The sequence below is a fragment of the Fundulus heteroclitus genome, chromosome 13, assembly GCF_011125445.2.
Source record: "Fundulus heteroclitus isolate FHET01 chromosome 13, MU-UCD_Fhet_4.1, whole genome shotgun sequence".
NCBI classification, from domain to species: domain Eukaryota; kingdom Metazoa; phylum Chordata; class Actinopteri; order Cyprinodontiformes; family Fundulidae; genus Fundulus; species Fundulus heteroclitus.
In genome coordinates this window covers 35,787,023-35,859,111 of record NC_046373.1, presented here as the reverse complement: position 1 = coordinate 35,859,111, position 72,089 = coordinate 35,787,023, and the positions used below count along the sequence as shown (strand labels likewise).

Sequence of the window (72,089 nt, the reverse complement as noted above, 5' to 3'; positions counted from 1 at the left end):
AACATAAGGAAGCAAGAATACATGCACACAAGCAGCACAAGTGTTCTGCTTGTTTATGCAGCAATTCAACAGCAGAAGCACATATGTGCAGTTGAAATATTTCACATAATACTTTTATATGTACAAAACTCTGTTTCAAGGCACCCTTTAAAATGTTGAAGTAGAATTTGTTTCAGGTGAATTCACTTCCTTAGTTGCTTGGATAGCAGGACCAATCATCTACTTCCACTCAATACATGTTTATAACTCATATTTTCTGACAATGCATCCAAATGTGAGATCCATGACTAGGCCATATTTGGATAAAAACAGCATGTTTTGTAGTGTACGGAGTAGTAGAGTGCTCTGATGACCTCGCAAGTTTTCTGTTCCGAACCAAAGGCTCTCATATTCACTGCAGTAAAGGCACCTATACATGAAACCCCTGTCCAACCAAACAAGTCACAAGAAAAGACTGGGGGAAGGTATGTGAGATTGAGGTCCCAATAACAAAGTCTCACACACCTTTAACAATGTGTGGGAAGGATTCCAGGGGTTAAAAAGCTCCAAAAAGACTAGTCCCAAACCGAGTCAGGCCACTGAGCTACCCTAGTCCTAGGCTAGCAAACTGGCAATTTCTATTTGAACTTGGAGCAGAGACTGAAGGCAATATCAAAAGGTAATTAATCTTAAAGCCAAGTCCTGTTATCACACTGGACTCTATTTTGCTGGAAGACATTCCTTCAAGGAAACCAAAGAGTAGAGCTTATCGAGCCCTTTGTTATGTCAGATTCAATGGACACCACTTGCTAATGCCCAGACAGCATTAGGGATCATTAGGAAAGCTGCAGTCGTCCGCCTAAAGAAAAGAAAAACATCTTTTCCAAATACGAGGTGAAATATCCAACACCAAGGCTTAACTGGAGAAACTATTCTTAAATGTTCCTTTTTAGTGTTTGCTCTTTTAGCAAGCTCTCAAGATATTTTTTAGATCCCTCATTAAAGTACGCTGCACTTATACCAAATATGCAATTTCATCCTTCTCGAACTCAGCTAATGTGCCCCCTCTCTATTCTACCGTCCTAAACCTCTTTGGCTCACCTCTTACTTGGGAAAAACAAACTAAGATTAATAAGAGGCCCGGCGAGGATGTATTTATGACTTATTACTAATAATCTGATGTCAAATCCGGTAGGTGTAGCTGATATACAATGGCTCTCAAAAGTCTACACACCCTGTTAAATTGCCAGGGTTTTGTAATGTAGAGTGAGGTCATGATGAATAATTTTTAAACCTTTTCCATCTTTAGTTGACACCCTAGTTTGCAGAGTTTTAATTGTTCAAGTCTATGTTTCCTTCAGGAGGAGGAGGGTACTGGTCGAGAGGCTGCCATAAGACTAACAGCAATACTGAAGGGATTTCTGGTTGTGTTCCAACTTGTCCAAATATCTGGACAAAGGTGTTGGGCTGTAAAGCAGAAGCCTTATCTTACAAAGAAAAAAACAATCCAAGACTTGAAAAATCCTTAAAAGAGTCCTGGAGATAATCTGAAGGTTTAGTAAGCAAAGATTTCCACAACAAAACTAAGCAGCAGCACGGGTGCAAGTCGTGACTATTGTGTTTTTGGACATACCTTTCTCCTCAACACCCACAACTCTACTTTTCTCAGCATTAATAGTCTTACTATAAACATTAAGGGTGATCAGTAGATGTTTGTAATGTAAAGACACCATATAAGGCAAAACAGAGAGAAACAAGTAACAACTTCACTAAACTCCAAATCAAAATGAAATATGGTTATAACTCATGAATTCAGTGGTATAAACAATCGGTTGGTGTCTGTGCAGTCGTCACACAGCTGGAGAACGGCTGAAGATGAATTCCTGCATCATCTGTGGAAAAGAAATGTCAGATGAAAACACAGTGAGCGGCTGAAAATGTCCAGTTTACCTACTAACCAAGCTAACAGGAGGCTAAAAACTCAGCAAGAGGTGACTGTACCAGGCCCTATTCTAAATATCCTTTATTAATTTATTTATTTTCATTTAAACCTACATGTTCAGCTCTGATCTCAACACATCATCTCAATAGAAGAACATATGATTTAGTTTTTTTGGATATCGTTTGTAGAATGCAGGTAAAAAAAAAAAAAAAACGTAAACCCAGGAACACTCCTTCGCCAACTTATGTCCCCTTTCAAAAAGCTCAGAGAGCATATGTTCTTTTTCTTTTAAGAAAAAATTGCAGTTTTGGTAAAAGGTTGCTTGAATAAATGGGTTGAGTTTAAATTGAATGTTTGTGTTCTTTATCTAAAAATAAGACATTAGACAGCATGAAATGGCCGAGGCTGCACTTAAAATAGTCGCTTTGAATCTTTTGATAATTATCAATCAATATTTCTATTTTATCAATATGCCTTCTTTCTATGTTGTCCAGCCCTACTCTAAATCTAAAATAACTAAAGCAGTGATGAATGAATTTTTTCCTATGGTCGTCATGTTCTTTCCCTTCTTTGGAGCATCAGTATGAGACAGCTCAGCTGTTACCAACACACAGAGTGGCCTGTGCTTTCATGTCCACCACAGACACAACAAGAACTACACTAATGTTTACATTTCTCTTCACTGGAGCCGTTTGTTACCATTACACGCATTGCTTTTCTTTTCATGAAGTAATTATAAAAAGGCCTCGCCAAATCTTTTAAGAACTATAGTCTCATCTTAAAGCTCATATATCTCACTATAATTTAAATCGACATACTGCCCAGCTTTAACATGACTGGAAGCTAATTGCACAATCTCATAGCAGACAGTCAGCCTATGTTACTGTATGTTTCTTCACGTGAGTGACACTGTAGTGTTTTGATAAGAGGCTCACCTTACGTTTAAGTCGTTTTCAGCAGTTCCTTAGAAACAAGGTTCTCCTCCTGTTCTGCATGGTCTCTCTTTTCATCTGTCTCCTTCGTGCTCTCTTTGTCTTCTTCCACTCCAAGGATCACGCTCTGTCGTACACTAACAGAGATCACCAAAGCTTGGACGATGCCGTAGATCAAAGCAAACTGGGGGAGATACTCCTGAATCAACCAGAGTAATCCTGCCATCCCAGCTGTTGAGACCAAAAACATGGCCATGCCATGAAACCACAGCCGCAGTGCTCCCTGGACCCCCGACACCTCCAGGATGAGTTTGACAGGAGGGGACACAGTCCACAGGAAGGCAACTACAAACAGGTCAAACAAGTGGCGGAGGAAGTTGAAGCAGATCTCGTAGTGCTCCGGCACAATCTCCAAATTCCAGCTGCTTGCAAAGAATCGGAATGGAGATGTCAGCTGAGAAGGGTTGGGAGATGGAGGAGGGGTTCCATAATCAGAAAAGTCCCCATCAGCATCGTTCAGCCACAGATCCCCCCTTTGACCGTTACTTTTCCTTTGTCTCAATCCACTTGTATCCGTTTTCCTTGGCCACGGATATAAGGATGGGAGATATTTGCTCCACCACTTTGACACTTGTGGGTCTGTCTCAGCTTTGCCGGCTCCCAGATCTTCTACTTCCATGGGTTGCAGCTTCTCCTGTGCCTCCCAATACTCCTCTACTGGAGTACTCGGGTCACTTCCTTTCCTCCACCCTCCCAACATCCAAGAGGCCCAGCCTCTGACACCCCCCTCACCTTTAACATGCTGCTGTTGGCACAAAGTAGGGGGATTTTGTGCGGTCCATCTACCCCAAGAGCGCACCCATCCCCACGCTCTCCCCACCACAGCAACCATTAATCCTTAAAACTTTATTTAATTGGCCTGGAGGCCGAACACTCCTTGATTTCAGGCCTCTTGCAACTTTCCTGACACGAATATTTCACTAGATTAAGGCTGGGGGCCAGACGCACCCGCAGGGTGTGGTGGACAGTTCAGGGAACTACTTGGCTTCGGCACATCACCAAATGAGCTTTCAACGAGCAGCAGCGTCTTGAGCAACGCCAACCGCCATGTTTAAAGCTGAGAACACTACGGGCTCTCCGCTGGGTTTTCACAAAGTCCGGATCACGCCCAACTGAGCTGGCAACCTGGGACACGAGCTGCCACTTAACACCAGGGCCGGGAGGGGACCAACTTCCTGAACTCCCCTCGTCTTGAGAAAGACATCACTCCGAATCCCACGCCTGGAAATAAAACAGGAAAAATGTGTAGTTCTCAGTTTTGCCAAGCTCCACGTCAAGAGCAAAGCTACTAAGCTAACATTGTACCACAGGAGGCAAACCGTAGATTTTGGCCGCAAACGTTCCGTCATGTCGGAGTTCCTCTCAAGCCATACCCCCCCCCCACACACACACACACACACACACGTCTTATGTTCTGTGTTGCTGTAGCTAACATGCTAATGCAACGCTGAAGCCTTACCTTCAGCCAGCTTAGCTCATTGCCGCGACTGCTGCTCTCCCTGGAAGCTTCCACCGAGTACATGCAGAACTTTAACATGTACACAGAGTTCTGGGAGAACCACCGTGTCAAACGAACACAACCTGAAGCCGCTTCCCAACCAGGCGTCTACCTGGTCGCCGAGGCAAAAACTCGGGCATGGGAAGAGTTCGGAGAGGCCATGGAGAACTTGAAGCTTTGAAGCGATTCTGGTCCACTATCCGGTGTTGGTAAAGCAGTGCGTTACCAACACTGTTTATAGTGGGTGTGGTGTGCTGCTGACCTCGACTCGGGACGTCGTGCGTCAGTGGGCGGAATACTTCGAAGACCTCCTTAATCCCACCAACACGTCTTCCATTGCAGAAGCAGAGCCTGAGGACTCTGGGTCGGGTTCTCCCATCTCTGGTGCTGAGGTTGCTAAGGTTGTTGAAAAGCTCCTCGGTGGCAAGGGTGGATGAGATTCACACTGAGTACCTTAAGGCTCTGGATCAGGGGTCAGGAACGTATGGCTCGCGAGGCAGTTGTGGCTCTTTTGATGATTTTATCTGGCTCGCAGATAAAACAAAATATCACTGCTATTGTTTTCATCCGGGTTTTTTGCGCATGTGCGCCGGACTGGAAGGCAGAAGGCGGGCGCAAACACATAGCGGGCGCAAACAAAGGAAACTGAACAGTTCTCGACGTATTTTTCTTCTTTAAATAACGTATCACAAGATCGTTTTAAGAGTAAGTTGATGGTTGATATCGGTACATAGGCACCAGCAACTCCCGCGACCCCATGAGGAATTAAGTGGGTCAGAAAAATGGATGGATGAATGGATGTTCACACGTTTGTATAACAGCAGAAAGCGGAGTCGGACACAGACCGTGCCTCAACAGAGAGGAAGACCCGCCCGGTAGGTTAAAAAAATTGTTCACAAAGGATTATTTTGGTGTTTTTGTCTTATTAAAATGGGTGGAGGTGTTGGCGAAGTTGCAGCGTAAACACAGACGTACTAGCACACGTGAACAAGGGCGTAATGCAGCCGCTGTCTGCAGCAGCCTGCTGCTGCATCGACTCCGCTTCTCCCGGCCCCGTCTAGCGATCGCCACCTCCCCTCCGCCGGTATTTAAGTAGAACAATGACTAGTGCAGAATTAAGTTGTATTTACCGGAGATGCGAGAACAGTCCTGTCTTTGCCTACAAGCGGGACCCAGAAGTAGCGCAGACGTCACACGTGACGTCACACGTAAACTACCCTATTGGCTCTCACTGAAATAAATTTCCAGATATTTTGCTTTCATGGCTCTGAGTCAAAAAGGTTCCCAACCCCTGCTCTGGATGTTGTGGGGCTGTGTTGGTTAACGTGGCTCTACTGCATTGCGTGGACATCAGGGGCAGTTCCCCTGAATTGGCAGGCTGGGGTGGTGGTCCCCCTACCGGAGGGTGTGTTCCAACTACAGAGGAATCACACTCTTAAGCCTCCCTGGTAAGGTCTTTTCAGGGGTTCTGGAAAGGAGGGTTCGTTGGATAGTCGAATCTCGGATTCAGGAAGAGTAGTGTGATTTTCGTCCTGGCCGTGGAACACTGGACCAGCTCTACACCCTCAGCAGGATCCTGGAGAGGGCATGGGAGTTTGCCCAACCAGTCTACATGTGCTTTGTGGATCTGGAGAAGGCATTCGACCATGTCACCCGAGGGATCCTGTGGGGGGTACTCCGGGAGTATGGAGTACCGGACCCTTTAATAAGGGCTGTCAGGTCTCTGTATGACTGGTGTCAGAGTCTGGTCCGCATTGCCGGCAGTAAGTCGGACTCCGCCAAGGTTTCCCTTTGTCACCGATTCTGTTCATAACTTTTATGGACAGAATTTCTAGGCGCAGCCAAGGTGTTGAGGGGATCCGTTTTGGTGGCCTTAGGATTGCGTCTCTGCTATTCGTGGATGATGTGGTCCTATTGGCTTCATCTGGGCGTGATCTACAGCTCTCACTGGAGCGGTTCGCAGCCGAGTGCAAAGCGGCCAGGATGAAAATCAGTGCGTCCAAATCCGAGACCATGGTCTTGACCCAGAAAAGGGTAGAGTGCCTTCTCCGGGTTGGGGAGGATGTACTGCCCCTTGTGGAGGAGTTCAAATATCTTGGGGTCTTGTTCACAAATGAGGGGAAGATGGAGCGGGAGATCGACAGGCAGATTGGTGCAGCGTCTGCTGTGAAGCGGGCGCTGTACTGATCCGTTGTGGTGAAGAGAGAGCTGAGCCAAAAGGCAAAGCTCTCGATTTACCGGTCGATCTACGTTCCTACCCTCAAATGGTCACAAAATTTGGGTCGTCACTAAAAGAACGAGATCCCGGATACAACCAGCCAAAATGAGTTTTCTCCGTAGTGTGTCTGGGCTCTCCCTTAGAGATAGGGTGAGGAGCTCAGTCATCCCGGGAGCAGCCGGTGCTCGAGAGGAGCCAGTTGAGGTGGCTCGGGCATCTGGTTAGGATGCCTCCTGGACGCCTCCCTGGTGAGGTGTTCCTGGCACATCCTACCAGGAGGAGGCCCAGGGGAAGACCCAGGACACACTGGAGGGACTATGTCTCCCGGCTGGCCTTGGAACGCCTTGGAATTCCCCCGGAGAAGCTGGCCCAAGTGGCTGGGGAGAGGGACGTCTGGGCCTCCCTGCTGAAGCTGCTACCCCCGCGACCCGACCCCGGATAAGCAGAAGGAAACGGACGGACGGAAGTTCTTCAAGCTGATTCAACAACATGTAAGTGTTTTTCCAGTTGTTTTCTTTTAACCATGTAACGTTTTGTGCCTATTTGTTGCTGCCTCTTGGCCAGGACTCCCTTGAAAAACAGGTTTTCAGTTAAAAACAAAAAAACAATGAAAAAACACAGTGCACTCTACCTCGAAGCACCCCAGAGATAGTGGTTAGAAACGGCCCTCGCGGCCAAAATATCAGACAGACCCATCAGGAATTGTCCCAGAAGGGGCGGACTGGGACAATATTTCAGGCCGGGGATTTCATACCATCGCAGGCCACGCCACCACCAGTATAACCTTAGAAGCTGCAGGTGTGTTTTGTCCTCATAAGGTCCCTGCTCTGGCTCCTTATTGCAAGGGTTTTCACCACCCCTATGCCAGCAGAAGATATTGCTGCACTACTGCTACTCACTGAATTGACAGTTTTCTTGTAAAAAAGAAAAAAAATATTTTTTAATACTTTTGTAATTTACTACTTGAATTGGCAATGCATTGGCGATATTCACATATTTTTCTTAAACTCAATTGGGTTTTAATCAGGTTAAACAAAATAAAATACAACAATATAACAATAATTTCAGTATTTTTAGAATTTGAGTTTATGTAAGGTACACTAAATCTGAATTCAAGGGCATTTTAGTATTACATTTCTTTTCCATTGGCTCTTTGTCAACCATATATAAAAATTTTCAATATCTTAAAACCTTTAACTGAGTCAGTTTTGACCCTTGGCTCTTCACAGGGTTAAACCTTATTAAACTGTTGTGCAGGATATGCTGCTGGCCTTTTCGCTGTTTGCCTCTGGTGTTTATATCTTGCCTGCTCCTTTATGAAAAAAATCAGTTTACTGCACTGCAAAAAGAGAACTAAAAATGAGTAAAATTTTCTTGAAATTAATGTATTTGCCCTTGATTTGAGCAGGTAAATAAAATTATTTGCCAATGGAATGAGTATTTTTTACCCCTAAAATAAGATAACTAGATATATTGCACTTGAAATAAGATGACAGAGATGAATTGTTCCTATTTTAAGTGCAAAAATCTTATTCCATTGGCAAATAGCCTTATTTACCTGCTCAAATCAAGGAAAAATACATTCATTTCAAGAAAAACATTCTTATTTTTAGGTCTATTTTTGCAGTGTGCACTTTGCTGCATCAGTGGCCAGTGGTTATTTCTTCTTCAGCTTTTCCCTTTTAGGATGAGCAGCAATAGTTGTCTGTGAGACTGACTACAGAAGTGGAGAGAGAATCACGGCTCCCTCAAGTCGCGAATAATAAAGAAAAATATGAGAAGTCTTTTTTTTATCATTAATACATCGGCTGAGCAGTGGACTAAAAGGCGATGACAACAGCGCTGCTGTACAGAGCGTCACCCCGGAGTGGGACTGAACGCGGAATCGCCGCGTTCGCCACTGAAATAGCTGTTCTGGTTTTGCCTCGCCGTGCCGACTCCACGTCGATCTAGAGCAAAGCGGATTGTTCAGGGGCAGGAAGTCAGTTGATGAAAAGCAAAGTGGATCCGGTCGAGTTTACAAGTAAAAGATTACATGTGTGGTGCGGAGTGTGGATCACATTTTAGTGAAACATCAATATATCATTACCTGTGGCACCAGCACCAATCCACCAGCAGATCTGACTTAATACTTGACTCCATGGACGACAGTTTTACTTTTATTTAAAGCCTACAAGTACACTATTGTTATGCCAGAAGCTGTGTGAATATACTTATTATTATTAATTATAATTTGGTATTATAATTTAAATAATAAATCATTCAACTCAAAATTCCGCTATAACAAAATATAGTTCAAATGGTGGTGATGTTAGCTATAAGCTTGTAAGTATTTATACCACTAATGCATTAGTTAATTTGCTGTTATGAACTCATTTATACTGGAATAAATGATCTGGTCGGACTTTTAACCGACGAGGTTTATCCGGCAGGCTGTGAGAACCCCAATGTAACTGCAATTAGAGTTTAAATCCTTATTCCTTATCACCATCCAATGATATTGTCTCTGTATTAATATCAGATGTTAACTCCAAAGGAGGTTAGCTCTGAATTCTGAATAGCCATGCAACTGTGAATTAGATTGAACACAAAACAATTTCTATTCCGCAGTTGTTGTTTTATTAAACCAAAAGCAATTCCCTGTTACAGTAATTCTCTGATTCAACGACTTTGGAAATCTTACTCACTACTAAACTACACATGCAAAATATATATGGAAATAAAAGAACAAACAAAAAAAACAAATGGATTAAAATGAGAGGTAGCAAATCTTAGTTCAACTCACAGTTGTTTAACACCACCTTCGAGACATCGGCATTTGACGTAGCAGCATTGACAGACAGAACAGCTTCGGGAGTCCCACTGGACGCTTTGATGTCTTACAAAAGCTAGTTCAGCTAAGCTCCCTACAGTTCAGTCGTATGCCACCCTCCCAAGATGGCTGCTACGATGACGTATGGTCTACCAATTTACGTGATGCGTGAGGGGAGGTCCTAATGAAGTAACCACGCTTATGCTGATGGGCGCGGCTAACTGGGAGTTTAAGCAAAGACCGCGAACTGAGCTCGGACAAAAGATTGCCCCCGCTGATAAGCAAAGCAGAGATGGAACAAAGAGAGGAAAAGGATGGAAAAGTTAAAGGATCGACTCACGGCGGAGTCTCCACGGACCACAACATCAAACAACAGCCAAGTCACTTTCACAAATGCATGCATATACAAAGAAAATATTCAGCAAAATAAATCCAACTTGGTCGTGGAGTCAAATGCAACCTATTCAATTCAATTCAATTTTATTTATATAGCGCCAAATCATGAAACATGTCATCTCAAGGCACTTTACAAAGTCAAGTTCAATCATATTATACAGATTGGGTCAGATTATACAGATTGGTCAAAAATGTCCTATATAAGGAAACCAGTTGATTGCATCAAAGTCCCGACAAGCAGCATTCACTCCTGGGGAAGCGTAGAGCCACAGGAAGAGTCATCTGCATTGTACATGGCTTTGCTGCAATCCCTCATACTGAGCAAGCATGAAGCGACAGTGGGAAGAAAAACCACCCATTAACGGGAAGGAAAAACCTCCGGCAGAACCGGGCTCAGTATGAACGGTCATCTGCCTCGACCGACTGGGGTTACGGAAGACAGAACAGAGACACAACAAGAGAAACAAAAAGCACAGAAGCACACATTGATCTAGTAATCTGTTCTACATTAGATGGTAGTAGCGGGTGAGCCGTCTTCTCTGGATGATGTCACAGTTAACAGAACGCCAGACCAGGTGTACCTACTATGAAGAGAAAAGAGAGAGAACAGAAAGTTAAAGCAGAAATGACAACACATAATGCATAATTGAAGAACAGTAGAACTCAATAGAGTGAGAAAATTAGATCCTGATATACTCCAGTAGCCTAAGCCTATAGCAGTAAAACTATAAAGGTAGCTGAGAGTAACATGAGCCACTAGTTATAATTTTTGTCAAAAAGAAAAGTTTTAAGCCTAGTCTTAAAAGTAGACAGGGTGTCTGCCTCACGGACCAAAACTGGGAGTTGGTTCCACAGGAGAGGAGCCTGATAGCTAAAGGATCTGCCTCCCATTCTACTTTTAGAGACTCTAGGAACCACCAGCAGACCTGCAGTCTGAGAGCGAAGTGCTCTGTTAGGAACATAAGGGGTAATCAGAGCTCTGATATATGATGGAGTTTGATTATTAAGGGCTTTATACGTTAGAAGAAGAATTTTAAATTCTATTCTTGATTTAACAGGAAGCCAATGAAGGGAAGCTAAAATTGGAGAAATATGATCCCTCTTGTTGATTTTCATCAGAACTCTTGCTGCAGCATTTTGGATCAGCTGAAGGCTTTGAACTGCATTTTGTGGACTTCCTGATAGTAAAGTATTACAATAGTCCAGCCTTGAAGTAACAAATGCATGGACCAGTTTTTCAGCATCACTCCTGGACAGAATGTTTATAATTTTGGCGATATTCCGGAGGTGAAAAAAGGAAACTCTGGAAACCTGTTTAATATGGGATTTAAATGACATGTCTTGGTCAAAAATAACACCAAGATTTTTTACTTTATTACCAGAGGCCAGGTTAATGCCACCCAGATTAAGTGATTGGTTAAGAAGTTTATTTTTTGAGGACTCTGGCCCAAAGATTAAAACTTCGGTCTTGTCAGAATTTAGATGCAGGAAATTTAAAGTCATCCAGCTTTTGATGTCATCAAGACATGACTGCAGTCGAAGTAATTGATTGGATTCGTCAGGATAACCAACACCTACAAAGTTCCTAACGCCTGCCCAGGCACTTCTAAATACCCTGTGGGTGAAAAAGAAATAAAAGGGGAGAACCCCGTTACTTTGAGGTGATCCCGGAATGAAGTCCCGGCTTCGGGGTCCGTGAGCGCTCGGAATAACACGGCGTCCTGAATGCACCGGAGCGGGCAGCAGCAGGGACGGGCGAGGTGGCTCTTTCGTCTCTTCCTCCTCTTTCGATCACTGGAAGATAAGGCGGCTTCCAGTATATTTTAAGTCGACCTCCTGCTATAATTAATGCAGGGATAAGTTTGCTTCGAAAAATCTCGGTCCAGCGAAAAACGCGAGCACGTGGCGTGGGATTGCCCCAACGAAGTGAAACAGCTGTGTGTCTTCTCGGGTTGGCAGCGCGCCAGGAAAGAAGAAAGATTGTCCTGCGTGGCCGCATTAAATACATTTTCCCTAGTAACGTTATCTCTCCGCTACGTTGTTAGGGCGGCGGCCATTTTTGGGCCGCGTTGCATGATGGGAGTTGGTGGCCATTTTGACCACATTGCATCATGGGAAACGCAGTCCGTCATGTCCCGAATTAATGCAGTCGTCACGTCTGAACTGGCATTACACTATTATCTCGCGACGATGCAACTGTCGTGTGATCCGCGCACCGGTGTAGGTACCAGATCGACTCGGGTGGTCAGATCGGCTTGGGCGCCTACCGATGACGTCAATATATGGCAACTCCACTCAAACAAACTAAAGTTGTGTCTCAACTCGCAGGCTGCGTCCTTCGAAGGACGCATTTTAAGGCCAGTGGCGTCACAACGATGCGCGGAGGCTGTCCCATTTGGCAAAGATTCTGAGGAATGCTAAAAATGCAGCCTTCGAATGCGTCCTCCTTTTCCCCGAATTCTGAGGATGCACCGCTACCATCCTTAGCGGCCTCGCCTGCCATAAGATTTCCCGAGGTGCTTTGCGCACTTTTTTAGTGATATTGAAAGTAGTGATTTAAGTCAGTTATTTACAGGGTTTGTACACGTTTAACTATTCAATTCAAATTACTAAAGTTACAAACATAAGCTTATATCAAGTCTTACAAATAAATATAAAATGTATATTTAAACATATTCGTCAATCTGCTGACAAGCGTTTGTTTAATAACTAGTATATTATGATCAGTAGCAGGTCCCTGGGTGAAAATAATAGCAGGTAAATGTTACCTCTCCACTGCGCTCTCCCAGTCTGAGAAAAATTCGTCGCCGGTTTTGCTGCGGCCGAAGCCGTCTAAGCAGACTGTCCTCCTCCAATAACAAGTAAATAAATTTTTTTTTTTTTTCCATATCCATTTTTTTGTCGTCTGGCGCTGTTTTTCCCAGGCATGGGGTAGACATGATGACGTCGTGTCGCAACCAGGAAGTGCTCCAAAGGCTAGACCGTCCCATTTTCCAACGGTTGAAAATCCTCCCGAGCATCCTCCGATGGCTGGGTCCTCCTGAGGCTGTGTAGGCTGGGTCCTTCGAAAGACGCAGCTTGCGAATTGAGACACAGCTTACATTATGGCTATTTCTCAATAGTCCGTATTCGCGTTCTCGTCAAGCCCGGTCTTGGCAAGAACACAGGAAGATCGGACTTGACGAGAACGCGAGCACGCAGCACATATTGTGTATTGGAACAGAAGTACACTCGAGTGCTCGTGACGTCATCACACCCACAGTTCTTGAGCATTTCTTTAACATTCAAAACTATTTATACACTACACCATCATATCTTATTGAAAACTTTTTTTAATTAATTTCTAAAAAGTCTAAAAAATACTTTAAAAAATTGCAGAACTGTGGGTTCCAGCAATTGCGGGAATGTATTTGTTGGGAGTTGTAATTGTTGTAGTTGTAGAGGCGATTGAATCTTTTTAAAAATCAGCACTTTGTAGAAGCAAAATGAGCGATACAAGCAATATTGCTGTTGCTTCGGTCGTTGGTCAGCTTTACCAGCAGGCTGAAGAGGAGGTGATGCAATTAAGGAGGCAAATCCGAGCAAGGAGAAGATTGGTGCGGCAGAGGAGGCTCAGAAGGCAGGCTTTGCTCACCCATCTATTTCCAACTGGTAGGCATTTTAAGATTGACAGCCTATTTCTGACTTATCTTTAAAAAAAAACATTGAGGATGGTATTAAAAACGTGATCAGGTTGAAATTGTGACTATTTTTCTATAAATAATTAAAATGAAGACCCAATCTTAACATTAGAAACAGTATGACAGTAAAGTTAAGCTACTTTATTGCACCTACTGACCTTCACAGCATTGATCATTAAGAAAGGGAAAAAAACATATTTTTGTCTGCCCACCTTTACAGTGATTAATCTATAAATTATGTGCAGTTAGTTCAGCCCATTTTTTTAGTGAAATGGTAAAAATACCAGAGAAGGGAAGCCATTTGTTACATTTACTATACATTTTACCTTTTCTTTCTTGAGAACTATAATAATCTGCATGTTAAGCAGGTATAGTTTTATGGTGTGAAAAGGTAACAATTGAAAAAAAACAATTATGGTAACATTTGGCATTTTTTATTTACAGGAAGAAACAGAAACAAAATATGTGAGGATAAACACCTCTGTGCCAACCCTCCAAATACTTTTTAATGAAGGGGACCTGAAACCAGCCTTCAGACTAAACAGGGCCACCATCGTCCTCCTCCTTCAGCTGTTGCCCATCCAGAAGGTCCATGGAAGGCCACGGGAGTTAGAGGTGCTGTTGACCCTCTACTAGCTGACCTGCGGGAAACAGCTTGCCAGTAAGATCTCTTACCTTCTTGTCCTTAAATAGAGCCAACAATGACACACAATTGATACGTAGATTAATTAATTGGACAGAAGATTAAGATATATAAGCATATTACCTAAATTACAAGTTAATTTTATATTTGGTACAGGTCAAGTGGAGACACGCTACAACAGACACCACGCCAAGGCGAGAAACATCACTGAGCGTGCCTTCGGTGGCGTTCCATCTTCTAAAGGGCGCTGGAGGTCCACCTGACGTTTGCCCCAAAAGTAATCGCCGCCTGCTGCATCCTCCACAATATTAGTATAGAGGCAGGGAACCAGCTAGACGTGGAGGACGAGGAGGTTGACCCAGAGAAGGACGGCCATTCGGCGGCTGAAGACAGGGAGCAGCTCCAGCTGGCTGCATGTTTAACTGAACATGACTACATCTGACCTAACGTAGATCAAATGGAGTCATGTTCACATGCTGCTTCATTTAATTTTTTTCACCACCTGTAAAAATACATTAAATAATCAGTAAATTAATTTATATTCCAACTATTTTTAATCAGGGCTTTGAACCGGTTCAAGGCACGAAAATGAAAACTGGGAACTTTTTGTGTTTTACAGGGAACAGAAACGAAACCGGAAACGTTATTAATTTTTATGTTCTGGAACTGGAACACTTATTTAAAAATAATGGTAACCGGTTAATACCGGTTTTATTTCGTTTCTCAAAGTTTTCGTTGCCTAATTAACTAAAAAAAATATTTTTTTCCTGCGCACGTTTAACCTGACTCTGCCAGCTGTATGTCGCTCCGCCTAGTGATTTCTCCAACCAATTTTATTGTCTGGCCAATCAGGACGCAGGGCTGGAGTTTCATAGATATGACGTAGTGGAGATGCGACCATGACGTGACACTGTTTTGATAGCAATGGCGGCTCATCGAGGAAGCAAGCGTTAACGTTGATGCTGCTATTTCTTCTGTGTTGTCCAATCTACCTAATATTGTTTCATTAAAAGAACATCAGAGAACGGCTTTGAAGGCTTTTGTTGGTGGAAACGATGTTTACGCCCTTCTGCCGACCGGATTTGGCAAGTTTTGTTTTTCGGGGCGCGTCAGCAGCGGACATCTTGTCGGTTAGCGCGAACCATGTTAGGAGGCCTTTAGTCCTCAACGTGGTCGGCCCAGGATCAACTCTGACCCTCGGCGCTTTGCCGCCTGTCTTCCCCCCTCTTCCTGTCAGCTCACTGTCAATAAAACGCGTGCCACCCTGCGTCGCTCTCACAGCGTCACAAGGTTGGCTTCGGTGTGACGGGGACAGTACCCGGAAATCGGGGACGTCTGGTCACCCTAGTAAAGATAGCCAGTGTGGTGTTAGCTTTAGCCTAGCACGCATCCCCCTCCGCGGTTAAGCCGGCTTTGTTTACGTTCCGGTCGCCGGCTGAGTTGCACTTCCGCCCGGCCGGGAGAAGTCGGCAGGATCCAGTGTTCTGGAGATCTCTAGGATGACGGAAATATCGGCGATAAATGTATCACTGTTATAGCTCCGAAGGTCCAGAAACTCATGTGTGCTATTGCGCAGCAACGCGGTGCAGTTTTGGAAGAAAAAGTCCGGTGAAAAATAGATAAAAAAAAACTTCAGGAAAACATTGTCGTTTTTTTATGTGAGACGCTGCAGAGCTGAAAAGTCCATATTGCGCCTGCTAATGAGCAGTAGTTCTTGCTGTTGCAATTTTTCATCATTCATTCATTTATATCAGTTGTTCAAATTAGGCGCCCGCCTATGCATTGAAAATGCATGGCGGAGGCCTTATGTTATGCACCTAATAAGGATTTCTTTATTAGGCGCCCGCCTATGCATTGAAAATGCATGGCGGAGGCGCCTATGCATTGAAAATGCATGGCGGAGGCCTTATGCTATGCACCTAATAAGGGTTTCTTTATTATTATTATAATTACCGTTAATACAGCCCGAACCGTAGGGTCTACCCCCACATACTATATATCGAAACGTTGGTCTCGACGCCGCGATCAGGGCTTTTTGTACTTGACGCCGTTTCGGCTTACGGTTGGAACAAAATTCACCAAAAACCACTTCTTCAACACAGTTGACCTCTCAAAAATGCAGAGCTCAGCATGGCACTTTTTTTTGGTACAGTGGTTGAGGTGTTGAGCTGGTGCACCAAAGGTCGCAGGTTCGGTCGGACCAAAACGAAAGTTTTGGTCCGTGAGGCAGACACCCTGTCTACTTTTAAGACTAGGCTTAAAACTTTTCTTTTTGACAAAAATTATAACTAGTGACTCATGTTACTCTCAGCTACCTTTATAGTTTTACTGCTATAGGCTTAGGTTACTGGAGTATATCAGGATCTAATTTTCTCACTATATTGAGTTCTACTGTTCTTCAATTATGCATTATGTGTTGTCATTTCTGCTTTAACTTTCTGTTCTCTCTCTTTTCTCTTCATAGTAGGTACACCTGGTCTGGCGTTCTGTTAACTGTGACATCATCCAGAGAAGACGGCTCACCCGCTACTACCATCTAATGTAGAACAGATTACTAGATCAATGTGTGCTTCTGTGCTTTTTTGTTTCTCTTGTTGTGTCTCTGTTCTGTCTTCTGTAGCCCCAGTCGGTCGAGGCAGATGACCGTTCATACTGAGCCCGGTTCTGCCGGAGGTTTTTCCTTCCCGTTAATGGGTGGTTTTTCTTCCCACTGTCGCTTCATGCTTGCTCAGTATGAGGGATTGCAGCAAAGCCATGTACAATGCAGATGACTCTTCCTGTGGCTCTACGCTTCCCCAGGAGTGAATGCTGCTTGTCGGGACTTTGATGCAATCAACTGGTTTCCTTATATAGGACATTTTTGACCAATCTGTATAATCTGACCCAATCTGTATAATATGATTGAACTTGACTTTGTAAAGTGCCTTGAGATGACATGTTTCATGATTTGGCGCTATATAAATAAAATTTAATTGAATTGAGGTTCGCAACCCGCTCGGGGGTACCCAATATTTTTTATTTTTTTTACAAGTAACAAATAAATAATTTGAACAACTGATATAAATGAATGAATGATGAAAAAATTGCAACAGCAAGAACTACCCCCAGGCCAATACAGCACCACTCACCTGTGGGAAATGGCACTACACACCATTTTTGTCAAATGTTGAGTTCTGGGCCCAGATTTGGTGAGGCTTAGTTGCTAAAGGAGGCCGATCTGACACATGGCCTTTGGTGAGCTTTGGTGACATTAAGTATTGGCACCCTTTTTGAGGAACTTCCCAGTACAGGATTTGGACCAAACTAACAGAGTACAATCACCCGGTGATACTGGACACAACCATGTTAGCGGCTAACGCTTAGCATGTTGCTAACCGGAAGTAGCTCTAGGAAGGTCTCACCAACTTCTGCTTCACAGAGTTTGTACTTCCTTTAGTAGTTTGTAATGCCTTTAACATTTTTATTCACATATTTTATTTTTTCATGCTACATTCAAGTATTTAATCATGTTTTAATAACACCAATTTTCCATGCTGCTTGGATGCAGACCTTCTCCTGTCGGCTGGTTTTTGACGAAGACAAATCCTTTTCACACTCAGAAGATTTGATTTAAAATCCCCAAGTGATAAAAGCCTACGACCAAGGAACTCGGAAGCTTTGCCTTTGACGGTTACGCGCATCACCAGGCGGGCGCCTTCTTCAACTTCTTCAGAAGTTGTTTTGTAATGCTGCCCAGGTTAAACCGGCATTTAGAACTGTTTTCTGTGGCTTGGGACAGACATTCACTATCCACAGAGCAAGGCAGATCACCTCAACAATTGTGGATTAGGGGTCAATTACTGGCAAACACCTCAATACCTGACCCTTCCTGCGAGCAGGTTTGGATTATTTATCATACCATAACAAGTAAATATGTTTGCACTAGTATCATCTTTTATTATTATTTTATTACTGCTGTTGTGTTTTGTAGTTTGATGAAGAACGTTATGGGGTTGACTGGGAAGGACCAACCCCGCTGGACACAGACGACACTGTGATCGTTCCAGACACACCAGAAGTTATCAGAAGACAGGTTTCCACGTTCCTTCAGGAAAGAATCGACCCTCTGAGGGACAGTGACTGTTTTGGAATGGACATCTGTTTGGAGGCGTTGCAGTTGGCTAGGCAGACATTCCCAGATTTGTCATAACTTTTTTTTCGTGTAATATTTTTTTATGAACCTAATATTGGAAGTTCATTTTATTTTAAATTTTATTTTTGCAACTATATCCATTTTTTTACTTCAAAATTTGTTTGTGAAGACACAAACAAATTTTGAAGTAAAAAAATGGAATTAGTGACTGGACTGTGTTGATAGACGTTTCTGCTGCTTCTTACAGCTAAGCAGGTCACTCTCTTTTTGACTGCAAGAGCCACTTTTATAACAAATGTTTTATTTGTTATAAATGTTTGCTCACAATGTTCCAATTAAAACATTTTGTGGATGGAAAATATTTGTCATTATTGCGGCCCATTACTAGATTTAACCCTTTTTATGAATTACTTCTGTTGTAATGCAACCGTTCTATTATTGTTGGGGGCAGCGCATACACCTCCTGTACCAGCAGTGATGTTTAAATAGTAGTCCTCGATGTTGTTAAAAGCTTTGCTAACAAACATCACCTAACTGCTTGTGTATACATGCCGTGTATGAGTTGCAGCACCAAAACAGGTGACTTACCACACATTTGAATGTGATAAACGTGCCTGACATCAAGTTGTCTTTCTGTGTCTAAAGGTTGGATTTGAGCAGGCTATTTCCCAACAAAGTGAAATACAGAGGGACAAACAGCACCAACTCTTCAGAATACTTAATTTTGAGGGATGATATTGTGGTAATTTATCATCTACTGTAAAGCAGAATCTCCATCTGTTATATCTTAATTTATAAAATTTCACAACACTTTATTAAAAAAAAAAACTGATCAGCTTTCTTCTGAACATGGTGTGGTTGTGTCAGAGGTCAGTGGATGGCCCTAGGTGACAGATGTTGCATGGTGCACACAGTAAAACTGTACCAGATCTTATAAGATGGATGTATTGTAACAGTGCTTTTGGCAGAATTTTAGCCCTGTTGTTGTACATTACAGAAATAATGTCCTTTTCCTCCTCTGTAAATTAAATTTTTGTCAACAGTATTGCAGTCATCCATTTTCTTTCTCTCTTTCTGGAGCCGGGTCACGGAGGCAGCAGTCCGAGCAAGGATTTTGACTGTATTAAACAAAGGAGAAGATTTACTTTGTGCCAATCTTGACTGTGCAAAACCTAGAATGCTTCGTATGAAATCAGATGTTATTTATCCTAAAACTTTGCAGGGAAACCCCAGAGCCTCTGATTAAAAAAGGGTGGCGTTTTGATCATTTTAAACATCAAAATACAATATTATTGTGGCCTATTATTTAAGTGAACCCTTTTTATAAATTATGGGTTGCATTTTGTTAGAGTCCTCCAAGGGTAAGTATGTATTGTCAGTTGATAATATAAATAACTTTCATGAAACTGCACCGTTGGCGTCCATTGGCTTATTACGCTCCCTAGTGTCTGAAAAAAAGTTTTGGTTGAGCTACGATTAAACAACCCGGCGATCCAGACAGTAGATACCATGTAAAGCACTTTGAATCCTGCCAGTGCGAGCACACATTTATTCACGGGCCATTGGCGGACCACTTTGGTTTTATTTTAAAGTTTTAAGCCTATAAATTTACACACACCCCACATTATTACCCCGAAGCGATTTACGCCAGGCCCCCTCCTTCCTCCTTTGCTGTCCTAATTAATGCCTGAAGTAAATACCACGAGATTCGTGGAAATCTAAACATTTTGGAGCTATTGATAATGAAAAACCAACATTTTTGTATTTTTTTAAACAAACACTTAGACAACAGAAAATGTACTTCCACTGTTTGTGATGGCGAGGGGAACAGGCAACAAACACCAACGACAAGGACCAACGACATGAACCAACGACTAAGACCAACAGCATATACCAACAGCTGAGAGCAATGACATTAACCAATGACGGAAGCTACAGACGTGCAGACAATTACGTGAACCAACAACAGGCAACAACATCATAAAACAACTGCAAGGTGTAGGTTAGTTTACTGCAAATGAACTGGCAAGATCACAGTGACTTAACAACACGATAGCAGATAGACATGTGCAACCTAGACATATGCAAAGGCTACATGTTTAACATAGATATATATAACATAGACATGTGCAACATAGAGATATGCAACATAGACATGTGGAACATAGACATAGACAACAGACATGCAACATAGACATATGCTACATCTACATATACAACAAATACATGTGCAACTTCTACATATGCAGACAACACATATGCAACAACACATATGCAACAACAACACAACATCTAGACATATTACATCTGCTTATTTTTGGTACAATCAGAACCCCATATTATAACAGCCACCAAGAAAATCTCTCTACAATTACACTGTCGCGCTGCGCTAAAGGATCCTGTCTATCAATCAACTGGTTTCCTTATATAGGACATTTTTGACCAATCTGTATAATCTGACCCAATCTGTATAATATGATTGAACTTGACTTTGTAAAGTGCCTTGAGATGACATGTTTCATGATTTGGCGCTATATAAATAAAATTGAATTGAATTGAATTGAATATTGCACAATACGCGATTAATTCGAAAAACTCTGCAAATTATTCTTGCACCTTCCGCAACAGATTGCTGTCGTAAAAATGGACATGGCTACGGCAGACTTCCCTATCTCCTCCGCTTATACAGCCGTGATCTAATCTTGTTTACATGAAATAAGCCTGCTCTGGAGCAGGCTTAAGCTGGCGCACATGTTGCTATGACAACAAGTGCAGGATGTCTTTCGAAGAACCAAACGATCCAAGATCATACCAAATCGTCAACAATGAAATCCTGCTAACTGAGTTAGCGACGTACGAAGAACGGACCCCGGGTGTTTTAGAGAGACTATAATAGATTGTCTGATCCATACTCCATTCTGGAAGGTGGCGGTAATGCACCTATAAGTTGTTTGCCAACCGCCATTAAAAAAAAGAGAAGAAGAAGAAGTTTCCGCGTTCAGTTGAACCCACTGAGCTATATTATACACTGGAGTGCTAATCACCGTCTGTTTGAACGAGTCGCTTTGAAGCCACCAGCCGCCATATTGGTACTCCCTATTTCCCCCCAGTAACTAGGGAATATGTGCGCTACAGCATCGAATAACGAGGATTTTCTCATGTTCAGGGGGGGCTTAAGACTTTTAAAATGTCAAATGCCATATACTTTTATGTTATGTTCTAAAACTATCAAGTACTGAGAAAGTCATGTGCTGAAATATTTTGCATTTTATTCATTTAAATATATATGTTTAACATTTATAAATATATAAATAACAATATACAAAAACATATATTTACATATGTGTATACCTATATATACATAAATACATATATACATACTTATATATACATATATATATATTTAATATGAATAACATGTAAAATATTTCAGCACCTAATTTCCTAGTAGTTGATAGTGTTAGTACATCCACTGACTGTAGAATTACCTGTAAAACGTTTTCACTCAGCCAGAAAACTGCTTGTTGTTGCAACCAAATCCTATGGGATTCTGTGAGAGTAGGGAGTAGCAAGATGGCGGCCAGTGACTTCAGTTTTTCGGCAAAATCAGCACTCCAGTGTATTATATAGCTCAGTGGTTGAACCCCGGGGTCAGCCTCTTGGGAAACGAAAGGAGGATGTCCGCTTCTCTTTTCCCTCTCGCAACTGCATGTGTGGCACCCGAGTGGTGGGTTTAATAAATATAAACTGCAGGGACTGTGGGCAGGGAAACGAGCCGATAAGAGTTCACAATAATTTATAAAAAAAAAAAAAAAAAAAAAGGATTAGTCAGTAAAAAAAAAAAAAGTAAGGCAGTAAGGAGCGGCAGAGTCAATAGAAAAGTCTATATAAGGTCTCTTAGCTAGCCCGAAGGGGAGCGTGGTCCTCCTCTCAGCTCAGTCCTTCCTGTCACCAGCTGATCGATCCGCCACGGGCGAATTTCGACGGCGATCCTGCCACTCATATTCCAGCACCCGGTCGTCCGTTCCTCGATGGCGACTAGTTGGATGCATCTCCGCTGCGACCAGTCCTCCAAGTCCTGCCGCTCCCACACCTGTGATCCTTCCGGCTCCGTCTCTCGCTTCCACTGCACAGCTCTCTTTATTACCGGCCTCACAGTCTGCATGCATCTTTGCTGTAATAGAGAACACCTGTGATCTGAAGTGGGCGTCGCCAGGTATGGGTGGTAACGTCACTTCAAAATCAAAACAAAATCAGAAAAACATGCAAACACAAAAAGAAAATAACTTCAACTTATAGCAAGCAAATCCAACTCAACAAAGTAAGACACATGCAAATAACTTACAAAAAAAACAAGACCACATTACCACCACACATGCAATCTAGTTGTTATTCTTAGAAAGGCAGACACCCAAGTGAGCCGCATGAATTGCATGTTTTTTTTTAATTAATAATCAATTATAAAACCTGTTAATCGTTTCAATGTCGACTTCTGAGTGACTTTTCCAGCAGGGAAAATGCCCTTAAATACCAGTATGCTAGAAAAATCTCCTTTAAAACTAAGGAAATAAACACAAACTGTGATGCACTGCATGGCCTGGAAATATCTGGCAAAGGATGACACTATGCTGTTCACAATTTTAGTCTGCATTTCTTTTGCAATATGTTTTTTGTGGAACTATACCTAGACAATGTTGACACCATTTTATTCTTGTAGTTCAATTAGATCCTCATCTGTAAAAGGTTTATTCATTTTGGCAACGTAATATGCTGTTCTAAATATTTTATGTTCTAAATATTTTAAGAAAAATTACTTCTGCCTGTATTTTAATGGTCAGTGTCAGTTTAGAGCCCCCCTCTGTCCTGGGCCTGGGACAATGGACCCGTTTGTCCCCCCTGTCAGCGGACGTGCCTGGGGTCCTCCCAATTAGCCACTCGGGGCCTAATTGCTTCTAAATGAAGGCTTTAGCTCCGCAGAAGGCGGGGTTCTGAGCTCTGAAACTGCTGTCAAGTTAACCAACACTTGGAAATACACTGTCAAGCCAGCCGACGATCATTCTGTTGTAAAGATTAGCCTTTAACAACCTTTAACTTCAATGTGATTACGTGTTGATATCGCACATGGATGATGAGAGTCAAACCCGGGCCTACAGCCTTCCAAAAATGAACTACAAAGTGCACGCTCTCTTCTCTTTGAACATTCCATGAGGGAGCTGTGCTGATACGTCATGTCACGCAACGGATTTGGGATAACTTAAGTGTGCTTAGCCCAAGGGACGTCACGATGTCCCTTGGCAAACTAGCCGTGGGAGGAAGAATTCAGGCTCCTTCCATACTGACCGCACTATTCGGACAGCACTTATGGCGACCGCTGACGCAATTCCACTTTGGCTAAAGAGTCCTTGTTCTATAAGGGTATTCAGATTGAGCCAGAGCCTGGTTCTGCTGGAGTTTTCCTTTCCACTGTCGCTTCATGCATGCTCAGTATGAGGGATTGCTGCAAAGCCATGGACAATGCAGACGACTCTCCACTTTGGCATGCACGCTCTTTCGGGAGGAGTGAATGCTGTTTGTCAAGAATTGATCCCATCTGCTGGGTTTCCTTAGGCGGGGAAAATTCATGCCAAGATGGCAATTCCACTGAAATAAACACAAAACAAAAAAACAAAAACAAGAAGCCTCAACTTTCTCTGACCACGTTAAAATTTATTATTTGAAATCACAGTAATGTTATTAAAGGAATTTATTGAGGTCCTTAGCCAGGTGTAGGTTTAAATATTTTATTGTCGTCTGAACCATTGATTACTTTTGTTAAGATAAACTCACCCCAGGAGTTAGTTAGCACATATATACTCTATATGTGAATGCTACTATAACTAGCATTCACATCATATTTAAAAAGCAGTGAGAAGAATAATGGACAGCGCATCCAGTTAACGTGGTTTAGTTGTATCTTAGTTGAGTTTTAAGTTATGGAGCAAAGTCTAGACTGGTCTAGCAAAATAGGATCCAATTTGTTGCTCCATTTACATCCGTACCTAATTATTTTCGTCTGACAAACTGCAACAACAGGGATGGATAAACTTATGCCTCCACAAATGCCAAGTATACATCAGTTTTAGCACAAAAATGGATACATTCTCCAAAGAGACCAATTACCGGTATGAACAGAAAAACACATTGCCGCTACGTGCATGGACAGATAATATGAGGCAGTTTGCAAACAATATTTTACATATCTCTCTGATGTTTTATCTCCAGTTATGGGTTTAAGAACAAGACAACAAATTAAAACAACTTGAATTGTCAGTTACATTTCTACCTCGTGTGCATATAGGTTTAGTGACATGCCTCTGTCGGTTTCTTTTTTGCTACGTTTGGTAAGATGTAATGGGCCACCAGCTGTTCGATGGAACCATAATGGGCAACAGTGAAAGCAGAACCGTTTCAGTCACAGAGTCTATGATGACCCATTCTGTGTGGCTTATCTGGGCTCATGGCTTAAGTTTCAGCCAAGGGTGAAGTATGGTCACAATAGAGAGGACTGATGAGAGCATCCCACACATCCCAACAAACCCTGGACTTGTCTGGTAAATCCCCAGCTTGTCCAGAGGGATAAAAATATCACAGCCGTTCTTCAGCAGATCCAACAGTAGTGGTGGGTTGTTGTACAAGACAGTTTGTACTTGATCGAAACGTCTGCGGAGCGGCACCCACATGAGAGCAGGAGCCGCTGTGACTGGAATGGTAGAAGATGATGAGGAGAGATGGTCAGCAGGGAGGACACTGCTGGGAGTGGATGACAATGGGGATTTGGTACTTTTGTAACGATCGTCACAGTCCAGCAGAAGGCAGAGCTCATACGCATCTCGAGTAATATTGAGGATCAGTGCAAATAGGTAGTACCTGTCAAATTCAACACAGATATGTTACAATTTTCCAGTCTCCATATTCAATGAAACCTTTGTCAATCCTATGAGAAAAGCCAGCACTCTATAACTGCTTGGTCAAACATAAAACAGCCCAAACTGCAAATAAAGCAAATCATTATTCAGATGCACTGCGTGTTGCAATCAGGCATTTAGAAGAATGATGAGCAGGGTATTCAAATTTTCTACCAGGATAGCAGAAGGAACGACCCAAATGAAGGAAACAGTGGGAGGAGCTTTTCCTCCCAAAACCCAAATGTTTTAGTGTTAATATCCATCCTACTAGATTTAAGAGTACATGGTACTCTTTAGACGGGGAAATAACTTAATAATGATATTATAACCTGATAATTGAAGCTTAAAGGCATACTATGCAACATTTTTCAGTTAATTAATGTTCCTTACCGTTTTGGATGATTAAATGAGTCATTTCAGGTCGAACAAAGGTTTTCTCGGCCTTCCCTGGGGGTCTGTGGGGGAAATACCGCACTTGCAACTGCAAGAGCTCACGGCCCGCACCCACAGAAGTCTCGCTTTACGGCGAGAACTCCATGTGTTTTTGCCCTGCCATTCACTATATGCACGCGCGAAAGCAACAACAAAGAACCGCGTGTTAACGTCAAATAAACATGCAAGCATATCGAGTTTTATTATTATTATTATTATTATTATTATTATTGTTATTTATTTTTATTTTTTTATGTTGGCGAGACGCTACCGCGGCGAGGCGGCGGCGGCTTGGCGAGGCGGTGGCGGTAGCGTCTCGCCAACATAAAAAAATAAAAAAAATAAATAATAATAATAATAATAATAATAATATTAAAACTGGCGAGGCGGCCGCGGCTTGCCGAGGCGGCCGCCGCCTCGCCAAGATAGCGCTGCGGGAAGCTTGATGTTCATACCTTCACTGTGTTAGTCATTGTTTGTACTGCCGTTTTTTCCACTTTTCGTTGCGTTCGCCTGTCTGCTAAGCTCAAAACAACCGCGCCTGGCTTGACGGAGAAACCAGAACAGCTGAGCATCTTTGTGACAGCGCACTTTTACTTTCGCCCTCTGGGGGGAGCCTCGCTGGAAAACCAACCCCGGTTGCATAGTATACCTTTAAGTATTATTATCGGTATTATCTGTTTCATTATATGTCAGCTTCTAACTGTCAATAATAGATGTAATAAACAGTGTTGGAATATATTTTTTGAAATCAACCACAATATTGGCTGCATGTGAACACTAAGGGGGTTTAGGGAAACAGCCAACTTCAACACTCCCAGTCTTTTAATTCTGCGTTTACAGAAACTCAAACAAGCTGTTTAGGAAACTGACAGTAGAATATTTGCACAAAGAAACTGTTGTGCAGTGAGAACAGCTGAGATGACTGATGTTGCTCTGGTCAGATGAGATTGTGTGGAGGATGACTAACACGGCAAATCACTCTATGAATACACCATCCCCACATTTCTGCATCGTGGGTTTTAAATAATAGAAAAGTTTATTTTAAGCTCCATCAAATGTGAAACAATTAGATACTTTTAAATAGTAAAAGTGAAGCAACCACAGTTAAACTCACAGCACAGGAAGTACATGTGACTTACCTGAAAGACCTCTGACTCCATTTCTGTTGATCCAGTTTGGAAATGATGCCCGTTTTTCCTGCCCACAGCACATTGTCACAGGCAAAGTACATGGCTCTGTTAAGGTGGCTGATGGTGAGGCAGAGCCTCAGTACACTGTCAGAAAGGTGGATGGCCCTCTTGGCTGCTTGCAGAGCCTCCACAGAGTTCCCCAGACGCAGCACTGTGGGACATCACACACGTCAGTCACAGCAGATCTTCTCTACTCGAGAACTCACACTGAATTGATACACTTACACTTTCTTGTCAGGCTCATATGTGCCTCCAGGTCACTGATAGTTCTGTGGAGGTCAGTGCCTACCCTGCTTTTTTGTAGACTGTAGCCCAACAACATGCAGGCATACTGCGCGGCCCTGTGAATTAACCAAAATTCAGTAAACGGAGCAGAGAGCTGTACTGCTTCATTGAGCCAAATTAAAATCATCAAATGGGTTTTTGGAAATTCGTAACACTCTAAACGCCGATTCACAAGCAAAAAGAAAATTTGGCTTGTGAATTGGCGAGCACCTGGTGGTCGGGCTTTTACCCATGGAGCCTGGCCGGGTACAGCCCGAAGAGGAGACATGAGTCCCCATTCCAATGGGCTCACCACTTGTAGGAGGGCCAAAGGGGTCGGGTGCATTGCGTGATAGGAGGCAGTCAAGGTGAAGAAAGAGTCCTATTGGGCTCTCTTGGCCGTGGAACACTGGATCAGCTCTACACCCTCAGCAGGATCCTGGAGGGTACGTGGGAGTTTGCCCAACCAGGGGGTGGGGGGTATTGCCAGCGGCAAGTCAGACTCGTGGTGAGGTGCTCCGGGCACGTCCTACTGGGAGGAGACCCAGAGGGAGACCCAGGACACGCTGGAGGGACCATGTCTCTCTGCTGGCCTGGGAACACCTTGGGATTCCCCCAGAGGAGGTGGCCCAAGTGACTGGGGAAAGGGACATCTGGGCCTCCCTACTGAAGCTGCTACCCCCGTGACCCGACCCCGGATAAGCGGAAGAAAACGGACCGAGAAACCAGGATAGCAGGCAAAGTGCTTGCTAAACAGCTGAAACAGCATGATTCTAGAAACGAGATTTCCGCAATTAAAAAAGGAGATGCAATTGTAACTGAAACTAAAGAAATTAAAGAGGTATTGAAAATTATTATAAGGCTTTATATTCTCCAGATTCATATCCGGATAATAAAGAAAGCAATGATTTCCTTACTCAAATAAACTTACCTAAAGTGTCATCAGAACAGGCAAAAAGGTTAGCGGGCCCTATAACTGAAATTGAAATTCGTAAATCTGTAGCCGGTATGAACAACGGGAAAACATTTGTTTGATGTTTTGAAAAACTTAAGTGTGACAAACAAATAAAAAAAATGAAAAGGTGCACATGTGTGCAAAACATGCTAATACATTTAAATAATTCAAAAATAGTAGAGTGGCCCAATTCCTGGTGGGATGAAATATTCTCCCATTCATGGCTGATGCTGTTCTGCCTGTTTTTGCTTGCTCTTTCAGCCTTTGCCATATCGAATCTATATCTATCCCTGTTGTATGATGGAAGCGGAGACAGTTTGTTTTTATTGCCCTCCAGTAGTGAAGTTCAGGCCTGATATTTTTCACACATTTCTGTATACAAGTCATGTTACCTAATGGACAGTTTGATATTAAACATGTTTATGCAGAGAACCTGAGCATGGCTGGTCAAAATATTGAGTTTTAGAAGATACTGACATATTTTCAGATAAAAGGTAACATAATATTGCTCAAGTGGCATTGATTTCTTGAAGCTACTGACAGACCACTTCTTAATGTATGAAAGTATCTCTCATTTTATATCTTTTTGAGTGCTATTTTACATTTACATGTTAACACCATGAGGCTTGAAGTTAACAAAAGTGGCTTCATGACTTATAGTTTGGCTCATGTGGGTTTGAAAATGGCTTTTTTCTTTTGTTATTTGTAATTTCTATAAAATAAAACTACAATAGAATAAATCTCTACATAATTCCCCAGGCTTCGGTCCCATATTTGTATGACCTATATCGGACAAACCGGTACTTATTTTTTTGTCCACTTAAAGCACAGCATATTGTTTACGTCACATTCTCTCAGCCCAATTTTAAGCCCCACCTCAGATCTTTTACTGTCACCCTGTCGCCTTCAAGCAGAGATGCAAAACCTTCTGATGTTACCAGTTGTATACGGTTAGAAGAAGCCCATCAATATCTATGAGGTTTTTGTTGAACCATTGCAAAATTTTAGCCATAACATACTAAATAAAGCTAAGAATGTACAGAGCAATCCAACGGCCCCTTGAAGGCTGACAACACTGACCGTGTTACCTCAAAACTCTCTCCTTGGCCTGACTCTGGGAATTGAACCGAACCCAGGAGTCCATGCTGGTAATGTTCGGGGCCTGGGACAGTTCAGCTTGCTTTTAACATACGGAACGTGCAGCGCTGACGCTACCCGATCTTCTTCTTCTTCTTCTTCTTCTTTTTCTTCTTCTTCTTCTTGATTTTTATTGGCGGTTGGCAAAAAAAAACGTTTAAGTGAGCATTACTGCCACCAACTGGTATGGAGTGTGGACCGCATGACAAAAAAACAAAACAAAACAAAAAAAAACTATATCCTATTATACAACCTACTCTGTTTCAAAAACTCAAATATGACCTGATATCCTCTGCTTCCTGATTCCTTTTGCAATAGATCAACAATATCAAGTTTAATTTTCATGTTACTAAGTTTACTTGTCAACCTGTTTCTCTGAATCCAATATTTATTACAATTCAAAATGTCATGTTCCACAGTCTCATCTTCCCCACAGTCACATTTCCCTGTCTGATGTTTCCCTATCAAAAATAATGATCTATTCAATCCAGTGTGTCCCATTCTAAGCCGTGAAATAATTATCTCTTCTCTCCTGTTCCTTTCTTCTCCTTCTTCTTCTGGTAACAAACTTCTAGTAGCAATACCGCCACTTACTGGTATGGAGTGTGGTTCATGACGGTCTATCTACATATATATATATATATATATATATATATATATATATATATATATATATATATATATATATATAAATAAGAGAAAAAAAATATATATATATATATATATTTGTGTGTGTTCAACCATCTATATTATACACACATTCATTCATATACACACATTCATAAAATTAACCTTTTCCTTAATACATTCAAACTCTCTCCTCATATATGTTCTCTCTCTTTCACATTTATGACATTCTAATGTAACATGTTCTATTGTTTCATATTTTCCACAGTAATCACATTTGCCAGTAGTATGCTTTTGAATTTTAAAAAGTGTATAATTAAGTCCTGTATGCCCAAATCTTAACCTTGTTATCACTCTCTCCCCCTTTCTATTTCGTCTTCCATTTCTTTTCTCCTACTATCTTCTGAATTTTATAAAACCATCTTCCTGTTTTTTCTTTATCCCACCTTTCTTGACATTTTTCCATCAGTTTTCCTTTAATAATACTCTTACCGTCAGTTTTACTTGTTTTAACTGTAAAACTAATAGGATTTTGAATTGCCGTCTTTGCCATTTTATCTGCCCTCTCGTTTGCTTCTTCTCCAACATGTGCTGGAACCCACAAAAATATAACTATCAAACCCATATTTTGTATACTGAATAATGTATCAAATATTTCTAATAAAATGTCCATCCTACTGTCTGATTGATTATATTTTAACCTTAATAATGCAGAGCTTGAACCTGAAAAAATTACAGTTTTCAATGGTTTTATGTCTTCTACCCATTGTAAACCTAATAATATTGCCAACATTTCTCCTGTGTATACTGATAATCCATCCGTAATTTGTTTTCCTTTTTTATATTGAATTCTGGTTCTACAAAAGCTATTCATATTTTTCCAATAATTTTTGATGCATCCATATAAATTTGAATATATTGATAGTAATTGTTTAAATGTAACTGTACTGAATAACTATCTATGATGTAAGATTTATCTTGTTTCTTTTCCATTATTGACATATCTACTGTTGCTTCTGGTAGAATCCATGGTGGTATAATTGATATTGGTGTTGTTTGAGTAATTTCTAAATCAGTAATTTTTCTATTTTTTTTTTCTATTGTCCATCCAAAACTTCCTCATTTCTTTCTTTTCTTTTTCCCAACATGGATTTAACATTCCCCAAGTTGGATGATCAAAGTTATTACCCTGTAAATTTAACCAATAATTTATTTTTAGTTTTGTTCTTCTTAAATCTAATGGCGGTGTGTATCACAAGGAAGTTATCCGAAGGTCTTCAGGACAGGCATGTTCTGTGATATGTAGAGGAGGAAGAGGATCTGGACCTCTGCGTCCTTTGGAAGATGCTGATTTAGTCACAGAACTGCGGCTTTCCGAATTAATATGTGGAGAGGATGTCAACTGTAGGCCAATCTTAAGGACTTTGTTCATGTTATGAGAAAAATCCAGAAAAGGAACCTCTGGGCTTTGTTGGGAGGAAGACGAGGCGGGTGTAGTCTGGACCGGTGTTCGTGACGATGGAAGTTCTTGGTCCTCTCTTTGTCCTGCTGAGATCTGGGATGAATCCTCCTGTAGCTCTGACGAAGCCTCTTTCTGTGTCATCTTTCTGACCGTCTTTATCTTGGTCTGTTCAGGCTGTACTGGGCTTATCATTTGTTTTGGATGTACTTTGTTTCGGAACAAAGCTGATGGTGTATGGTTCACAGAATAGAAGATGTTTGAAATCAGCCGTTTTGCACCTGATCTATTTAGAGAGAAACCATCTCTGTTGAACAGATGTCTCCTCTCCCAAAAGATGTTAAAATTGTCTATGAAGGTTACAGTTGTTTGTTTGTATGTTTTTTCCAGCCATTTGTTTACCATCAGAATTCTGGAAAAAATCTCGTCTCCACAATTAACGGGTGCTTGAGGGCCACTGAGAAACACCTTGAGATTTTTGCCATCAACTAAGTTCAACAGAAGAATGTAATCCTCTTTCAATACTTATTTTCTTATCCGGTTGACGTCGCCCAGGGCTTCAGCTTGTATTATGAGTTTTTCCAAGGTCGGGCGTTCTTTCAAGATCCTTGGAAGGATGTCTAATACATCAGACACCAGGCCATAGTTTGAATCGTTATAAATCAACACCTCTGTGATTTTCTTGTTGCAGAAATGTTTAATCCCACATACAGACCCACTGCATAAAATCAGGCTCCTTGGCCCCGTGGCATGTCTTTTCTCTGATGTCTTAGAGCGAAAGTCGTTGACATACCTCTGAATGTTGTCATAATTCTCCTGGGTCACATTTTGGAGCGGAGCGAATCTGTTTCGTAATGGAATTCCAGCATTTCCAGCAGGTTTACTCCTATCATTTGTTGTGGGAACAGCCCACTGCTGTTTCACTTGTCCTGGGACATCTCTCTGTAGTAATGGCCAGTTTTCTTTGTCTAGGCGTGGGGTTTGTTGATCCTTTGGTCTTGCACCCAGAGTGGTCCAGGGATTCTCATTTTCCTCAGGGATCTGTTTGTTCGGTGAGTTGCTGGGCTGGTGGTCGCCGTTTGGAGTCGCAGGCAGGGTTGTTTCATTTCCATACGCGCCGTTTACATCATAATTCAGTTCGAGTCGGCATATCTTCTGTTCTATAACAGCGATCTTCTGTAGAAGCGTGCCAAAATCCACTGTGGTGAAGGGAGGCATCTTTCCAAAATCAAAAATAAATAAATGGAAAAATAAATAAAATAACTAAATCCAACTTTCCGTGGTTTTGGCAAAGAGATAAAAAGGAGATAAAAAGTAAAAGGCAGGAAAATGCAAGCAAGCAGGGAGCAGGAAAAAAAAGCGTCCGAGCAGGCAGAGAGACAGAGAAAGGCTCCTTCCATTGTACTAGAGGAGAAAACTACAAGGAGAGGCTCCGGCCTTTTAGAAGAACATCCCCACCTGCCACCTGAGAACTGAGGGATCCATCTTTTTCCCACCTTGGATTTTCCTCTTAGAGATAAGTGTACATAGGGCTGATTTAGATGATGGGGCTTAAAAAAACAACAACAAAAAAAAGGTCTGTTCGGTGTTCGCTCTTATTGGGGCTGCTATCACCTGTAAGGGCCCTCCTTAACGTTATGGTTTTTTTTCCCCTTCTGGGCTGCTCCCAAGTGGTTCAACAGGGTCTAATCAACAGACCCCTGCTTTGGATGCTGAACACGTTCTGTTTTTTTCTTGGTTTATGTTTACATGTTTGCTTCTGGTTCACGTGTTTATATTATGTTTGCATTAGTTCTAGTGAGTGGTGGGGGATTTTAAGGGTCCTCAGTGACATGGTGGAGAAAATTAAACAAATGGGGAAGACACAGTTAAAAGTGGTTTCTTTCAATATAAATGGCATAAATAACCCGTTTAAGAGATGGAGAGTTTTATCTAAACTCAGGAAAGATAAAGTTCAAGTAGCAATGCTGCAGGAAACTCAGCTAGATGTTTCTGAACATGCCAAACTGAACAAAATGGGGTTTAAATCTGTCTATTTTTCTTCCCACGGTTCCGGGAAGCGGAGAGGGGTTGCAATTTTAATATCGAGCTCCTTGTACTATGAACATGTTGCAGAACATAAAGACAGGGAGGGTCGTTATGTTTTAATTACAGGAATAATAGATGGCATCCTGATAAGTTTCGATAATGTCTACGCCCCACCCGATAGCGACTGGGCATTTTACAAGAAAATACTAGAATTAGCAGCAACAAAAAGTCAGGGTGTAATGATCTGTGCCAGGGACCTTAATATTAGACTAAACCCAAATCTGGACTCGTCTAATGGGAAAACAAACTCAAAAAATATCAGTAAAAGAATGAAAAAAATGATGGACGATCTGGGACTGGTGGATGTATGGAGAGACAAGAAACCAACCAGTCACGACTACACACATTATTCTTCCTCTCATAATGTATACTCACAAATTGATTATTTCTTCATGTTTAAGAACGATGTGTATAGATTAGAAAGTTGGGAAATTTGCTCTAGTCCAATTTCAGACCACAGCCCAATCTATATCTCCCTTCAACTGGCTAAAAGAAGCAGATCCATGTTCTGGAGACTGAATACAAACTTATTAAATAGCATAAACTTTAAGGAAAATATGAAAACTGAAATTAAACAATATCTAGAGCATAATGATAATAATGAGGTGGGTCCGGCAATACTATGGGATGCTCTAAAGGCGGTAGTCAGGGGGAAAATAATAGTAATTTCCTCCAACGAAAAGAAAATTAGACAACAAAAACAAACTCAATTAGAAGAGGAACTAAAAGAACTTCAGAAAGAGCATTCAAAAATCCTCAAGAGGGCAACAAGAAATAAAATTAAGACAGTGAAAAAAGAACTAAGTAAGTTAAACATGGAAGACATACAAAAGAAACTTCTCTTTACCAAACAGAAATACTACGAAGCAGGGGGAAAATCTCTGAAGCTCCTAGCATTTAAATTACGTAAACAACAAGCGGATAGAACTATTCACAAAATAAAGAATATACACACAAAATAGGGTTGAAACAAACCTGGAAAAGATTCATAAATGTTTTAGAGACGTTTTCCAAATCCTATATTCCCAACCCAAATTGAATAATGAGCAACAAATTGATACATCCCTTTCCCAACTCTCTTTGCCCAACATTACAGGCGAGCAAAATGCTAGATCAATATCAGAGATAACTGAAGCAGAACTAACATCAGTGATTAGAAAGTCAAAAGGAGGGAAATCTCCAGGAATGGATGGGTTTACCTCCGAGTGGTACAGAGATGAAAGACCAGTTGGTCCCTGTGTTACTAAGAGTTTATAACAATGTACTGGAAAAGAAAATAATCCCTCCCTCATGGAATGACGCAATTATTTTGCTAATCCCTAAGGAGGGGAAGGATAAATTGGAATGTGGAAACTACCGACCAATAAGTGTGCTAAATTTTGATTATAAATTATTTACTGCCATAATTGCACAGAGATTGGAAAACATCTTGCCAGTGATAATCCATAAGGACCAAACAGGATTCATTAGACAGAGACAGACACAGGATAACATCAGAAAAACCCTGCATATTTTGAATCATGTAGTCCAACAAAAAACTAGAGACTCTTGTCCTGAGTCTGGATGCGGAGAAGGCTTTTGACTCGGTCAGATGGTCTTTTCTCTATAAAGTCATGTCCAGGTTTGGGTTCCATCAAACCATAATAGACGTAATTGCAGCTTTGTACAATAAACCATCGGCTCGGATAAAAATTAACGGAGACCTATCGGACCCCTTTACCCTGGGAAGGGGTACAAGGCAGGGATGCTGTGTGTCGCCGCTCCTCTTTGCCCTTTTCATAGAGCCGTTAAGTCAGTGGATAAGACAGAGGACAGATATAGCTGGAGTTCGCATGGCATCTGGGGAACAAAAGTTGTCATTGTTTGCAGACGACTTATTGATAACCATAACAAATCCAGCTCAAACTCTACCTATACTTATGGGGACGATTGAGGAATTCGGCTCGCTCTCTGCTTATACTTCCCTTGTTGTGGAAGCTGGTTTGTCAGCTGGTTTGTCATAAGTAATTGTAACCTGTCTTTCCAAATAAAATAAAAAAAATAAAAAATAAAAAAAACGGATCCCCTCAACACCTTGGCTGCGCCTAGAAATTCTGTCCATAAAAGTTATGAACAGAATCGGTGACAAAGGGCAACCTTGGCGGAGTCCAACTCTCACCGGAAACGAGTCCGACTTACTGCCGGCAATGCGGACCAGACTCTGACAGCGGTCGTACAGAGACCTGACAGCCCTTATTAAAGGGTCCGGTACTCAATACTCCCGGAGTACCCCCCACAGGATCCCTCGGGGGACACGGTCGAATGCCTTCTTCAGATCCACAAAGTACATGTAGACTGGTTGGGCAAACACCCATGCCCCCTCCAGGATCCTGCTGAGGGTGTAAAGCTGGTCCATTGTTCCACGGCCAGGACGAAAACCACACTGCTCTTCCTGAATCCGAGATTCGACTATCCGACGGACCCTCCTTTCCAGAACCCCGGAATAGACCTTACCAGGGAGGCTTAAGAGTGTGATTCCTCTATAGTTGGAACACACCCTACGGTCCCCCTTTTTAAATAGGGGGACCACCACCCCAGTCTGCCAATCCAGGGGAACTGCCCCCAATGTCCATGCAATGCAGCAGAGCCGCGTTAACCAACGCAGCCCCACAACATCCAGAGCCTTAAAGTACTCAGGGCGAATCTCATCCACCCCCGGAGCCTTGCCACCGTGGAGCTTTTTAACAAACTCGGCAACCTCAGCACCAGAGATGGGAGAACCCAACCCATCCTCAGGCACTGCTTCCGCAATGGAAGACGTGTTGGTGGGATTAAGGAGGTCTTCGAAGTATTCCGCCCACTGACACACGACGTCCCGAGTCGAGGTCAGCAGCACACCACCCCCACTGTAAACAGTGTTGGTACCGCACTGCTTCCCCTCCTGAGACGCCGGACAGTGGACCAGAATCACTTCGAAGCTGTATGGTAGTCTTTCTCCATGGCCTCTCCGAATTCTTCCCATGCCCGAGTTTTTGCTTCGGTGACCAGCAGAGCCGCCTGCCGCTTCGACTGCCGGTACACATCAGCTGTTTGGCGCATAGGCGCAGACAACAGTCAGAACCCGTCCCCCCACATGAATGCGGAGGGAGGCCACCCTCTCATTCACCGGGGAGAACCCCAACATGCAGGCACAGAGATGAGGGGCAACAAGTATGCCCACCCCAGCTCGGCACCTCTCACCAGGGGCAACTCCAGAGTGGAAGAATGACCAGTCCCTCTAGAGGAGACTGGTTCCAGACCCAGAGCGGTGCATTGAGGTGAGTCCGACTATCTCTAGTTGGAACCTCTCAACCTCGCGCACAAGCTCAATCATTTATCATAATTGAGAACAGTAACGGATTTATAATACTCTCCTGCGGAGTTTCATTTTCTACTATATATTTTCCTGAGATCACCAATTCTAACTTGTATTTTCCTATTTGTTAAAAACTCTTTAATCCATTCAAATATTTTCCCTTTAATACCCAATGTGTATAATTTAATTAATAATCCCTCAACCCACATCATATCATAAGCTTTTTATATATCAAAAAATACTGCCACTACACTTTTTTTATTTACCTGTGCTCTTCTAATTTCATGCTCTAGAAATAGCGCTGGATCATTAGTAATCCTCCCTTTTCAAAAACCCCTTTGATATTTTGACATACATATATTATTTAGATAATATTGTCATGCTTGGCTTGATGTGCTTCGCCCACATGCAGAATACACTCGGGAAACAGGTAGATTTCGAAAAGGGTTTATTTAACAAGGATCACGGAGAGGGGTCTGTCTGAGCAGAGCTGAGTCGGGACAAGAACCGGGAAGACACGGGGCCGGATCAATCTAGGGAAATGAGAGATGAATTAACTACAGAAGGGAACGAGGGAGGTGTGCTGCTGGACATAAGCTTACCACTTAGTGGGAAAGCCAGACCGGGGAGGAGGAGGTGTGGGCTTAGCAATTGCTTGGTGGAGCCACAGGTGTCCGAGAGACCAGAGAGCGGAGGCAGAAGTGGGTCTGAGCAGCACCGGGATGTCCAGGGATCCAGAACAGTGGGAGAAACCAGTAGATGTCTGAAGGAAGCAGGGGTCCGAGGATGAGGAACTGACTCGAGAGGGACCCAGAGGAGCTCAGGAGAGGAGCCGACACAGGTGAATAAGTTGGAGGTGTTTGACACGAGAGGAGGACGTCGGGACACGCAGAGGAACCTGGGAGACACAGAGGTAAGAGTGTTAAGTATCTTGTGGTGATCACGAGGCTAGAGGCTACGGCTGGTTGCATACCACGACGGTAACACTCTGGCATCTTCCCGCTGTCTGTGTGCTGCTTAAATGGAGCTGTCTGGTGCTGCTCAATCGTCCGCAGGTGTATGGGCTCTGCCCACCTGGCCAACACCGAACACCTGTGGAAAAAGCAAGGGCAGCCAAACCGGCAGCAAGCTACACGGCCCTGCTGACTGAGTCCTGACACCCCCCCCCCTCAAGGGTCGCCACCTGGTGACACAGAGGAGGAAGTAGAGGGACGGGAGGCGATGAAGGCGTCAATAAGGGATTGGTCCGGGATGGAGGAGCCAGGGAGCCAGGACCGATCCTCCGGACCGTGACCAACCCAATCCACAAGGTACTGGATACCTCTACCTCGTGGACGGGAGGCCACGATCCTTTGGATCAAGCATCCCTGGTGGTCCTGGGTGGGTGGAGGGGGTTCGGCCGGAGGGCACAAGGGACTAGACACAATGGGTTTGATCTGTGAGACATGAAAGGTTGGGTGCACAGGGGAGTGGGACGGGAGACGAAGACGAACAGTGGTGGGACAACTTTCGTGCGGCTGCTCAGGAGAAGCATCTGGAGGTGTTCTGTCGTGCTGAATCAAAACTTTTCATTTAAAACATAAGGGTTAGCAACATTATCAGCAACGTAGGTAAAAGTGAATATATAGAGAGATTTTGAAGGGCTTTTACTTTGAAATTCCACATCAGATGTGGAGGAAATTTGTGGGGCAAGAACTGGAGGTATTCTACTGTCAGGCTAAAGTGACAGTATCCCCTGAAAATGTACTGTTTAGTAGCAACATTGTCAGCAACCTAGGTGAAATTGACTTAATGTAGAGATTTTGGAGGGCTTTAATTTAGAAATTCCACATCATGTATATGTGACCTCAGGTAGGTTTCTAATCCCTCAACTCGTTTGGTACCAGACCACAAAGAAAGGTTGCAAGGATTAACAGAGGCACAGGTTCAAATTGAATACACTTTATTGGTTTTACAAAACAATGGGAACCATTTACGTGTTTTATCGTGCAGGGAAGAATAACCACCTTAACACAGGCGCCTATGCTGGCCTGGATTCCTGATAGCCAAGAGGAATAGCTAAAAAACCCAATTAAATAAACTAGACCATTTGGAGGAGAACTACTAAAAAAAACACAAAATGTAATTATTTAAAAATGTAAAAGTTTTAATTTGAATTTAAATGCTTAATACCTTGTCTATCTTTGTTTAAGTGGTTAAAAATATATTTTGGCATGAAAACAGATATTTATTTACAAGGTGACGGATAGGGAACTGGGACTTGCTTTACAGTTGATACCGCACAGTGACGTCACAAACTGGGAGGTGGCAGTACTTTTCTTCACCAAGATGGCGGCCCCCATAAAAGGACCTTCAAATGAAAATTACTCTTAATTTAAAAAGCTTATCATTTATTGAACAGTATGTAATAATTGTATATTTAAAGTACTTTCAGCAGTTTGAATTCTGATTTTGATCGGACTTCTCCTTTAAAGGCCAGGCACTCCTAATTACTTCCATACAAATGCCTGATTAATATAACAACTAAGATATTTTATTTTCCTCAAAACTAAACAGTGACTATGACCAAAATATATATTTCCATATTCACCAGCAGACCTGAATAATAAAAAAGATTACATAAAGCTGTAAAAAATTATTTCAACTAACTGAAGTCGATATGTGTAACAAAACAAAGAACAGAATAGGTTGATAAACGTCAAACACATTGCTTTTATTTGGAAAGTAGTCTCAGGCATTACTACCGTAATGCATGGTGCTCGCATGACCTTCAAAACCAAGGGAGGGCTGGCATGACTGCAGTAAACTCAGTTATGTTCATTGAAAAATCAACTCACTTTTCTTAGAGAATACCGTCTTACTCCCCCTCTCACCTGGGATATCTGCACTGAGATTTGTATGGATGACGAGCCTTGTTTTGTCGTGTCTAAAATCAATCTGCATAATATTCTAAAGGCATTTTATTCTGAAAAATGTGGTGCTTTTGTGACCACTTCCGGTCTCGGAAAATGAACAAATGAGCCTCTTTTTCGTTTATGTTTTAAACCATTTTTGTTTTTTTCTTACCCGAAATGGAAAATGAAATTCAAATAATTTTTCAAATTTCACTTCTCCCTTATTGACAATGAAAAAGAAAAACGCTTTGTATTTCGATTTTCTTTTTTGTATTTTAAAACAAAAATCAAACGGCCATTTGTTTTTGTTTTTTTAATTCATATTTCTGAAATGAAAATCCAATGAGCAAAAGATACACGGACCCCCTCCCTCATTCTCTTTCTCCATTTCCACCCGAACCATTCACATACCAGTTTATGCTCAACTCCGCCTTTTCCAAATCCAATATATTTCTATATGTTTTGTTTTTCCTGTGCCACTCCAACATCACTACCTGATCTGTACCGGTAGCACGCTTTGTACCATCAGCTATTTGCGCATGAGCAAACAGTATAACTTCCGGGTCGCAGTTGAACGCGTTTTATTAACTGATCTCTATTTATTCCCTAGATTGCTGATTGGCCGTTGGTATTACGCATCACTGTGAAGCCACCAGCCACCAAATTGGTACTCCCTATTTTCCTCTAGTAACTAGGGAATATGTGCGCTCCAGCTTGGAACAATGATGATTTTCAGGGGGATTTAAGACTTTTAAAATGTCAAACGCCATATACTTTTATGCTGGGTCATGCATTAGCCTTTAAATCTGACATAGATTTACATTAGAGCTAAATTAATGAACCAATTTAAGCACGCCACAGAGCTTCAGTTTCTACACTAGAAAAATCACATAAATTTTCAAAATACACACTCAAGTGTACATGTATATCTATACATTACATACACAGCATGTGTATGCACACACAAATTTCTGAATAATAATAATAATAATAATAATAATAATAATAATAATAATAATAATAATAATAATAATAATGCAAGTAACAGTAAACAAATGACCAAAAATAATCAACTCTCAATTGAGTTGAGAATTTGCATGTACTATACATACTTGCACCCATTGTACCCTTCTCACATTCTCCACCCATTGCACATGAGTTTCTCGGTGCCTGATACTGTTAGTACATCCATTGACTGTAAAATTACCTGTGAAACGTATTTCCACAGCCAGAAAACTGCTTGTTGTTGCAGCCAAATGCTGCACACGTCGGCATGTTTATGTTTATTCGTTTTAGAAGGACCAGAAAAAAGTATTTCCATTCTTTCCTACAAAATGCTATGGTTCCCCCATAATGTACTTCAAAATAATGTACAAATGTCATTATTTTATAGCAACACCAAGATTTGACGCAGCAACTGCTAAGCAACCCCAAAACTCAAAATACACCTTAGTAATTTAGTAATGGGTTAATTTTAATAAATTGCTCAACACATTAATTTAATTAATGACTGAGTTGAGCAATCCTTTTATATATATATATATATATATATATATATATATATATATATATATATAAATATCATTTAATTACATTCACAACATTTTGTGTTACCTTGTTGATCTACAAGGTCGGTCGGTCGGTCGGTCGGCGCCGATAGATAGATAGATAGATAGATAGATAGATAGATAGATAGATAGATAGATAGATAGATAGATAGATAGATAGATAGATAGATAGATAGATAGATAGATAGATAGATAGATAGATAGATAGATAGATAGATAGATAGGCAAGCCAAGGCAAATTTATTTATATAGCACAATTCAGTACAAGACAATACAAAGTGCTTTACATGATTAAGATATAGCAAAATAATAAAATGTAGATAGAAAATAGAATAAAAGCAAGTAGGGATAGTGTAGAAACAAAAAAATAACATTTGAAAACAGTAAAACATTTTAACTTGAACATTCAATGGCAATTTTAAACAAATGTGTTTTTAATCTCGATTTAAAGGAACTCAGGCTTTCAGCACTTTTACAGTTTTCTGGAAGTTTGTTCCAGATAAGTGGAGCATAGGAACTAAATGCTGCTTCTCCATGTTTGGTTCTGGTTCTAGGTATGCAGAGCAGGCTGGAGCCAGAAGACCTGAGTGGTCTGGAGGGTTTATACGCTGATAACAAGTCTGTGATGTATTTAGGTGCTAAGCCATTTAGGGATTTATAGACTAACAGAAGTATTTTAAAGTCTATTCTCTGAGATATAGGGAGCCAGTGTAAAGACTTTAGAACTGGGGTTATGTGCTCTACTTTCTTAGTCTTAGTGAGAACGCGGGCAGCAGCGTTCTGGATCAGCTGCAGCTGTCTGATCCACTTTTTAGGCAAACCTGTGAAAACACCGTTGCAGTAATCAATTCTACTAAAAATAAACGCATGGATTAGTTTTTCCAGATCCTGCTGAGACATTAGTCCTTTAATCCTGGAAATGTTCCTCAGGTGATAAAAAGCCGACCTTGTAATTGTCTTTAGATGCTTTTGAAGGTTCAGGTCTGAGTCCATCACTACACCCAGGTTTCGGGCCTGATTAGTGGTTTTTAGCTGAAGCGACTGAAGCTGTGTGCTAACTTTTGATCTCTCCTCTATTGGTCCAAAAATTATTACTTCTGTTTTGTTTTTATTCAATTGAAGAAAATTTTGGCACATCCACGTATTGATTTCTTCTAGGCATTTACTCAGTGCTTGAACTGGTTTATAGTCACCTGGTGACATGGTGATGTAAAGCTGTGTGTCGTCTGCATAGTTATGGTAGCTGATGTTGTTATTTTTTATTATCTGAGCTAGGGGGAGCATGTAGATATTGAAGAGGAGGGGACCCAGGATGGACCCTTGGGGAACCCCACATGACGATGTTTTGTCGTCTGGTATGTAAAGTTACCTACTGACACTTTACTCATTCAAATATTCATATCACACACGTTCCTTTCAGTTTTTACAAACAGCCTGTGTTAGTATCTGGGATGCCATTTGTAAGGTTACACAGTTGAAATCTAACAGCAATATTTTGGGTTCTTTACTGTGATAAAAAGGTTTAAAAAGTCAGATTTTCAAAATACATTTATACAGGTATATATTTGTAAATGTCACAGTTCCATACTAAATATTTAATTACACTGCTAAATGTTCAGTTTGTAAACCAAGCATTTAGTTTTCAGATTAAATATTTAACTCCAAATTAAATGTTTATTTTACAAACTAAACGTTTACCTAATATTAAGCTTGTTGTTTAAATATTTAACTTGGAACTGTGACTTATTTATTGATTTATGAATAACAAAAATATAAAAAACCAACCCTGCCTTTTATCGCTCATTGTATAACTTTACAAACGGAACCCCATAGACCTACCAGCAGGGATGTAAAAATATCCAGATAATTTAAAGAGGGAACAAAGCCAAAAGACGGCTGTTTTCATGTGAAAGCATACATTTTATCAAGAGCGACACAAACTAAGGAATAAGAGTTAAAGATGGCTAACGTAAACATACCTTAGCTTACCTGTTTCCTCTTTGTCTCCTTGATTTAGTTTTTAATGGAACTTCGTAGCCCAGATACTTTTCTGGCGTCATGGGTCGTCTGTTGGTCTTTTGTCCACAAAATGAAAACAAAAAACATACGGTTGCTTCGGTGGTTTCTTCAAATTTACACTGTGTACACCGTGTAAACATGACATGTCTACGATTACAGAGTACTAGTGACCCTCATTAAAATAATGTATGCACTGCTGCATCATATGTGGTTCTTCTTTCTGTTCTGTGGAATTTAAAACTCCAAGGACCGACCACACGAAAGACAAAATCGCGTTAATCTGGTCGTCTGTGTGCCAAAAAAAGGGAAAAACACAACTCGATTGGCGTCCATCTTGGTTCATCATGAAGGCTCCAGTTATCACTTCCGGGTAAACTTCGAAGACAGTCCCTCCCTTTCCGTTTGATTTTGTCTTTTGTAAATGTGTTTTCTGAAATGTAAATGTGTTTCAGGATTTGTAAAAGTGTTTCGTGTTTTGTAAAGTTGTTTTCTGAAATGTAAATATGTTTCCAGTTTTGTAAAAGTGTTTCGTGTTTTGTAAAGTTGTTTTCTGAAATGTAAATTTGTTTCAATATTTGTAAAAGTGTTTCAGATTTTGTATTTTTGTTTTGCACTTCCCGTCCACCGTAAAAATGGGACCTGAAACGTATGTACGCCTCTTTCCATGCAAAAGTTGGGATTTATTTAGAAAAAACTTTATGGGAAAATATGCGAATATGCAGTCCTCATGGCAACTCTGATCCTTACATATGTTCATTTTGGAGATGAGAGAAATTGGCGACGCAGATGGTGATGTGGTGATTTATAGCCAAATTGCATGATGATTCCTCTCGGATGTTCAATTTCGCTCCATATCAGACTTTAATCATAGATCAACTTCATCATAAGCATTTAAAATTGCTCTGCTATTCATACTTGCGCTGGCGACCCATAACTACACATAAGCATTCTTCAAATAAATAAAAGAATGCCTATAAGCCTTCTAAAGTCTGAAATAAAAGTCCGTACAGCATTTCATGAGGGTTTTCAACCATCCCATTGCTCTCCCTGATGATCACTGGGGGGAGATTAACATAAACTGTGACAAGGTGTGTGGTAATTTTACTTTAATTGCTGTAAATGCTGCGCGGTGGATGCATTGTCACTGCCGCAGCACTTGAATCATGCGGCGATTGTTAGGTTGCGTCATTACGCATGATCATGCAGCTCAGTTTTCTTCTGATCTGCTCCTACTCTTGTAGATTGCTATATTTCATAACCTTTGTAGTCACCTTTCACAGCGACAGGCCATCTCAACCTCTGCCCTGACCAGACATTACTTCCCCATTATTTGCACAGGGCACCTCTAATTACGCATGCCGAAGGCTGAGTTTGAAGTTGTTCTCCGAGTAGATGTTTTATGTTTGTGCTCCAAGTGGTCCCAGTGAGGCAAGGACTCCTGGTTTGACCCTGGCTCAGAGATTTTAGCTAACTAAGGACAGTGCATGGAGTTCTTCAGATACTTCCTGCTTATATTTGTTATATAGACTTTGATAAACAGCCAAATATTACTGTATTTCTAACACGGTTTTTGTTCATTTTTTTAAGAAGTTTTTTTTTTTTGAGTAGGAGGTAAACATACAGAGAAGGTCTGCTGTTTTTCACTCTTTGTAGACATTCAAAAACACAAAGATCCTTGCTCTGGCTGTGTCTGCAGCAGAGCAACTGTGTGACGTGCAAGGCATGTAGGTAAACAGCATGCCTGAGGACAGCTGCCTAAAGTACACCATGTAACTGTGGGCGGAAACTATGATCTGTGAAATGTCTCATTTAACGAATGGAACACAAAGTTCTTTCCTTGATATATATATATATATATATATATATTTATATATATATATACATATATACACACACACACGCACACGCACACACACCAAAACCAAACCCTGCAAATATTAATGGGTATAGACCATGAATGGATAAATAGTAATATAAATACTATATATTTCCCTTTATAATCCAACATTTAACACATCCCTTAGGGAGTTGCATGCTCTCACACACAAGGTGGCACACAAGGAGCAATCTGTGGGTCTTGCTCTTAGGTGACAGACTCAGCTTTGAACCAGTGACCATTGCGGCTTCTCCAAGACGCAAACGTCTTGCTCCCAAACTACTAGGCCATTGCTTCCAAATATATAAAAATTAACACTCCATTATTAATATTTTGCAGAGTATAACAAAATATTGGAGTTCATTTGTGTAAGTGCAACCTCTAAGTGTACGTGAAGATTCTCAGTCATCCAGGTCATGATAAATCCAACAAAAAAGGTTAAAAAATAAAACTGGACTTGTATTCTGAAGCTGAAGTCCAGTTGCTTTTTTTTTTTTTTTTACTTTTTTTGTTGGATTGATAGAGCCTTTAAACTTAACACCACTACAAGGATGGAATGGGAGGCAGATCCTTTAGCTATCAGGCTCCTCTCTTGTGGAACTAACTCCCAGTTTTGGTCCGTGAGGCAGACACCCTGTCTACTTTTAAGACTAATCTTAAAACTTTTCTTTTTGACAAAGCTTATAGTTAGAGTGGCTCATGTTACCCTGAGCTACCTCTATAGTTGTGCTGTTATAGGCATAGGCTGCTGGAGGATATCAGGGCCTAATTTTCTCACTCTACTGATTTCTACTGTTCTCCAGTCTACTGTTCTCCAGTTTTGCATTGTATTACATTGAAAGCTTTTAACTTTTTGCTCTCTCTCTTTTTCTTCATAGTAGGCACACCTGGTCTGACGTTCTGTTAACCGTGACATCATCCGAGGAAGACCGATCACCCGCTATTACCATCTAATGTGGAACAGATTACTAGATCAATGTTTGCTTCTGTGCTTTTTGTCTGTCTTGTTGTGTCTCTGCTCTGTCTTCTGTAACCCCCAGTCGGTCGAGGCAGATGACCGTTCATACTGAGCCCGGTTCTGCTGGAGGTTTTTCCTTCCCGCTAATGGGTGGTTTTTCTTTCCACTGTTGCTTCATGCTTGCTCAGTATGAGGGATTGCTGCAAAGCCATGGACAATGCAGACGACTCTTCCTGTAGCTCTACACTTCTTCAGGAGTGAATGCTGCTTGTCGGGACTTTGAAGCAATCAACTGGTTCCCTTATATAGGAAATTTTTGACCAATCTGTATAATCTGACTAATTTTGACTTTGTAAAGTGCCTCGAGATGACATGTTTCATGAATTGTTGCTATATAAATAAAATTGAATTGAATTGAATTGAATTGAACTACGGCAGTAAGTGGTCAGTGCACATTAGCAGTGCACTGACGGAAGTATTCGGAATGAGACAGACCCAATGTCACTTCCTTGTTGCCTTTTGCATTAGACAATTTAGCTCCCTTGAAAAAGAAGGTGATTATTCAAAGGAAGCCGGCTCCCTGGTTTAATTTAGAGATGCATATTTTGAAGCACACCATTAGGAAATTGCAGAGAAAATGGGACTCTACATATCTAGAGGAATCCTACCTAATCTGGAAAAATAGTCTACTGTTGTATAAAAAGACCCTTCACAGAATTAGAGTGGCATATTTTTCATCATTAATAGAGAACAAAAAAATAATCCTAGGTTTCTCTTTAGTACAGTTGCCAAACTTATCCAGAGTCCATCCACTGTTGATCCATCCATTCCCTCAGGTCTCAGCAGTAATGACTTTATGGAATTCTTCATAAATAAAATTGATTCTCTTAAAATAAAATCATTGACATCCTCACAAACCTGATTACCCCATCTTTAGTAAGTGAGGAAGCGATGGTAGAATCTTTAAAACCTGATCAATGTTTGGACTGTTTAGCCCCAGAAGGGCTTTCTGAGTTATCTAAAATATTATCTTCATCTAAACCTTTAATTTGTATACAAGACCCAATCCCAACCAAGTTATTTAAGTAGGTATTCCCTTTGATTAATGCCCCCATTTTAGACATGATTAATCTATCCTTAGTAAATGGATATGTACCACAGGCTTTTAAAGTAGCTCTTATTAAACCTTTACTTAAGAATCAAGATGATTTAATAAATTACAGACCTATATCTAATCAACTTTTTATATCTAAAATTCTTGAGAAAGTAGTTGCTAATCAGCTATGTAAACATTTACAAAGTAATTAACTATTTGAAAAGTTTCAGTCTTACTTTAGAGCTCATCATAGCACCAAAACAGCTCTGGTGAAGGTCTCAAATTATATTCTCATGGCCTCAGATAATGGACTTGTGTCAGTACTTATTCTGTTAGATCTCAGTGCTGCATTTGATACAGCTGACAATATTCTCCTAGAAAGACTTGAACATACTGTACTGTATAAGGGGAGACTTTTGGAGTACCACAGGGTTCAGTCCTTGGGCCAATAATCTTTACTATGTCTATGCTTCTGATTGGTAAAATTATCAGACAGCAGGAATTAATTTCCACTGTTATGCGGATGACACTCAGCTATATTTTTACATAAATCCTGATGAATTCAATCAATTACTTCGACATGCAGTAATTGGACAGGCATGTCTTGATGACAAAAAAACCTGGATAATTTTAAATTTCCTGCCTTTAAATTCTGACAAGAGAGAAGCTGTAATCTTTAGACCAGAGTCCTGAATAAATAAACTTCTTAATCAGTCACTTAGTCTGGATGACATTAAATTGGCCTCTGATAATAAAGTAAAAATCCTTGGTGTTATTTTTGACCAAGATATGTCATTTAAATCCCATATTAAACAGGTTTCCAGGGTTTCCTTTTTTCACCTCCTGAAATTAGAATTATTTTGTCCAGGAGTGGCGCTGAAAAACTAGTCGGTGCATTTGTTACTTCAAGGCTGAACTATAGTAATTCTTTACTATGAGGAAGTCCGTAAAATGCAGTTTGGAGCCTTCAGCTGATCAAAAATGCTGCAGCAAAAGTTCTGATAAAAATGAACAAGAAAGGTCATTTAAAATTCTCCATCTCACATACAAAGCCCTTAATAACCAAGCTCCATCATATATCAGAGCTCTGATTACCCCATATGTTCCTAACAGGGCACTTCGCTCTCAGACTGCAGGTCTACTGGTGGTTCCTAGAGTCTCTAAAAGTAGAATGGGAGGCATATATTTTAGTTATCAGGCTCCTCTCCTGTGGAACCAACTCCCAGTTTTGGTCAGTGAGGCAGACACCCCACCTACTTTTAAGACTAGGTTTAAAACTTTCCATTTTGACAAAGAGTGGCTAACTATAAGCTCTGTAGCTATGCTGCTATAGGCTTAGGCTGCTGTAGGACATCAGGGTCTATTTTTCTCACTCTGCTGAGCTCTCCTAATGTTATCCAATTTGCATTGTTTGTTGTTATTTCAACCTTGTTCTGTTTTTTTCCTCTTCATAGTAGGTACACCTGGTCTGGCGTTCTGCTGGCTGTGACACCATCCAGGGAAGGTAGATCTCGCAATGACAATAAAGATGATTATTTTAATCTGCCATTACTATATAACATAGAAAGGATTCCTTGATCAATGTGTGCTTCTGTGCTTTTTTCTGTGCTCTTTTTTTGTGTCTGTGCTCTGTCTTTTCTAACCCCCTCGTCGGTCAAGGCAGATGACCGTTCACACTGAGCCTGGTCCTGCTGGAGGTTTTCCCTCCTGTTAAAGGGGAGTTTTCCTCCCCACTGTCATTTCCTTCATGCTCAGTATGAGGGATTTCCGCAAAGCCATTGACAATGCAGATGTCCACTGTGGCTCTACACTCTTCAATGAGGAGTGAATGCTGCATGTCAAGACTTGATACAATCTACTGGGTTTCCTAAGATGGGAAACTTTTTGACCAAGCTGTATTATTTGATTGAATTTGACTTTGTAAAGTGTCTTGAGATAATGTGTTTTGAATTGCCGCTATATAAATAAAATTGACCTGGATTGAATTAATTTGTTCAGGCAGACCCACACCTGATGCTGCCTTTTATTATTGGCTATCTTCTGCGATGGCATCACGGCACACTTCAAGAAAGCACACTGCGTTCATGGGATCATTGCTATAGTTAAATATCTCCCCCACATGTTCAGACATGACTGAAATGACAGCCTTATAATGACTTATATGCCATCATTGCCTCTGCTGTGTAAAGGCCAGGCGTGTTAATGAGATAATTTTAAATGTCCCCATACTGAACTGGCAGCATATTCTGGGGACCGTACCCCACAGACAGTCAGCAATTTCAGATGGGTCTTGAAGCTTTATGCTAAATACAGTTAATTTTGCTTTGTACCTGCTGCAATCCTCTGCACAAAGATGATCTAAATTAATAATACCTATATCTCCAGATGTAAGTAATATTGGCAAAAAATGCCAATAATTTTCCAAAACTTGATAAGTACAAAGATAACGAACTTATCCTCTGCTTATTTCCAGACAAATTAACAAATTGAACCTTCAAGCTGTTTTTACACCCATTTAATCCTTGCAGGGTCATGGGAGCATAGTGCTAGCGACCAATGAACAAGTTTGAACCAGTTTAGAAATAATTTTTTTAAATATTTATTTTCAATCATTTAATTTATCAAAGGGTCAGAATTAAAATGAAACCAGTTGTGTGTCAGTGTTGCCAAACAATTCTCCCTTGAGATATTGGTATTCGCTAGACCTATGAAGGAGTGCTACCCAGTACGTCCCACAGAGGCTTAATTAGATTGAAATCTTGGGAATATTAATCTAAAAGAACCCCTCTAATTCATTTATGTGCTCTTGAAACTTTTTTTGTTGCTTTGTGGCATGACACATTATCTTTAATTCAATTCAATTCAATTCAATTTTATTTATATAGCGCCAATTCATGAAACATGTCATCTCGAGGCACTTTACAAAGTCAAATCAATCATATTGTACAGATTGGTCAAAAATTTCCTATATAAGGGAACCAGTTGATTGCTTCAAAGTCCCGACAAGCAGCATTCACTCCTGGAGAAGCGTGGAGCTACAGGGAGAGTCGTCTGTATTGTCCATGGCTTTGCAGCAATCCCTCATACTGAGCAAGCATGAAGCGTGCATCCAAAACTCAACATGGGCCCCCAACTAGTCTGCTGCCTAATATGCAAATTTCTAATCACTATTTACTCTGACACCAACTAGAGCGAGCATAAACTTAAACAATTTGGGCCTGTTGGATTGTGCCAAATGGCCCAGCCTCTACTCTTGAGGGTCATAATTAGGCCTGGACTATGTCACAGGAGCGGCAATTTTTGAAAGAAAATGATCACTGTGGACAAGGAACACTCCACAAGAGCTGCAGTTTTGAAGATACTTCGACCCACCAACCAGCCATCACAATTTGGTCCTTGTCAAATTCACTAAAATTCCAGTTTTATAACTTTGAGGAGAAAATATTTATTTTCTGCCCAATACAACCACAAACACAAGCAATATGAGGAGAAATATTATGATTAACATTGACTGTAAGTGGTCATGTTATGCATGAAATTTGTATATTTACTGCACTCAACAGTAGTTGATGATACAGAAAAAAAGGCCTCAAGAATGTTTTCTTCCTCAAGCAAAAAAAAAAAACTCAGGTTAGTTGTTGCAGAGAAGTATTCAATAGGATTACAGGCGAAACCGGCCCTAAATCTCATGTCATATCAGCAATTATTACACAATGTAGCTACAATATTTTCTAAAGAGACATTAGGTAAAGCTGTAGGGTTCTTGCAGGTAATAAACTGCATCACATATGTTAAGATATTTAGGTAAGTCTGTTGTGTGCGGGCTTGCCTTGTTTAAAGTATTTGTACCAGCTTTCTATTTGTTTTTCATTATAGGGATGTGAAGCGGCACAGGAGCCAAACTCTCGTCATAGACTGGCTCAGAGATAAACACTTGACTAATCTGCTGCTGTCAGCCATTAGAGAACGTCAGCAGCTAAGCCAGGAACATACTTTGAAAAAAACAGAGATTGGGTTTTTGACTGCGTGCCATACTGCTCGAGTTGATTAAGCAAGGGCATTAATACTCAAATTGTTGTAGGACAATTTATAGTCAGGCCTACAAATGTTTTTTTTTTCTTGGTTGATAAGGGAAATTGCCACCCTATGGGATTTGGAAGGATGCCGTCACATATCTTTTAACAGGAACAATACAGTACACACTTTTGGAACTGCCATTTCTGTCTGGAACTGTCAATTAAGCTCTAATACTTTAAAAAAAATGTTTTAGGGCACTCTAAATATGAGCTTTGTCAAAAAGGAAAGTTTTAAGATTAGTCTTAAAAGTAGACAGTATGTCTGCCTCACGGACCAAATCTGGGAGTTGGTTCCACAGGAGAGGAACCCGATGACTAAAGGATCTGCCTCCCATTCTACTTTTAGAGACTCTAGGAACCACCAGCAGACCTGAAGTGTGAGAGTGAAGTGCTCTGCAGGTAACCAAATCTCTGATGGCGTTTGAGGCCTTTATATGCGAGAAGGAAAATTTAAAATTATATTCTTAATGTAACAGGGAGCCTATGAAGGGAACTAAAATAGGAGAAATATGATCCCTCTTTTTAATTGTTTCTGCTGCAGCATTTTAGATCAGCTGAAGGCTTTGAACAGCATTTTGTGGATTTCCTAATAGAAGAATTACAATTGTCCAGCCTTGAAGTAACAAATTTTCTTTTTTATTATACATCAATTTCTAGCTATAATTTGGAAAACTGTCAAGTCTAAAAGCGGCAAAGCTTAGAAATTAAAATGAAAAATCCATGAGGTCCATAAAAAAATTGACAACCAGAAAGCATAAACAAAAACTCAAAGAAAGCTTTATTTAATTTAGTATTATAAACTATTTTAATAAATTTTTCAGTTGATTTATTTATTTATTTATTACCCCATTAATATTATAGGTATTGTTTTGTATTTATGGGTGCAAAATTGAGAGAATATGGAAAATATGATGAGATATACTGTATTTTTCAGAGATGCACTCTGAAAGATGCACTGGATTATAAGGCAAACTAAATATTCTTCCCAAGGGTGTGATATCACTCCGCCCCTTCAAGTACACAGCTCTCTCCTGAGAGCAAGAGCTATCTGCCTCTGTTGGGAGGACAGTGTAGTTAGACTACACTGCACTGTTTCTAACATAAAGCCAAAATAAACGTAACTTTTATATTGAATTAACTTACTAGGTTTATTGTTGCTAGTGCGTACTCTGGGCGTGGGCTGTCTAAACACAGTTCAAGTCAATACTTTGTAGCAAAACCTTTGTTGGCAATGAGCTCAACTGTTTCCTGCAAGTCTTCACCAGGTTTGTACACACTGTAGCTGGTATTTTGGCCCATTCTTCCATGCAGATCTCCTCTAGTGCAGTGATGTTTTGAGGTTGTCGCTGGGCTACATGGAGCTTCAGCTCTCTCCACAGATTTTCTATGGGGTTGAGGCCTGGAGACTGGGAAGGCCACTCCAGGACCTTGAAATGCTTTTTATGGAGACATTCCTTCGTTGCCCGAGCAATGTGTCATGCTGGAAGACCCAGCCACGTTCCATCTTCAATGCTCTCACTGATGGAAGGAGGTTTTGACTTAAAATCTCACGATAAATGGCCCAGTTTATTCTTCCCTTAACACAGATCAGTCGTCCTGTCCCCTTTGCAGAAAAACAGCTCCAAAGTATAATGTTTTCACCCCCATGCTTCACAGTAGGTATGGAGTTCTTGGGATACTACTCGGCATTGTTCTTTCTCCAAAACACGATGTGTTTGTGCCAAAAAGTTCCATTTTGGTTTTATCTGACTACATGATATTCTCCTAATCCTTTTCTGGATCATCCAGATGCGCTCTGGCAAACTTCAGATGGGTCTGGACATGTACTGGCTTAAACAGCAGGACATACCTGGCAAGTTTTGAGTCCCTCTTGGTGCCGTGTGTTACTTTAGTCCCAGCTCTCTGCAGGTCATTTAGCAGGTCCCTCCATGCAGTTCTGGGAGGGTTTTTTTTTTTATAATTTTACCATTTTAATGATAAACAGAGAAACAAACTTAAAATACAGTTAAATAACATGAATTCTGCTAAATTACAAAAACTGAGAGCATGTTTTTAGTGGAAATGGATTCTTTGACGTTTTTCAGTTTGGACAAACATGCATGAGTATAGTATCTTGGTCACATCCGGTTAACGTGTAGTTGTACATGTGTGTTATTTTCAGCAACTTAATCTAAAGAGATGGATTAAGTTTTAATAGATTTATGATGCATTACTGCGGTTTTCAATGGTCCATTGAAATTATGTCACTTCATGTCCAGAAAGGCGCCTTTTAAATAAATTGTATTATTATTATTAAAATGCCATTTTTTTTTCATCCCAGTGCACAGAACTTTAAAAGTGATGATAGATAATGGTTGTGTTGTTGACTCACAGCATTAAGACAAACTGCCCATTAGTAAATATGTATTCCTTTACAGACTCATGTATGTCAGAATAAATATCCCACCCGGCAGCAAAGGAGAAACGTTGCTGAAAAAAGAGAAAACATTCTGCCTTATTTTAAATGTTTTTATTTTTTTTTAAAAATTACCCATAGGGTTCCATACAAAAATAGCTCAAGTACAGATAAGGCATTCCAAATATACAAACAGTCTTACACAAAAAACTAAACTGAGGCCCTCAAAGTTCAGAAATCAAAGAACGAGCACAAAGCAGATGCTAATGTGAAATGCTATCTTAGATAACTACAAGTTGCATACAAAGCTTGTGTTCACATAAAGTGCTTTATAAAAGAGAAATCTGAACACTTTTGCTGCTTGTTTTACTTTTGGCACTTGCAGTGGTAAATCTAAATCAATGTAGATTTTTTTTTTCTAACAAAGCTGATTCCTCCCCTGGAAATACATTTGCCTTTCATATCAAAAACCAACAAGCATCAAATAAAAGTAGTCAACAGTAGTGGTACAGAACAAAGAAAATTTTACTTAAATTAAGGAATAAATGATACTCTTAAACACTGGTGGTCATGGAAGTAAGAATGTTGTCAAAGGTTATTCTTTTATCTAAAAAAGATTTGTTCCCAACAAATTCTTTACAGTATGTAACCCAAACTAAATTGTGACACCTCCTGTGATTTCTCTTAAAAATCCAGGGTTTGATTGGAATGAATAAGTTTCACCATGAAGATAAAACATCTTACAGCAGGCTCGGGTGTGACACATCTGATGCTTGATCCCAAAAGTCTAAGGAAGAAACGATTTACTCAGAAATGTAGCATGCCTCAGAATCGTTGGTCTTAGGTGAATAGGTGACAAAGCACCAGAAGGAAGCATTTGGATCAACATAGGTGAAGAAGCACATGATGGGCAAGAATCTTTCTGGATCTTTACATCTCTGGCTTTACATCCACCATACCATCTCATCTGGCGTGGGAATCCCACAACTCCTTTTTTAAGTGCCTTTGAAGAATAGTCCCTGAGAGGTTAAACACATCTCCAGGATTCTGATGAACTTCAGCAGACAGGCAGCATTCATGAATTCCCGTTGTACTCCTCCTCCGTCTGAACCCCCCCAAAAAAACAGGAAATACAGTTTAGATTTGCTGCAAGTGTCTAACTTCAACAAAGCGTGATTATGTCACTAACAAAACCAACTTGTCCGAGATGCCTACCTCAGTGTATTCTGGAGGTGATGGGAACTGAAAGCTGGGTGCATTCATGAAGATGGGACTGTCATCACAGTCAACATCATCCAGCAGGGGGGTAAGGGGCTGGTCCAGGCGGCAGTCCTTGGTGATGTCACAATAACTTGGAGGCTCAGAGGGCATCCTGAGGGACACCCAACTCTGAGACGCATTGCTGACTGAACCCTCTTGGCTGCTGACACTGTTGCTACGGCTGCCAAGGCCAGCAGTCCCAATAACCAGAGGCAGCTCCAGAATTAGCTTCTCACTGCCAGGGATGTGGACATAAATCTACCAAAAGAATGAGGAATGCATAGATCAGAAAAGTTCTACTCCCCCCCCCCCCCCCCCCCCCCACACCCCCCGCCCCCCCCCGAGCAGCATTCAGACTGACACTTACCATGAGTGCATACTCCACACGAATGATGTTACAACCGAGCATAGATGGTTTGATCTTTGGCACCCTGATAGTCTTTCCCTGCCAGGCGTCACACATGCCTGAGATAATGTGGTTTCCACGGACTGAGGACAGCTTCTGCCGGAAGACTTTGGCACGGCCATTGGCCTGGTAGGTATGTTTGGCGATAATGGCGGCTTTGGGTACCACAATGCGGGAGCAAGTGTTCTCAAACTTTGCGTTGATACAAATGTCTTCACCCTCGCAGAATCCACGGCGGTCAATTTTTGCATTCAGCGACACCTGGCCATCAGGAATGAACATGCAGGTGACCTTCTTCTCTTTCGTGCCACCTGCGGGAGACTGATGGGACAAAGGAAAATTAAATCAGCTCTACTGGTGATTTGATTTTCAACTAATTCTCAGGATAAGAAGTTGTGAATCTAGAATACAAAAACAGTTTGAGACTGTAATTCCAAACTTAACATTTATTTGCATATCATTTTCTACAAGTGTTGGCTTCTGATGATACTTCTGCAAAATAACAATATTCCTACCAGACCTTGGAAGACATGCTTCTTTTTATAACTATTTCAGGTCAGAATGCCTGAGTACTTATGTAGCCCAGAAACCTACATTGAAAATGTGATGTTTAGTTCACATTATCCAAATGCAATCTAAACAAAGATGCCAGACAAATGTTTAATATTCCTGACTTTTTAAAGAGAGGAAATGTATTCTTTTCAATAAAATTTTGCTCTGGGAGATACTGTCATATTGATATTATAATATTATTACTGACTTCTGACTGGTTTACCTTCAGTGATTGTAAAAACTATCTTACTTCAGCTGTTATGTTTGTCAACTGCATTTGTTACTTCAAGGCTGGACTATTGTAATTCTTTACTATCAGGAAGTCCACAAAATGCAGTTCAAAGTCTTCAGCTGATCCAAAATGCTGCAGCAAGAGTTCTGATGAAAATCAACAAGAGGGGTCATATTTCTCCAATTTTAGCTTCCCTTCATTGGCTTCCTGTTAAATCAATCTTGTAGAATCATCTTCTAACATATAAATCAAGTTTCATCATATATCAGAGCTCTGATTACCCCGTATGTTCCTAACAGAGCACTTCGCTCTCAGACTGCAGGTCTGCTGGTGGTTCCTAGAGTCTCTAAAAGTAGAATGGGAGGCAGATCCTTTAGCTTTCAGGCTCCTCTCCTGTGGAACCAACTCCCAGTTTTAGTCCGTGAGGCAGACACCCCGTCTACTTTTAAGACTAATCTTAAAACTTTCCTTTTTGACAAAGCTTGTAGTTAGAGTGGCTCATGTTACCCTGAGCTACCTCTATAGTTATGCTGCTATAGGCTTAGGCTACTGGAGGACATCACAGCCTATTTTTCTAACTCTACTGAGTTCTACTGTTCTCCAGTTTTGCATTGCTTGTCATCATTTTAGCTTTCAACTTTTTGTTCTGTCTCTTTTTTTTCTTCATAGTAGGTACACCTGGTCTGGCGCTCGGTTAGCTGTGACATCATCCAAGGGAGACAGATCACCCGCTACTACCATCTAATGTAGAACAGATTACTGGATCAATGTGTGGTTCTGTGCTTGTTTGTCTGTCTTGTTGTGTCTCTGCTCTGTCTTCTCTAACCCCTAGTTGGTGGAGGCAGATGACCGTTTATACTGAGCCTGGTTCTGGTTCTGCTGGAGGTTTTCCTTTCCGTTAATGGGGAGTTTTTCTTTCCACTGTTGCTTCATGCTTGCTCAGTATGAAGAATTGCTGCAAATCCATGGACAATGCAGACGACTCTCCCTGTGGCTCTATGCTTCTCCAGGAGTGAATGCTGCTTGTCAAGACTTTAATGCAATCAACTGGTTCCCTTATAAAGGACATTTTTTAACCAATCTGTATAATCTGATCCAATCTGTATAATATGATTGCATTTTACTTTGTAAAGTGCCTTGAGATGACGTTTCATGAATTGGCGCTATATAAATAATATTGAATTTAATTGAATTGAACTTACCAACAGGTCTGGTGTGTTGACATCCAGAGGTTCCTCTACCTCAAAGTACCTCTTGCACTCCAGGGTAGGCAGCTGTGGCCTCTCCATCAGGGCCTTTATATAATAGTGGACATAACCAAACTTCCCCTTGTATGAAGACACCAGCTGCCTGTGAGCAGATACATGAGCATTTAAACCAAAGGTAGGCTCTGCGAAAGGATTCTGTGGAAACCCATACAAATAAAAAAAAACATGAAATCTAAGACCATTACCCTTGCTGAGGAAGGTCAAATCCAAATGTGTACTCATATTTGTTGCCAGGCCTTAGGACAACTGATCCATCGGAGTCTGCAAAGTGATGTTCAAAAGAGTTTTTTGATAAATATGTAAAGACAAGCCTTTTGCTTTAGCTGTGTTAACTGTTTAACCATATGCTTATACAAACACAGCAGAGGAAAAACAACGAGCTACACAACAACTTAAGTCAACAACAACAACAACATAATAATAATAATAATAATAATAATAATAATAATATGTTAAATTAAAAAGTTTACATTAAAACGATTAAGTCCGAACCTGTGGGCTGCTCGCTCAATTGCAGGACCTCTTCATAGCGTAGGTACTCGGCCTCCTGGCGGCACCGCTGCTTGCCTTTAGCGTACTCCACCTTTGCGCAGCCCAGTGCCAGAACCTTCATGGTAGACACCCGGGTCACCTCGCTCACCTCTACCTCTATCCGACCGCACACCTTCTCCCCGCCGCAGTAAAAGGACTTGCCTGAATCCATTAGGGTAATCTGGAAGGTTTTCGCCTTCTTCGTCATTGCCACCATGGCTGCGATGTGACCGTTGTGATAAACACTGCTATAAACGTGTCCTTGTTGGCTGAATGCGCTTCAAAGCGACCGAACACTCGCTCGGGAACACCGATCACTTCCTTTTACTGTAAACAAAGAAGGCACGGAGCTTTATATGACGCACCCAGGCTGAGCATGTGAAGCCAGGATGGGCGACATTGCTCACCGCATGCACACAGTTCCTATTGGTCGAAAATCTTTGTTTGTCTAGGCAGTAGCCAATCAACACACGAAACCGACGCGTGGACAGTGCATGTCGTTGAGAAAAGAGAGCGTGTTCAGCAGATGTCTGGAGAACAGAGATGTTAGAGGCAGACTAAGAAAGTACATCTGTAGTAAACACCACGGAAGATGGGAAACCTTGAGAAAAACAGTCATTGTAGTTTCACAGCACTTACACTTACAATCAATGGTATCACCTAGTTAGGCTGGAAATGACCTCATTACAGTGATCAACAAAGCTTTTGGTTAGAAAGTACTTAAAATCCTATTTACAATTTTAAAATGAAATAAACAAGGCTATACATTAACGCAGGGGTTCCCAAACTTTTTTAGCCGCGCACCCCCTTCCATGTCCCAGCCGGGTTGACGCACCCCCAAGATTTATATATATATATATATATATATATATATATATATATACATCCATTTTCCAGCCCGCTTAATCCCTCATGGGGTCGCGGGGGTTGCTGGTGCCTGCAGCATCCACTGGGCGAGAGGCGGGGTACACCCTGGACAGGTCGACAGACAGGACAAACACGCACACACTCATACCTAAGGTAAATTTAGAGACACTAATTAACCTAACAGTCATGTTTTTGGACTGTGGGAGGAAGCCGGAGTACCCGGAGAGAACCCACGCATGCACCAGGAGAACATGCAAACTCCATGCAGAAAGACCCAGGGTTGGATTTGAACTCAGAACCTTTTTGCTGCAAGGCGACAGCATATATATATATATATATATATATATATATATATATATATATATATATATATATATATATATATATATATTAAATTGTGCCAAGTGAAAACATCAATACACATCAAATATGTTGGTCAATTTTCCTGTTATTATGGGGGTGTGGGTTTTAAGTCTTAATTTAAAGGAACTCAATGTTTAGGCTGTATTGAAGCTTTCTGGAAGTTTGTTCCAGATTTGTGGAGCATAGAAACTGAAATTTAACCACAATACAGTATCTTAGCCTATTAGAACTCCTCCAGTATTCTTAGGTGCGTGTCCCATTTTTAAAGGGAACATACACTGCCTGGCCAAAATAAGTCACCACCAAAAAAAAAGGTCACACGCACTAATATTCAATGCTATACAGCATTCTCACTTATTGTTTTCCTGTTTTTCTTTATCAGTGAGAATGCTATACAGCATTCTCACTTATTGTTTTCCTGTTTTTCTTTATTATCAGTGAGAATGCTATACAGCATTCTCACTTATTGTTTTCCTGTTTTTCTTTATTTTTATTATTATTATCAAGTGAGAATGCTATACAGCATTCTCACTTATTGTTTTCCTGTTTTTCTTTATTTTTATTATTATCAAGTGAGAATGCTATACAGCATTCTCACTTATTGTTTTCCTGTTTTTCTTTACTTTTTATTATTATTATTCCGTACGTTTTTCGACGCCTAACTCGTTCCGCATTTTTCAACCGATTTCAACCATTCTGGTATCAAAACGTTCAGCTCCTTCAGGACATTACTGCTAAGACTTTTGGTAATTATAACTTTTATAATATTTAAAATATTCAACTTTTTGTAACTTTTTTGCTCTCATTCAAATGAATGGAGAATCCTTCAAATTCTTCAAATATTTCAGCTTTTTGACAGCTTACTGCTTCAGCCTACTTTCAGCTAGAAACGCCATTCAACTTTTAAAATGTAGTGATATCTTTCAGCTATTATGGTATAGTTCAGCTTTTTCATATCTTTTACCATTTTCATATAGTACCTCCTTAAAATAATTTTGGCTTTTCAAGAAATTCAGCAAATAACATGCGTTGCTATGGTTGTCAAGGAGCCTCTGTTAGAGTGCGCACTCTAGAAATTCAACAAATTCTTCTTCTCCGAACAACTTCTTCTCACTCGCTCAATTTTCAACCTATCCACATTAATTATACATCAAAACGTAGGAATTTTTGTCTGGATTCGGAAAATGTAACCATCATTGGTGTGGGATTTATAGATTTTTCGCAAATCACCTCAGAGCGACACTAACCCGAAACCTTCCCTATTCATTTCCTATGGAGCGGTTTTCAAAAATGACACCTGGAAATCCAAAACATCACATGTATTTACATCGTCACTACTCCTAAACCGTTTTATGTACAGGCACGAGACTTTCACACATTCATGTCCAGACCCTTCTGGCGCTCACAAAAGAGAAATTTTGTCGATAAATGTTACGGTTTTGCCGCAGGAACAATTTGTTCGGGAGTAGCGTTTTGGGAAAATGCTAAAACAGGATCAGACTTCAATCTCCCCAAATGAGGCACTTTTCTACATCGTCACTACTCCTAAACCGTTTTATGTACAGGCATGAGACTTTCACACATGAATGTCCCGACCCTTCTGGCACTCATAAAAAAGGAATTTTGTGGATAACTGTTACGGTTTTCCCGCAGGAACAATTTGTTCGGGAGTAGCGAATGTGCAAAATCCTTAAAACGCTTTGGAGCTTCATTCTTCCACATCATCCACTTTTTACATCGTCGCTGTGCCTACACCGATTTTTGTACAAACCTAAAAATGAACTCCATAGTCCTCAAAAGCCTGCTGATACTCAGAGTGAAAGAATTATTTTGATATCTCTTATACTTTTTCAGCTACAGCGATTTGTTCGGGACCGTTTGTAGAGGATTTCTCAAATTTCATAAAAATCCTCTTTATATCATAATTTTTTACGCCTAAATTAAAATATTTCTAGCAAAAACCGATAGTTTTTCTTGTTCTCCTATCCGTTACGAACTAAACGCTGAAAAAATTATGTCTCTACCATTTACAGAACAGGAGATATGGAGCGTTGTTTGAGGCAAAGTTCTCCATTCTATTTCAATGAGGCAGTGTCTGACAAAGTCTCTGCACTTCGGGAGACTGGCCGCTGCAGCTGTGTCAGTGAGTTTCCATGACGACGGAACTCTGAGGGCCAGAGGGACACGCTCCATTCGGATAGAATAGCAACTTTCAACATCCACTGCAGTGGCTGTGATTAATGTAGGAGCCTGAAATTCGCACAGTCACTTCCTCTTAACATTTTAAAATTTTCAAGTGACTTTCAGCCATGTGTCACTTTTCTTTCCCATTTTGGATGTCACATGCTTTCCTATTGGGCCTTTGCTTCCAACAGGACCTGGCATGATGCCCAGACACGACCCAATTGGCCAATACAGCACCCCCCCACATGTGGGAAATGGCGCTACTGACCATTTTGGTCAAATGTTGAGTTCTTGGCCCAGATGTGGTGAGGCTGAGTTGCTAAAGGAGGCCAATCTGACCCATGAACTTTGGTCACGTTTGGTGACATTAAGTATTGGCACCCCTTTTTGAGGCACTTCCCAGTACAGGATTTGGACCAAACTGACAGAGTACAATCACCCGGTGATACTGAACACAACCATGCTAGCGGCTAACGGTTAGCATGTTGCTAACCAGAAGTAGCTTTAGAAAGGTCCTACCAACTTCTGCTTAGCCGGGGTTGTTCTGCCTTTACAGACAAATAGAGGGCTACAGCTGTGAGGGAGTCTCCATGACAACCCTTTTAGCCAGAGGCTTCTAGGAGGTCCATTGACTTAACATGGCACCTTTCGAAGGGCACTGTGGGTGCTGTGAAGACCGTAGGAAGCTGAAATTCGCAGTGTTACTCCCCGTTAGTATTTTTGACGGTACCACGAGGCAGGCGCCTTGCTAAATTTCTTTAGAATTTTTTTTGTTGTTTTAATCTTCAAATTCTTCAATTTTTTTTAATTTTTCAAATTCCTTCAAATTTGTTCAAATTCTCCAAATTTCTTCAAAATTTTTAAATAGGGGGTTTTCACTGACGTCACTGGCCAACTTCCGGTCCGCCATATTGGGTGGTTCACTTCCTTATCTCTAGTTGTCGTACACGTATTATCGTATCGCGAATGGATAAGTACGCCAGCGGGCTAGAGTGACCAGATAAGGACGTATACCTGAGGAAATGTTCCGTGATCGACCATATGGACCCGTATGCCCTCCACGGTGCCTTGTTTAGCCGTAATCCAGATGCATTACCTGGTGTTCGGTGAAAACCCTCTGCACACTCTTGAGGAAATGAGAGCTTACAAGGGTCTAGAGGCTCACAACCAGTTCACATCTGGTCATGTACATCAAGGAAATCGCCATCATACGTGGACGGGTGAGTTTTAATAAGATGGTAAAAATGTAAACAATCCGACGCAAATGCGTCGCATGCTTCTGTGGTGGCTGACGGCCGGCGGCCGGCGGTGCGCGAAGGCGCTTGGCTGCAGGGTCGATTGACGCCGCTCGCGGCTTTAATTATTTAAGCAGAACAATGACCAGTGCAAAATTAAGTTGTATTTACCGTATTGGCGCCAGTAGGAGCTGCAGATCATAAAGCCAGCAAGCAGTGGGAACACAGTAACTCGTTCAAAGGTAAGCTGTGCTCAGACGGGCTCTGGCACATGCTAACCGTTAGCGCTAACAACCACTCACGCATGTAATGTACTTTTAACTAGCTGCTATGTGTTTCAAAGGTTTAGAACACACTCTCATTGACATCGGGATACTGTGGAAAGTTATGTTCGGTCGACTTACAGCCGCGATCCAAGCGAGCCGACGACTCTTTGTTATCACTAACAGTTGTTCTCCGTGGTTGCGCCTCCAGGCAGGAAAGCGGTGGAAAATTAATCTGTTTCTATGTTTTTCCCATGGCGATCATGTGTTGCGCTGTTACAGCCCACAATACAGCAACGGTTTACCATGGTTGAAATCAAGTTAAGGTGAAATTAATCAAATTAAAACACGGCTGAGAGAGGGAGTACAGTACGCGGTAGTAATAGGCAGTAGAGGCGGCGGAGGCAGTCAACATGGCAGCCGTGGAAAGTAATAAGTCATAACGCCCAAGCCCTATTATTAATATATTCTTCTTACATGTTTTAATTACCTGTGACAAAGTGAGCACCGCAGACTCTGGCGTATTCCAGCTTAACACCGTCCAAATCGGACCTGGATATCCGTGTCAGCCATAGGTGACGGTGTTGTTCAGAGAGCTGTTTTGTTTTTTCATATTGATTCACTATTACGGCTGGTAGGCGATAGAAAGAGCGTTGATCTCCACCTCCACGGGCCGTGCAACCAACTATTAAACACGTTTTCCCCATTGTTCACTTCCAATACTGCCTAAGGCGTCATACAATGCAGGTCAACGGTGCGAAACGACTGCCACCCAATATGGCGGAGGCGCTGAGTAGTCACGTGAGCGTGACGTCAGCTGAAAACCCCCTATTCTTCAAGTTTGTCAAATTCTTCAAATTTTTCAAATTCCTTCAAAATTTTTGAAAATTTTCAAATATTTCAAATTTCTTCAAATTCTTCAAAATTTTCAAATTCCTTCAAACTTTTTCAAATTCTCCAAATTTCTTCAAATGTTTCAAATTCTTCAAATTTTTCAAATTCTTCAAATTTCTTCAAATTTTTCAAACTTCAAAATCCTTCAAATTCTTCTATTTCTTTCAATTCTTCAAACTTTTTCAAATTCTTCAAATCTGATTTCAATGTTTTCTGCATCTTCTGCTCAATCATTCTGCAGATTAGCATTCTCACTGCTGTTTTGCAGGAACAGCCTTTTCTAGTCAGTGAGAATGCTATACAGCATTCTCACTTATTAAGTTCCTTCCGGTCTTGATTATTATTCCGTACGTTTTTCGGCATCTAACTACTCCTGCATACTTCAACCGATTTAAACAATTTTCGTATCAAAACGTTCAGCTCATTCACGACATTACTGCTATGTCTTTTGGTAATTATAACTTTTATAATATTTAAAATATTTAACTTTTTGTGAGTTTTTTGCTCTCATTGAAATTGAATGGAGAATTCTTCAAATTCTTCAAATATTTCAGCTTTTTGACATCTTACTGCTTCAGCCTACTTTCAGCTAGAAACGTCATTCAACTTTTAAAATGTAGTAATATCGTTTGGCTATTATGGTATGTTTCGGCTTTTTTATATATTTCACCATTTTCGTATAGTACGTCTTTAAAATAATTTTGGCTTTTCAAGAAATTCAGCAAATAACATGCGTTGCTATGGTCGTCAAGGAGGCTCTTTTAGAGTGCGCACTCTAGAAATTCAACAAATTCTTCTCCGAACAACTTCTTCTCACTCGCTCAATTTTCACCCTATCCACATAAATTATACATCAAAACGTAGGAATTTTTGTCTGGATTCAGAAAATGTAACCATCATTGGTGTGGGATTTATAGATTTTTCGCAAATCACCTCAAAGCGACACTAACCCGAAACCTTCCCCATTTATTTCCTATGGAGCGGTTTTCAAAAATGACACCTGAAAATCCAAAACATCACATGTTTTCGCATCGTCGCTACTCCTAAACCGTTTCATGTACAGGCATGAGACTTTCACACATGAATGTCCCGACCCTTCTGGCACTCACAAAAAAGGAATTTTGTGGATAAATGTTACGGTTTTGCCGCAGGAACAATTTGTTCGGGAGTAGCGTTTTGGGAAAATGCTAAAACAGGATCAGACTTCAATCTCCCCAAATGAGGCACTTTTCTACATCGTCGCTACTCCTAAACCGTTTTATGTACAGGCATGAGACTTTCACACATGAATGTCCCGACCCTTCTGGCACTCATAAAAAAGGAATTTTGTGGATAACTGTTACGGTTTTTCCGCAGGAACAATTTGTTCGGGAGTAGCGAATGTGCAAAATCCTTAAAACGCTTTGGAGCTTCATTCTTCCACATCATCCACTTTTTACATCGTCGCTGTGCCTACACCGATTTTTGTACAACCTAAAAATTAACTCCATAGTCCTCAAAAGCCTGCTGATACTCAGAGTGAAATAATTATTTTGATATCTCTTACACTTTTTTAGCTAGAGCGATTTGTTCGGGAACCTTTTTAGAGGATTTCTGAAATTCGCAAAAAATTCTCTTTATATCATAATTTTTTATGCCTTTATTAAACTTTTTCCAGCAAAAACCGATAGCATGTCTTCTTCCCCTATCCGTTAAGAATTAAACGCTGAAAAAATTACGTCTCTACCATTTACGGAACAGGAGATATGGAGCGTTGTTTGAGGCAAAGTTCTCCATTATAACCCAATGGGCAGCCTCTGACAGAAAGTCTCTGCACTTCGGTAGACGGGCCGCTGCAGCTGTGTCAGTGAGTTTCCATGACGACGGAACTCTGAGGGCCAGAGGGAGAAGCTCCATTCGGATAGAATAGCAACTTTCAACATCCACTGCAGTGGCTGTGATTAATGTAGGAGCCTGAAATTCGCACAGTCACTTCCTCTTAACATTTTAAAATTTTCAAGTGACTTTCAGCCATGTGTCACTTTTCTTTCCCATTTTGGATGTCACATGCTTTCCTATTGGGCCTTTGCTTCCAACAGGACCTGGCATGATGCCCAGACACGACCCAATTGGCCAATACAGCACCACCCAGGGCTACAGCTGTGAGGGAGTCTCCATGACAACGCTGCTAGCCAGAGGCTTCTAGGAGGTTCATTGACTTAACATGGCACCTTTCGAAGGCTACTGCGGGTGCTGTGAAGACCATAGGGAGCTGAAATTCACAGTGTTACTTCCCGTTAGTATTTTTGACGGTACCACGAGGCAGGCGCCTTGCTAAATTTCTTCAGAATTTTTTTTTAGTTGTTCTTAATCTTCAAATTCTTCAATTTTTTAACATTTTTCAAATTCCTTCAAATTTTTCAAATTCTCCAAATTTCTTCAAAATTTTCAAATTCTTCAAATTGTTCAAATTCATTCAATTTTTTTCAAATTTTTCAAATTCCTTCAAATTCTCCAAATTTCTTCAAAAATTTTAAATTCTTCAAATTTGTCAAATTCTTCAAATTTTTCAAATTCCTTCAAATTTTTTGAAAATTTTCCAATATTTCAAATTTCTTCAAATTCTTCAAATTTTTAAAATTTCTTCAAATTCTTCAAATTTTTAAAATTCCTTCAAATTTTTTCAAATTCTCCAAATTTCTTCAAATGTTTCAAATTCTTCAAATTTTTCAAATTCTTCAAATTTCTTCAAATTTTTCAAATTCTTAAATTTTTTCAAATTCTTCAAATTTTACAAATTCCTTCAAAGTTTTTCAAATTCTTCTATTTCTTTCAATTCTTCAAACTTTTTCAAATTCTTCAAATCCCTTCAAATTTGTACATTTTTTCAAATTCTTCAAATCTGATTTCAATGTTTTCTGCATCTTCTGCTCAATCGTTCTGCAGATTAGCATTCTCACTGCTGTTTCGCAGGAACAGCCTTTTCTAGTTTGCCTTTAGCTTTGATTACAGCACACATTGGCTGTGGTATTGTTTCGATAAGCTTCTGCAATGTCACAACATTTATTTCCACCCAGTGTTGCATTAATTTTTCACCAAGATCTTGCATTGATGATGGTAGAGTCTGCCTGCTTCACAAAGCCTTCTCCAGCACATCCCAAAGATTCTCAATAAGGTTAAGGTCTGGATTCTGTGTTGGCCAATCCATGAGATGTCTCATGCTCCCTAAAACCACTCTTTCACAATTTCAGCCTGATGAATCCTGGCCTTGTCATCTTGGAATAGCCTGTGCCATCATGGAAATCATTTAAAAATCATTTAAAAATCATTAAAATCCATGGATGGAATAACCTTGGGTCATTCAGTATATTGAGATAGACAGCTGACCTCATTCTTTGAGCACATACTGTTGCTGAACCTAGACCTGACCAACTACAGCAACCCCAGGTCACACTAGGCACAGTGGGTGCATCACTTCACCTGCCTCTTATCTTACCCTGATGCGTCCAGATCATATGACCTTCTTCCATTGCTCCAGAGTCCAATAGAAAGAAAAAAATAAATTTTTATTTGTCAGTGCAATTGTACATACCAATGAAATTTGTCTTCTACATTGAACCCTTCTCTTAGGGAGCAGTGGGCAGCTATCACAGAGCCCGTGGGGCAATCTGGAGCTAAGGGTCTTGCCCAGGCACCAACAGTGGCACTCTGCAGGGATCCAAACGGGTACTTGCAACCTTCTCAGAGCACAAGCACCCTGCTCTGAGCACTAGGCCACCACTCCGCCAGTTATCTCAATATTTTTGCACTCTAGTAAATTGAAGCCCTCTCGTAGAGATATGGTGAGGAGCTCAGTAATCCGGGGGAGACTCAGAGTAGAGCCACATCGGGAGGAACCAGTTGAGGTGGCTCGGGCATCTGGTTAGGATGCCTCCTTGATGCCTCCCTGGTGAGTTGTTCCGGGCACCGGGAGAAGACCCAGAGAAAGACCCAGAACACGCTGGAGGGACTATGTTTCTCGGCTCACGCCTTGGGGTTCCCTCGGATGAGCTGGCCCAAGTGGCTGGGGAAAGGGAAGTCTGGGCCTCCCTACTGAAGCTGTTACCCCGATGACCCGACCCTGGATAGGCGGAAGAAGATGGATGGATGGATGGTTTTATGTTGTGTTTGGGCTGAAACCTATCAGTCAGATCTGGCAACCCTAAGTGTAAGGCTGTGGCCATTCAATTTACTCAAGTCAAGTATACGTGCTTCACTGACTGATGCCAGGCTGAAAATTGATGAAAGTGAACATTCATACTAGGAGAGGAAACTACAGCAACTAGAGAGCACTAGAATCAGAACAAAGCAGTTATTGTGTTTACTGACATAACCAGTAAGAATACTAAGACATTACACTCCTTCAATAGCAGAGGGCAGTGTATGACAAGAGATGAGAGGAAGAGAAGAGCAGAAAGGAAGGAGATGTATGTACATGCTGCTGCTGTGGATTAAATCCTGCTCAACTATACTATCTGTTTCTTCTTGATTCACCAACACAACAAATCTGTGACGAGGATAAGTGCTTCAGTCCGTGTCCACCACCTTTCCATCCTCACGCTGATGAACCGCCAATACCATTTGAAACGTGGTGCAAGTTTTTTACCAACTACAGGCTAGTCATAAATGCTACAGGAAAAGCATGGCTGGATGAGCATCGGCACACTGTTCAACTTTCACTGCCTGGGTTCAGAAGGACAGCATCTTTACTACACGCTGCCAGACCACGGTACATCTTACAATTAAGCTATGGCGGCTCTTGTAAAACATCCATCTATTTTCTAACACGTCTATCCCTATTGGGGGATATTCACTGCAGGTACATGCAGTCTTACACTGCATGTAAAAATGCGTTTGAAATCAACTGGTCTCCTATCTGTCATGGTTTTCAGATGACGAGCCCACATGCAGATACGATCGGGAAGCAAAGCACAGTTTTAAGATGTTTATTTAGGAAAAGGCAGATGTAAAGGACGAGACTACAGGCAACTCGGCAAGGTCAGAACGTCACGGCTGGTGAGACTGCAAGAGAAGAAGAGTAATGACTTTGGGAAATGGACCAGGAGAACTACTAGAAACTGCGCTGCTTACCATAAAGCTGGGCCGACCTAACCGGGAGGAAGTAACGCCGAGAGAACTCTGTGATCCTACCCCTGTTGGTGTTTGGCGGCTAGTGGCTGAGGGCGGCAGATGTAACTGGCGAGGGATCCAGAGCGAGCCTCCTCGGAACTGGGTGACAGATGGATTGACCAGAGTGAAGGAAGAACCAGTAGAATCCGGGAGGGGAAATCTCAGGCCCCGCTGGGTAACATCCAGAGAGTATGAGGGGAGAGCCAGAGCAAAATCTGAGCGAGGGAATTCTGGAGATCTGATTCTTCGGACGAGACGTCAAGGCAGGTGAGTGCATCCAAGCACAAAAAACTGTGACAAAACAGGGAGATCCAAAATTAGTCAAAGTTCAAAGACAAAAACTCACAAGCAGGTTTTCAGGAGTTTGGTCAGAGGCCACGTCGTACCACGACTGGTTTAAGGCTCTGGCGTCTTCCATCTGTCAGTGCTCTGCTTAAGAAGCCAGAGGAAGCCGCCTGCAACGAGCTGCAGGTGTGGGCCACGCCCCCTCAGCCAACTAGACACACCTGAGGAGCAGAGTTAGAACAGGACAACACAGAGAACCCTGACACTATCTGATTTACCATTTGTCCAAATCCACATAATGCAGCCAGAGTTCACAAAGCAGTAACATACTCAATTTGTTTCATCAGCTTGTTGAGCCCATTGTCTGATGGTATGTCTGCAAGCCACAACATTCGCTTTTGGGACAAAATGTTTAACAAGAGGGGCTGCACAGTGTCGCATCAGCTTGTTGAGCCCATTGTCTGATGGTATGTCTGCAAGCCACAACATTCGCTTTTGGGACAAAATGTTTAACAAGAGGGGCTGCACAGTGTCGCAGTGGGTAGCGCCTTGCAGCAAGAAGATCCTGGGTTTAAGTCCAACCCTGGGTCTTTCTGCATGGAGTTTGCATGCATGGGTTCTCTCCGGGTTCTCCAGCTTCCTCCCACAGTCCAAAAACACGACTGTTACATTAATTGGCTTGAGATAGGCACCAGCACTAGCCTGGGTGCCATTCCGAACTTAGTCCCGCCCACAACGTTTTAGGTCGGGAAGTTCGGTCTGGCATTGCTCAATAGTAGTGCGAGTATGCTCGCCCAATATCTGGCGGGCCAATCAAATTGTCAGGGCGGGCTTTATACGATGATGGACAGATGATCAACAGTAACGTAAACAACCCCGTCACCAAAGCGCGCTTGGGTTGAATTCGTTTACAACAACAATGGCTGCCGCTGGAGAGTTGAGGTGTGTAGATTCTGCTATTAGGTCTGTTCTAGAAGATATCGACAGCAAATTAATTTTAAAAGAGGAACAGAGAAACGCGATCATGGCATTTGTTGAAAAGAAAGATGTTTTTGGCATCCTTCCTACGGGATTCGGCAAAAGTTTAATTTATCAGCTCGCTCCGTTGGTCGCTAAGAAGATGGGACCAAGTGAAAGAAGCAACTGAAATAGGCATCACGGCGATGCAACTACTCGGCGTGAACGATGAGGTGGATATAGCCAGCGGTTGTTGCCAGCTCCTTTTCGGAAGCCTGGAATCCTGGCTGCTGAACAACAAGTGGAGCGACATGCTAGGCTCCGATGTTTTTCAAGCCAACGTTATGGGTATCGTCGTGGACGAAGTTCATCTAACTTACAAATGGTAAGAGATCATCTGACTGTCTGACTTAGTAAATAACTCGCAATGTCGTGATATGAATCCCTTTTCTCTGATGCCTCAGAAGAAGACGGTTCTTCAGGCTGGTCTCCTTCGACGTCTGCCCATTTTTTTAACACAAGCATGTCACGTTTCAACCGTGTTATAACATTCTGACAGGACCGACAAATGCGATGCGATTTATTTGGCGTTTTGTACAGTTGTAATCCTAAACGGAGAACTTGTTCGTATGTGCATTCGCCTTTATTGTTTTTCTAAAAAATGAGGTTCGAGTGTTGACTGACTCCTTGGATCCTTACATTCTTTTTGCAACACCGGCAAAAATCGTTCACGCTCATCTTCTTATTCTAGGCTAACAGTTGAGTTCTGTTGACAACAACTATGCGTCGCTTAACATACGTCACACACTTCATTGCTCTTATTGGTTGTAGGTCAGTCCAATTGAGTGCAAAGGCATTTTTTTTCCTGGTTCGTTCGAAACACGCCCCATAATGACAGCTCTATGGAGCAGTATCAGACTCAAATTCTGACTAGAATTGAGTATGACCATGTCAGGCTACATCAGCACCCCTCGCAACCCCAATCATGCAGAAAAAGTATGGGCCCGAAAGCACGACATGCATAAACAATTGGATTTAACATGCAGATTTTCCACAAGGGGGTTCATTTAATATTGAAGTACTATCCATCCATCCATCCATCCATCCTCTTCCGCTTATGCGGGGTCGGGTCGTGGGGGTAGCAGCTTCAGTAGGGAGGCCTAGACGTCCCTCTTTCCAGCCACTTGGGTCAGCTCCTCCGAGGGAACCCCAAGGCATTCCCAGGCCAGTCGAGAGACATAGTCCCTCCAGTGTATCCTGGGTCTCCTCCGGGTGGGACGTGCCCGAAACACCTCACCAGGGAGGCGTCCAGGAGGCATCCTAACCAGATGCCCGAGCCACCTCAACTGGCTCCTCTTGACGTGGAGGAGCAGCGTCTCTACTCTGAGTCCTCCCCAGATGACTGAGCTCCTCACCCTATCTCTAAGGGAGAGCTCAGACACGGCCGCTTGTATCCGGGATCTCGTTCTTTCGGTCATGGCCTAAAGCTCATGACCATAGATGAGGGAAGACAGACCGGTAAATCGAGAGCTTTGCCTTTTGGCTCAGCTCTCTCTTCACCACAACGAACCGGTACAGCGTCCGCTTTACAGCAGACGCCACCTGTCGTTCTCCTTCTCCATCTTCTTCTCATTTGTGAACAAGACCCCAAGATACTTGAACTCCTCCACTAAGGGCAGCACATCCTCCCCACCCTGGAGAAGGCACTCTACCCTTTACCGGCTCAAGACCATATTTTCGGATTTGGAGGCAGTGATCCTCATCCCGGCCGCTTCACAATCGGCTGCAAACTGCTCCAGTGAGAGCTGTAGATCACACCCTGATGAAGTCAATAGAACCACGTCATCTGCGAACAGCAGAGACGCGATCCTAAGGTCACCAAAACAGATCCCCTTAACACCTTGGCTGCGCCTAGAAATTCTGTCCATAAAAGTTATGAACAGAATCGTTGACAAAGGGCAACCTTGGTGGAGTCCAACTGCCTGCCAATCCAGGGGAACTGCCCCGATGTCCACACAAAGTTGCAGAGTCGCATTA

The 72,089-nt window shown here is 41.4% G+C and overlaps 2 protein-coding genes and 1 long non-coding RNA gene across 5 annotated transcripts in view; all 3 read right to left on the bottom strand.

Moving 5' to 3' along the window:
* Positions 1-4,543, bottom strand: part of LOC118565351 — a 4,745-nt gene extending 202 nt beyond the window's left edge. The window contains exons 1-3 of the long non-coding RNA XR_004932327.1: positions 4,373-4,543; positions 2,857-4,134; positions 1-1,871 (exon numbers count right to left, since the gene is read on the bottom strand). The exon at positions 1-1,871 is cut by the window's left edge and continues 202 nt beyond it. This is a non-coding gene — a long non-coding RNA (uncharacterized LOC118565351). The remainder of the gene's footprint in view (positions 1,872-2,856; positions 4,135-4,372) is intronic.
* Positions 4,544-21,858: 17,315 nt separating this feature from the next.
* pex11b (peroxisomal biogenesis factor 11 beta) lies at positions 21,859-29,337 on the bottom strand. 3 transcript variants are annotated; one of them, XM_036145626.1, is made up of 4 exons: positions 29,169-29,337; positions 27,087-27,202; positions 26,811-27,012; positions 21,859-22,466 (listed from the first exon to the last, which is right to left on the bottom strand). In XM_036145626.1, the coding sequence occupies exons 1-4, from the start codon at positions 29,222-29,224 to the stop codon at positions 22,445-22,447; spliced, it is 396 nt and encodes a 131-aa protein (XP_036001519.1). In that variant the 5' UTR covers positions 29,225-29,337; the 3' UTR covers positions 21,859-22,444. The 3 variants fall into 3 exon arrangements, with proteins under 3 accessions (XP_036001519.1, XP_012714126.2, XP_012714127.2); XM_012858672.3 differs by lacking the exon at positions 21,859-22,466 and adding an exon at positions 23,978-25,198 and having other exon boundaries at positions 29,169-29,334; XM_012858673.3 differs by lacking the exon at positions 21,859-22,466 and adding an exon at positions 23,978-25,198 and having other exon boundaries at positions 29,161-29,292.
* A 24,369-nt stretch (positions 29,338-53,706) lies between these two features.
* Positions 53,707-58,248, bottom strand: txnipa (thioredoxin interacting protein a). Its single transcript, XM_036145625.1, has 6 exons — positions 57,818-58,248; positions 57,511-57,586; positions 57,260-57,407; positions 55,235-55,594; positions 54,823-55,125; positions 53,707-54,712 (listed from the first exon to the last, which is right to left on the bottom strand). Exons 1-6 carry the CDS (start codon positions 58,071-58,073, stop codon positions 54,683-54,685), a joined length of 1,173 nt encoding a protein of 390 aa, XP_036001518.1. The 5' UTR covers positions 58,074-58,248; the 3' UTR covers positions 53,707-54,682.
* Positions 58,249-72,089: the final 13,841 nt, after the last annotated feature.

What these genes read in the sequence shown, in the direction of transcription:
- pex11b (XM_012858672.3), bottom strand. Translation starts at nt 29,224, where the DNA reads ATGGACTCCTGGGTTCGGTTCAATTCCCAGAGTCAGGCCAAGGAGAGA. An exon ending in TATGAGCCTGACAAGAAAGT is followed by an intron (nt 27,013 to 27,086) that starts GTAAGTGTATCA and finishes GATGTCCCACAG; the next exon opens with TGCTGCGTCTGGGGAACTCT. An exon ending in TGGAGTCAGAGGTCTTTCAG is followed by an intron (nt 25,199 to 26,810) that starts GTAAGTCACATG and finishes TGAATTTGACAG; the next exon opens with GTACTACCTATTTGCACTGA.
- txnipa (XM_036145625.1), bottom strand. Translation starts at nt 58,073, where the DNA reads ATGGTGGCAATGACGAAGAAGGCGAAAACCTTCCAGATTACCCTAATG. An exon ending in TCAACACACCAGACCTGTTG is followed by an intron (nt 55,595 to 57,259) that starts GTAAGTTCAATT and finishes TTGTCCCATCAG; the next exon opens with TCTCCCGCAGGTGGCACGAA. An exon ending in CACCTCCAGAATACACTGAG is followed by an intron (nt 54,713 to 54,822) that starts GTAGGCATCTCG and finishes GGGGGGGTTCAG; the next exon opens with ACGGAGGAGGAGTACAACGG.